Here is a 54,284-nt window from a genome sequence, read left to right on the forward strand (position 1 = left end):
GAAATTTTATAAAAAACCTAGACACATCTCAAATATAAAATATTATCTGAAATTACACATTTACTAGTAACTTAATTAAACCTGCAGAGCCACTCTTAAACAACCAATTAACTTAATAAACTTAATTAAATTTATTTAACTTAATTAATTAGCTTAATTAACCTAATCTAATTGACTTGACTTAACCAACATAAAACACCTGACATAGACAACTGTAGTTAATTTAAATTAGTTACCATTATCTAAATTAATTCAATTACATAATTAAGCCATGTCAATGCCTGGATTTATAAAAGGCAATAGACAAAGTTGACCCAGCATGAACCTGAGTCAAACTAAAGCGATCCAACTCAATATTACAAATTAAACCATTTGGTTAGTGGTGAACAACTTGCCACTTGTGCTAATTTGGTTTCTAAAGAGTATTCTAAAATATTTATTAAGAAGCTAAAAGGAAATAGGGCCCCTATGCCCAAATGGAGACCCAAGACACAAATGGTAAGAAAACCCATTCTCTCTCTCTCTCTCTGTACATCGACAGCCATCTTCTCGGACATTCAGACGCTTGACCACGTGCTTACACTTGGAAGGACACTTGCATCCTTCGGAATGAAGCAATTTTTTTTAGGCTTGCCAATAGGGCTGTAAAATGTTCATACACATCTAATATCCTTGGATCAAAAATTCAATCTGCTGATATGTTTCGTAAATTAAGAATTTGATATTTTTGATCCCCATTAGGCATTAGATTTGGAATTGGGTGCTTAATAAAATTAACAAAAACCAATTAAAAGTGGTTTGCAAGAACTTGGACCATAACAAGTTTTAACTAAAATCAATAGATAGACCAACCTACAACAATAAGACAGGATTTTCAAGAATTTTTGTACTCTTTTGGTTATAATTATCAGTGTACATACACATTCTGGTTATAATATTACCTCAAAGTTTTAAATTGACAAAAAAACTCACTTGTTTCATATCCAAAAATATACAAATGACAGCAAAATTATCAGCAGTAACAGTATTCATGGATTCTTGAAATATCATCATCCATAAAGTAACATTTGAGACATGCAAATTCTGAACTCTATGCACGCAATCTGTCATTACAATTGCTGATATACTCCAGGATGACGGGATCGTCACTTAGAAATAATTTAATGTGGATATCTCTTTCCACACAGCTCCTACCAATAACTGTCAAGCTTTCATGCACACTGAATTCAAGCGGGAGATGAAAAGTTGGCATGTCAAGCTTTCTTTGGTGGTGAAAAAAACTATGATGTACATATTTACAGAGGACAAAAATTAGCAGTAAAATTGATGTCACTGAGGAAGCCTGTCAATTGCTTCTATTGCTGCAACACAACTTTGATCAGGATGCAAGTATTTTTCATATGTTACTTTCAATGGTCCCCTTGCAGCAGCCTTCTGGAATTTCAAAATCATATCTGCGCATTCTCTGCATATTAAGCCCAAACAAATGTAATTCAATGCTTACTCATTGCACATCAAACACAGTTACGTGCACCTAAAAGATTAAAAACACACCTGAGTTCTGATTCTTCATAGTGTGTATGTCTGCTAAGTAGTGTAGTCCAAGCAGGAGCTATTTGCAGTGTACATCGTGCGACATATATAGCCGATGCACATAGCAAGGATGGTTTGAATTTTAAAGCTTCATATTCAACTAGGGACAGCTCAATAAGGTAGAAAGCGAGATGCTCAAGCTGGTCAAGAACCCAAAGAACAAAATTAAGTTTCCATAATTTTTGTTGCAGTAATAAAATGGACCTTTTGAATGTTATCAAGAAATTTGCACCAAAATCCAAACAAAGACAAGGAAAAGTTAAAATTCAACAAGTGTATCTTGGACCTTCATTTCAGACTGAGCAGCCTTGAGAAACCTTAACATGAACACATATGGAGTTGGCACATTCAGACGGAACATCAACTTCTTGAGAATAAGACTCTCCTGAAAAGAGGAGCAATTTTACTACTTTGTTAAGACAAAAACAAGATAGTTGGGGAAAATAAACATAAGATGCAAACCATTGCAAGCATTTCATTTCTTGTGTATGAATCAGCTGAGATGCTAATCAAATCCTTGACCTGTATTAATTAGAAAAATTGGTCAAAACATAAGTTATTTTGTTACCAGTAGCATAAAATTAATTTAGAAAATAGATCATAAAAATCTTTTAGACATGGACAGGTATATGTACCTTTGGATGCCAAAAGTCCTCATATTTTGATGCTAGCAACAGTGAAGTTAGGCTAACCAACTGCATTTCCTTCTTTTTAATTATATACACAGAAAGGAATCTGTCCAACAATGCCACCATGAGAAACAACGTTTCTTGCATCAGTCCAAATTTGTAGTGCACCTGTAACAAAGATAAAAGTTTTACTGCTCAATTTGGTTGCATAAGGCCAAAAGAGACAAGTTTGTAAAGTTGTAAACAACTAAGGGAAAACATGAAATTTAAATTGGTAAGCAGCACCATTGGAAGAAAGAAAATAGCATAAGAAAATTGTTAGTATGATGGGGCTTGTCCATTGCACAGACCTCAAATCATTAGAGAAAAATTCATGAACAGGGGCTCTTGTGCAAATACAGGGGATTATGGGGTGTTACATACTGTCCTGTTGAGATTTAAGGGACATGATGGCCAAGCCTGTGATGCTAGCATCCACCATGGCAAACTTAGCTTACCTCAATTAGCCAGTTGATCAGTATGCCCCTCATTCTCGGAGTAATCTCTGTCTGTTTCTCCATGTAGTTTACCAGGGAAGGATATTGTGCCTGATATAACAAGTACTTAGTGAAGGGAATAAAAAGTATGAAATTATTTGGCATAAGGATAAGATTCTATATAAACAAAGTGAAAAAATGATCTAATGTTGGTTTAAGAAAGCAAATGGAAACGGATGCTGCAGCAGGGACAAAGTAGAAGTAAGAATTATATATATTTGCAATGATCTATCACTATCTGCAAGGTTTGCAAAAGCAGGAATGCTTACCTAGGAAATATTCAAGAAATTTAAAAATTATGTGCTCAAAGAATTTGCACTCCACAACAGACCAGTAGTCCACTAAACTTTGGTGATGAATGGCATGGATATCCATCTCCCTCTCTAACTTCAAGAAGGTTAGACAAGTTATTTGCAAACTGACATCTACAAGCCAATTTATCCTTCAACCATGCCATCCAACTTCAAGCTGTTGTAATTTGCACTTATAGTGATATAGTCCTTTTACCCTTTGTTATGTTCAGTCCAATAAAACAATGAGTGGGGCACTGCGCCACTGCCACTCAACTTTTCTCTCCATTCCTTTGTCTTTTCTCTATTCTCTCTTACACTTCTTCCAAGACTATTATCAAGGTAACAAAACAGGAAATCTAATTGATCCTTTCCTTTCTTGACTTCATTTTTCTGTTCGCGTGATCAAAAGAAAAGAGACATAACTCAGTTCCCTTGGAATGGTCAAAGGTAGCAAGCCTTTTCTCTTCTTTTGTTCTTTTTCCCTTAGTTGTAATGCCAAGGGCATTCTTTACAGACCTGAGCAGATGACTGGTGATGTAAGACTGCTTTGAAAATGTTTTAGATCTGTTTCTCTGCCAATAGTTTTTATTATATCAAGACCCGTTGGGAATTGGAGGTTGTAGGGGTATGCCTGCAATGTTGATTGTGGATCAGCAATGAAGGTTCCCGTGGTATTTGCTGCATCTGAGTTTGTTTATACAGATCAAAGGGTCTGTTTTTAAAAGTTGTTTGAAGACTGAGAAAAAAGGATGTTTTAAGGCTGATTAATTCCTAATCTTCCCTCGGAAATCATTATTGAAGACTTGTTCTTTTTCCTTATTATCAGTGTTTTTTGGGCTGAGAAAACCAAGTACAAAGCTGGAATATGTGTAAAAAGATTCAGCTGGCCTGCAACTTACCTTTTTTTTGGGTTGATTGTGAAATTTACAGGAATTGATGTTGGTTGACGATGGTGTCACGGTGTACAGATGTCTGGATATCTGATTATCACTTGGCAAAAAGCTTAAATTACTGAAGACTTGTGTTTGTGTGCTAGGGTCTATGTAGACTGGACAGCACCTGTGATCTGTTTGTTTTGAGGCCTGTGTTGGCTGGACAGCACTTCATTTAACTTGTTTCTGATTATGAATATGGCGACAAATGATTCAGCCACATCTGTTATCTCAGCAGCTCAACCAATACCCACTCATGAACAGCACCTCATTTAACTTGTGGTCTCATTATGAATATGGTGACAAATGATTTACCCAGATCTAGCATCACAGCAGTTCATCATATACCCAAATCAAGGGGTTGAATATATATATATATATGATCTGAATCATATAGAGTGGTAAGGTGTAAGATTGTTTGTTGGGGGAAGGACATTTGACTGGTTGCTGAACCTCAAAAGAGTGGACTTCACACATGATAGATGGAAACAAGAGAAATGCATGATCATGTCTTGGCTATAATCATCAATGCAGCACTCTCAGAAGAAACTTTTTCTGCTGAAACTGTAAATGAAATTTTGGATCAAGCAAAGCATACTTATTCAAAACAAAGATGCTATGCGAGAGTGTATCAATTACAATTTTTGGATCAAGCAAAGCATACTCCTCTACTCTTATTTCTATGTCGAAGGAGTTGGGTCATTACTTCTCCACTCTTACATCTATATAGGAGTTGGATCATTACCAATCCATTGATTGAGAAAGCGATGCCAAGGCCAAAGGGCCTACATAAAACTCGTATCTTAGCAGTGTTTGCCCTTACTGATCTTAATCCATCTTAGAGTTCAAATATTGGGAAGCAAGGAATTACCTAGCATACAAGAGGTGTATGCCTTGATTCAACCTGAGAAAACAAAGAATGTGATGAATCCTCCCGAGGAGAAGCAAGTGGCTCTTATAGTTAGAATGGGAAGTAAGAAGGTGGAACAAAGTAAGAAGGCTGAAGAAGATGGTAAGGATAAATTATGTACTCAGCATAGAAGGTCAAGACATACTAAGGACACTTGCTGAGGCATAATATGTTGGTCTTAAAACTTATGCCTTGCCAAATTTAATTAAATTTCTAACATTTTTTAAAAAGGTAAAAATACCACTTTACATATTTTAAAATTAGTGCATTTATAGTATAGTTTTTTAAAAATACCAGTTTATATATTCTAAAGATATTAATGCTATAGAGTACATCGAGAAGTATCCATGCAATATTTGGTATCATATTCGATACCTAGTACACTGGGCATGTACAAGTAGTAAAAATTTAGATGGCTGTAGCCATGGGAATCCTGAGAACTCAGGTGTAGGTGGTGCATTCAGAGATCATAATGGGGACATCAAAATGGCATTTTCTAGACAACTAGGATCTAGAAATTCCATACAAGAAAAACTACAAGCTGTGCTTCAAGGTTTGAAAGAGGCTATTTCCCATGGTTTTGGGGGTCTGATTGTTAAAGATGAATAAAGACTATTATTCTCTGGTTAAAAGGTGAAATGGAGGGACCTTGGAGACTTAGACATCAGGGAAGCAAGGGTTTTGGCATTCAGTTTGGGTGCAGATTTGTCAAGGATGCCTAGATCTGATACTCACCTGCTGGTTTGTTGGCCACGAAGGACTTAGCAAACAGGCCTCAGTCTTGGTGTGAGGTGATTATTCCTTGAATTAAGAGACCAAAATATAGCCTTGTAAGGATGGGGTCCTAAAGGGACTAAGGGGAGAGCAGTATGGACTGCTTCCACGACACAACCTTTTTTGAAGGTAAATAAAAGAAAATTTTGCTAAGACAAAATAAAAGTTCCAAGAGAGGATGGTGATGAGGCATCACCCATTACAATCAGGAAAAAAACAAGTATCAGCAAGCAAAGCATTATAACTCTTAAGTGTTCCAAAAATCTGAACCAAAGTCCTCTCTTTTAACTCCCCCAGTGATTTAAAAGGCGTGATTAGGCGCACAGGCAAGGCGCATTTTAGGGTAGGCGGCCTTGCCCAGGTCCTAGGCGCAGCACTTTCAAAAGGCGCACGACCACACCCCTCAGCTCGCTCACTCACCGAAGCTCCAAGGACCCCCTATTTGCTAATGTTGTTCATTCATTCATCTTAATAAAATATCTTCTTAAAAGGCAATTAAAATTATAAAATCATTATTTTTTGTGAGAGAATTAAGAATTTAAGACCCCAACATGCACTTGTTTGGGCTTGCCTCGAGGGGCGTGACACAAAGGCAACTCGTAGAATCAGGAATTTAATATGTTTTACATCACAATAACTACTTGAAGTATTGTAATTGAGGAAAAAAAGATATTGTGGGCTTTACATGCTTGAAAATGTTTTATATGTTTGATTTTAGTTTTAAATTTTCATTTGAATATGCTTTACATGTTATGTTTATGTATTTTAATTTTAGATAATAGGTTTTTTTAAACCATTAGTTTTAAAATTTAAGTTTATTTGCCTTATTAATATTATGTTTAATATTTTATATTTTTTTCTTTTTTGAATTTTTTGGCTTTTTTGAATTTTTTGACTTTTTTTATTTTTTAGCAATTTTTTGTATTTTTGCACCTTGCTTCAAATAGTGCCCCCTCCCCTCAAAACCTGCTAAAGACAAAACCCAATCCACTAGCTCTGAGTCCATGCCACCACACAGTTTTTCTAAATTCCTTGATTCCTATAAAAAATTCTTCCATTCCTATCCTCCTCACCTTCCAGCACACTGCAAATGGAAAATGGATCCAAAAGGTTTTCACTTTCTTATTACCCCTAGAGGTGTAAAGTGGGTCATGCCAGGCCAGCACGACACGGCCGCCATAGGTCGTGCCATCCTCCCCAATGGAAATTTTGGGGGTCGGCCCGTAATGGGCCACAACCCAGGCCCACGCGAGCCCGTGCTGTACCGGCACGTGGGCCTAGGCCATACAGGGCTGGGCAACAAGGCAGGCCTTGGACCTGGGTCGAACCGGGCTGCACTCTTTTTTTTTAATTTTTTATTTATTTTCTAAGTAAAATTGTAAAACTAAAATATTTAACTTCCCTATGAACTTTGGGAATTAGGAACTATTTAAAAAATTAAGAAATAAGAAATTTAAGTTATTTAATACATAAATGAAAAAAAAATACTTAACCAAATTGAAATAAGAATGATGGAATAACAAATTGGAAGAAAAATAGGAATTTTATTTCATTTAAATTTGAATGGTACAAATTAGTGAATTACAAATACAATGATTGGATCATTGCATACTTGGATGAATGAAATATAAAAATGGAATAAATTAATAAAATATAAAAAATACAATATGGTTACAAATTGAAAATACAAAATTACATTGTTAAAAAATTAAAAAATATATATCAAATAAATTAAATAAAATTTACAAATTTTACAATAATTTGAAAAAATGAAAAATTCTACAAGTAATCAAATTCATGAAGCAGATGTCCGGTGTTGTATCATGCCCTCCCTTGTCTTGTAATCTATCTTTTGCATCTAGCCAATCCTTGAAGCAGATGCACATCTCCATGCTCTCATCGTTCATGCAGCTTCTTTAGTATCACTCCACCAGGCTAAAATATCAAAATTATTTGATACTTCACCTAAATTAGAAAAATTTGCTTGCAAATAAAAATTAAGTTCAGTAAATGAACTTGTTGTAGAACTAGTAGATTTTTGTCTACTTATTAAATAAAAAAGTTTTTCTCTTCTACTACTGGGCTCAAGGTCAGAAGTAGAAGAAGTAGATGAACAAGTTGTAGGAATATTTCCTAAAACTTTAGATTCATGCAAATTGTACATTTCAAAAACTTCAGATTCATACAAACTATACATTTCAAATAATAAATTATTAATTTATTCATTTTTATTTCCTATATCAATATTCATATTTTCATAATATGTTTCAAGTAAAATATCTAAACCAACTTTCCTAATCCTAGGGTCTAATATTGTAGCTAAACGATAAAGGGTAGAAATGTTTCCCAATATTTTTTAAATTTATTTTCCATAATTTCAACACATTGAAATTGTGGATTATTTCTATATTTAGCAAAACATCACTAATTACCATTAATTGATATTGTAAATTACAACTAGTTGGATAATAAATTCTAGATAATTCATTTGTTGCATCATAAAAGTGTTTTAAAAAATCTCTTATACAGACTGCAATTTCCCAGTCTTCCTCAAATATCATATCATTAGGCATTTTTTATTTATAAAAACCAGAAAGAATTTGTTTATGAGATATACAACTTTCTAACATAGCATAGGTAGAATTCCACCTATGCTTTACATCTAATATAAAATTATTATATTTTAAACCATAATTTTGGCATAAATATTTAAATTCTTGTTTTCTTGCCCCTAAAATTTTTATATATAATACAATTTCTAATTTTTGAAATATGAGTAGAAATAATATTCAAGGCATCTTGAATAAATAAATTTAAGATGTGACATGCACATCTAATGTGAAATAATTTACCATTTAAGCATGGTTTTAATTGAGATTTTAAAATATTTATTGCAGAATCATTATTGCTGACATTATCAAAACCATAAGCATGCAAAGTATTTAAAATACTTGCAGCAATAGCTGGGCCACTATGTGGCCATTCAAGCCTAGTAAAACTTAAAATTCTTTTATTCAAAAGCCAATTTTCATCAATGAAATGGTCGGTAACACAAATATAACTAATATTAAAATTGGATGTCCAAACATCCGAAGTAAATGCAACTTTATAATTAAGATTTGCTAACAAAGAAAATAAATTTTGTTTATATGAGTAAAATATTTTTAAAACATCAAATCTTATAGTATTCCTAGAAACTTTTTTATATTGTGGGTTTACAGAACTACGCAACCATTTTTCTAGCTTTGGATCTTCAGCTAATATAAATGGTTGTTCTGCAAGTACAATATACTTAGCAAGTTCTTGTCTCATTTTTTCTTGTGAATATCTAAAAGTACCAAAACTAATTCCCCTTCCAATTTGTGTTTGGGTTGTTTCTCTCCCTTCATCTTCCTCTCGCTCATGTGTGAGCAAATGTCTGCTCAAATGACCCGTACCACCCTTGCTATAATAACTAAATTCTTTCCTACATTTTTGGTAAACGGCCCTTTTCCCCTTCCCATCAATATCCTCTACTTTGAAAACTTTCCAAATCGTTGGATCTTCAACTAATATAAACGGTTGTTCAGCATGTACAATATACTTGGCAAGTTCTTGTCTCATTTTTTCTTGTGAATATCTAAAAGTACCAAAACTAGTTCCCCTTCCGATCTGTGTTTGGGTTGTTTCTCTCCCTTCATCTTCCTCTCGCTCATGTGTGAGCAAATGTCTGCTCAAATGACCCGTACCACCCTTGCTATAATAACTAAATTCTTTCCTACATTTTTGGTAAATGGCCCTTTTCCCCTTCCCATCAATATCCTCTACTTTGAAAACTTTCCAAACCGGGCTACTCAGCTTAGAAGCCCTCCTTTTTCCCCTAGTATCACTACTACCGGGGGTGAAAGTTCCACTTCCATCGACATCAATCGCATCAGTGCTAACACTATTGTGATGCGATTGAATGTCATCCATGAACATGTTGGGGAATCCATTTTCAGAACCGGCCATTTTTTTTAATTCTAAAAAGATAAAAATTAATCTAATACGACTTACCCGGATTGCCGGTTCAAAATCCCAACTTGATTTCAACGGTTGAATCCTTTCAACATCCAAGCTTCCCGAATTGAGATACTTGAGCTAGTTGAGCAAGCCTTCTTGTTGAAAGTCGAAACTTCGACAAAGTTGAGACTTGAGAATTGGAGAATGCAGAATCAGACAATCAGCTAATCAGAATTTCTCAGATTGTAGATAATTGAGAATGTATGAGTATGAGAGAGGAGATTAAGAGAATTGTTGAATTGGTGTGATGAGAATGGAGGATAGGGCGGGCTATTTATAGGAATTGAACATAATTCAATTGCCCAAAATACCCAAAAAACTATCTATTATTTAGTTGTTGGGAGGGGTATTTTGGTTATTGAAAAGTTACTTATAACTTTACCCAAAATGCCCCCCTAAACTAGTTGTTATATAGCCATTGGGGGGCATTTATGTCATTTTTTCAACCCCCCATAAGCAAAATACAGAAAGACCCCCCTAATATGGCTGTTTATAGCTGTTGGGGGGGCCCAATGACTATATACCTGGGCGGGCCGAGCGCAGCCCGCTACGAGCTTGGCGGACCATGCTTCTTGCTATGCCACGAGTTGGGCCGAGCCATGCCGGCCCAACACGACATGGACCTCCGTGTCGGGCCTGGCACGACCCATGGGTCTTCGTGTTCGTGTCATAACGTGCTGGGCCGGTCCAAAATCGTGTCAGGCAACGGGCAGCCCTGCCCGATTTACACCTCTAATTACCCCCCAAGAACTGGCCATTTGACAAAAATATATTTTGGATCCCAGAAAAGCCATATCTCCTTGAAAAACTAGAAGAAAAAGTTCCCAATACAACTTCTGTAGCTGCTACCACAAAATAGATGCATAACATTTTTGTTGTGAGGATTATTTAATTGTTATTTTATAGTTGTTGTTAATGGGTTGTCAGCTTAAGATGCTGTCAGTTAGTTATTTTCTTTCTTTCTTATTAGTTTGTTTCTAGGGAGTGCCGCCAAGGGCATACTTGTAATCTCCATTCTTTTTATATTAAGTTAATATAAATAATGAACTGGCGACAGCCAGAAGTAGTTTTTCTTTTTCTCTCAATCATATCTTCCTCTTCTTCTCTTTCTCTCTCTCATCTCTCTCTCTCCATGAATGATTACATGGTATCAGAGCAAGGTTTTGGGCTATAAAAGAATTTCGGTCTCTCCTATTTGTACCTGCTTCATCCTCTTTTCCTTCTTTGATTTCTTGGACGTGGAAGACAGAGAAACCCTAGCAGACTACTTGTGGCTCTTCCTTTGGGTTCTTCCTTGGTCGTAATATCAAGGAAACCCTAGTCAAAGAAGGGCGATGCAGAAAGAGACTCCCTTTCTTCTCTGTTCGATCCTGTGAAGTCAGTTTCTGGTTGGCACCTTCGTACAGGTGCTGGACAGGGTATGTGTTCTTGTTTTTTTGTTTTTGGCCAATGGTGTGAAGGCCTTATTCCTTGGTTCTATACATTCGTTTGGATGCTGGATTGTTAGACTGTATGGGCAGTAGTCGGACTGATAGTATACTATTCTAACGTCTGCCTTGGCTAGTGTTGGACTGATTACTAGGTTGTTTTAATGACTAAACCATCACTGAGTTGATTTCAGCAGTTTTTTGGTTTTCTTTTCCACATCCCAGAAGTAAATTTCTTGAGGGTTGGTATTCTGTTTGTGGTTGTTGTGTAGTTGTGTGGGATTTGGTCTGAGTTCAGCAGTACTCTATGGCAAATTATGATTCAACTTCATCGGGGGTTACACCGACCCGCAGCACAGCTGGTATGGGAGGTGAAAACATGATGTTTCCCATGCCCATTACCCCTTTAAATGGTCTAAACTACCTGGAGTGGGCTAAAAGTGTAAAACCTTATGTAACGGCAAGGGGAAAAGTTGGTTACATAAATGGAAGGGTGAAAGAACCCAAGAGTGAGACAGCTGAACATGATAGGTGGGACCAAGAAAACAGTATGGTGATGTCTTGTCTCCTTGCAGCCATGGAACCTGATGTGAAGAACTTTATGTGGGCAAACACCGCTAGTGAGATCTAGGAACAGGCCAAAACTACCTATTCTGAGCAAAGGCATTATGCCAAGGTTTACTAGTTGCAAGCTGAATCCTCAACCTGTAAACAGGGTAATCGTAGTTTGTCTTCCTATTATTCAGCCCTTACTTCCATATTGAAATAATTGGATCATTATCAGGCTATAGAGTGAAAACATGATGACGATGCTAAGGCCTACAGGAAGCTAGTTTCTCAGCAGCGTGTGTTTGCCTTCCTGTTGGGACTGAACCCTGCCTATGAACCCTTGAGAGTTCAGATCTTAGGAAGCAAAGAGTTGCCGTCGATTCACGAGGTATACTCCCTTGTTCAACCGGAAGAAAGTAGGCGGAGTGTGATGGTTACAACCGAGGGGGAGCAACAAGTTGCTTTGGCTGCAATGAGTAATAACAACATGGGGAAGAAAAGTGACGCCAAGAAGGCTGATGATAAAGACAAGTTTTGTACCCACTGTCGGCGCTCATGGCATACACGTGACACATGTTGGGACATTCACGGGAAACCCAAGTGGGCAGTGAAGAACCAAGAACAGGGTAAAGGGCAAGGTCAGAAGAAGATGAACACAGCACATAATGCAGCACATGTGGCAACCCAAGATACTCAGGTTGCCGGGACCACTTTAATAATTCTGACCCCAAGGAAGATATAATGAATTCCTTCAGAGACCACTTGGAGTCATATGGTAGGGCTTTGCGACAGATGGATAGCTCAGTCACTAGTACTCCTACTTCATTTGCATCTACATCAGGTAATACGGCTTTTGCATTCCATCTCACTCCCACTGGTTCCCCTTGGATCATTGACTCAGGGGCCTCTAACCACATGACCGGTAAGCCAAACTTGTTTCAGACTTATAGCCTTTTGTCAGGAAGGGATAAAGTGAGGCTTGCAGATGGCTCATTCTCCTCCATTGTAGGCCAAGGATCAATATCTCTTCCCCATGGCCTTAACCTGAATTTTGTATTGCATGTCCCTCAACTTCCTATAAATTTGCTTTCAATTAGTAGTATCACAAGCTCTTTAAACTATAGTGTAACCTTTTTTCCTGGTTCATGTGTTTTTCAGGACCTAACTTCTGGGAGGACGATTGGTAGAGGGAGCCTAGTGGATGGTCTCTACATTCTCGACAACAAAGTTGGTCTCTCAGTGTCATCCTCAGAGTCACATAGTCAGTCAAATAAGAGTCAAATTTTTTTTGTGGCATAGTCGGTTAGGTCATGTTTCTTTTGAAATAGTAAAGTCTTTGTTTCCGATTTTATTTAAGTCATGTTCAATGTCAGAGTTCCAGTGTCAAACGTGTCAGTTAAGCAAACAATGTAGAACAACTTTTCCCTCAAATAATAAAAGATCAAGTGTTCCTTTTCATGTTGTGTATTCTGATGTATGGGGGCCTACTACTGTAATCTCTGAGGGCGGATATAAGTACTTTATCACATTGATCGATGACTACTCTCGCTATACATGGGTATTCCCTATGCGTAGTAGAGACGAAGTTCCAAAGATTGTGAAAGACTTCCAAAGGATGGTATTTACACAATTCCATGTTGAAATATAGATCTTCCAATCCGACAATGCAAAAGAATACTTTCATGGTGAGTTCAATGAGTTCTTTGCCTCCCACGGATCTATCCATAGGAGCTCATGCGCCAGAACACCACAACAAAATGATATTGCAGAAAGAAAAAACAGACACCTCCTTGAGGTAGATCGCGGGATGATGTTACACATGAATGTTCCAAAAAGGTTTTGGATGGATGCTATACTTGCAGTTGCTTATGTCATCAATCGCATGCCCTCCAAAGTGCTGAACTACATGGCCCCTCATCAATTGTTCCCTCAATCCCCTTTATTTTCCATTCCCATGAGAGTTTTTGGTTGTCATGCCTTTGTCCATGATTTGTCTCCGTCTCGAGGTAAGTTAGACCCCCGGTCCATTCCTTGTATCTTTCTAGGGTATCCCTCCTCTCAAAAAGGGTATCGGTGCTTTGATCCCGTTAGTCATAAGTTTTTTGTGTCCATGGATGTGTCCTTCTTTGAGTCTGAGCCATTCTTCCCAGCTTCTCCTCAGGGGGAGAGTAGTAGTGTGGAAGAGGAGAAGCAGGTTCAGGTCCACCAAGTCTCTCTTCCTTCTATTCCGGACCTTGCTCCCTTTCGTGTCTTCCAACGTACACGTCGTAGAGATCAGCAATGTGATAGAGATGTGGAGCAGCCAAACATTGAGCAACCGACACCGTTAGACTCCCAGGAGGTAAGTCCAATCCTTGTTGCATCTACCGATACCCCTACTCCTACTGTGGATGACCTTGACGTTCCTATTGCTCAAAGAAAGGGAGTCAGGTCATGCACTACCAAACACCCCATTCCGGACCTTGCTCCCTTTCATGCTCAAAGAAAGGGAGTCAGGTCATGACCTTGACGTTCCTATCCACAGTTGATTGCATCTCTATTCCCAGAAATGTTGTAGAAGCCTTAAAATGCCCCGAATGGACAGATGCCATGAAGGAGGAGATTAATGCTCTTCATAAAAATCAAACTTGGGAATTGGTGGATCTTCCAAAGGGAAAGACCCCGTGGGGTGTAAGTGGGTGTTTACAATTAAACACAAAGCAGACAGAACAGTTGAAAGGTACAAAGCAAGATTAATAGCCAAAGGGTACACTCAAGTGTACGGGGTTGACTATGATGAGACTTTTGTTCTAGTAGCTAAGATGAACTCAATTAGGGTTCTCCTGTCATTAGCTGCTAACTTTGACTGGGAATTGCATCAACTGGACATAAAGAATGCTTTTTTGAATGGTGACTTAGAGGAGGAAGTATACATGGTTCAACCCCCTGGATTTTGTGCCAAGGGAAGTGAAAATAAGGTGTGCAAGCTGAGAAAATCTCTTTATGGTTTAAAACAATCTTCCAGAGCTTGGTTCAATAAGTTTCACATGGCAGTTCAGTAGGTGGGCTTCAAACAATGTCAGTCTGATCATACACTCTTTGTGAAGAGATGTTAGGAACAGGTTGCTGTATTGATAGTGTATGTGGATGATATCATCATTACAGGAAATTGGAGTTCAGAAATACAAAAATTGAAACAATTCCTTGCATCTAAATTTGAAATGAAAGATTTAGGTCCCCTGGAGTATTTCCTTGGAATTGAAGTCACCCGCTCAGAAAAGGGTATCTTCATTTCTCAAAGGAAATACACCCTTGATCTATTACAGGACACAGGAAAATTAGGTGCAAGGCCAGCAAATACTCCCATGGATGTTGACCACAAGTTGGGCGACTGTGATGGTGAACCTCTGAAAGATGTGAAACAGTTCCAAAGGTTAGTGGGAAAGCTGATTTATTTGTCCATGACCCGTTCAGACATTGCCTATTCAGTTGGGGTTCTAAGCCAATTCATGCACTCTCCTAAGAAACCACACATGGAGGCAGCAGAGAGAGTTCTTGGATACTTGAAAAAGTATCCCGGAACAGGTCTACTATTCAGTAAACATAATCACCTAAAGGTGGAAATTTTTACAGATGCTGATTGGGCAGGTGCTGTGGATAACAGAAAGTCCACGAGTGGGTATTGCACATTTGTGGGAGGAAACCTAGTGACCTGGAAAAGCAAGAAACAAAGTGTAGTAGCAAGGTCAAGTGTTGAAGCTGAATATAGAGCTATGGCACATGGGGTGGCTGAAGTCCTTTGGCTAAAAAAATCTTCTAGGGGAGCTTGGAGTTGTTCATAATCCTATGTCTCTTTACTGTGACAACAAGGCAGCCATAAACATCGCTAGCAACCCTGTCCTACATGAGAGGACCAAGCACATTGAGGTGGACAAACACTTCATAAGGGAAAAATGGAAAAAAGGGAAATTTGCATCCCTTATGTCAACTCCAAGGAACAACTCGCTGATGTCCTCACAAAAGGGCTTCCATACTCGCGACACAATGAGTTATGCGACAAGTTGGGCATGATAGACATATTCAGCCCAACTTGAGGGGGAGTGTTGTGAGGATTATCTAATTGTTATTTTATAGTTGTTGTTAGTGGGTTGTCAGCTTAAGATGTTGTCAGTTAGTTATTTTCTTTCTTTCTTATTAATTTGTTTCTAAAGAGTGCCGCCAGGGGCATACTTGTAATCTCCATTCTTTTTATATTAAGTTAATATAAATAATGAACTGGCGGCAGCCAGAAGGAGTTTTTCTTTTTCTCTCAATCATATCTTCCTCTTCTTCTCTTTCTCTCTCTCGTCTCTCTCTCTCCATGAATGATTACAATTTTCTTCGTTCTCTTTACAAAGTACCCTCCCACTTGTAGCTACAGCCACAAAACAGATTCTTTTCTTCAACTATCATAGTACCCTACCACAACTTGTACATCACATGAGGCTGTGTTTGGTTTGAAGAAAAAGGTAAGGAAACCTATACAAGGTTTTTACATGTTTTACTTCCTTTCTCTACATTTTCCTTCAAACCAAACACAGCCTTAGTGTACACTTTCTACAAACATAATATACATTTCTTGATACCACTAATAGAGCATTTTTCAATTATCAATCTAAACTGTAAGAACATATATTGAACTAAACAGGGATCAGACTGGGCAATATATTCTTCCCCCATTCATTATTTCCCATAGACACCTTCTTTTCTCTTTCATCCCCTCTTCAACCTATGGTGGACCAAAACATGCTTGAATCAAATCATTCAACCAATCTAATACCATATCAAATGCACCAAAACCTCTAAGTTCAACATTGTGAAATATATTTCCACTTTAGTTGAGCAAAAGAAGAAGAAGAAGAAGAAAGGAAAAAGAAGAGAAGAGAAGAGGCTGCAGACTTAAGGCCTCAAAAGAACTGCTTCATGCGAGTGAAGCATTTGTATTTATACTATACTGGTCGTACAACACAAGAGGTCTACAAAATTACAAAAATACCCCTGCGGGCACTAAACCTGTGTACAGTACATACAATACATCTGTCAACACTCCCCCTCAAGTTGGGGCATAGATATCAATCATGCCCAACTTGTCACAGAGATCTTGGTGTCTAGAATGGTTTAGCCCTTTTGTAAAGATGTCTGCTAGTTGGTCTTCAGAGCTGATGTATGGAGTGCATACTTCGCCTGTGATGATTTTCTCTCTGATAAAGTGCTTGTCAACTTCAATGTGCTTTGTTCTATCATGTAGTACCAGGTTAGCAGCGATACTTATAGCTACCGTGTTGTCACAGAGTAGAGTCATGGGTTTGTTCACTGGAAAACCCAACTCTCCCAATAGATTCTTTATCCACATACCTTCGGCTACTCCGTGTGCCATTGCACGGTACTCAACTTCAGCACTAGATCTAGCTACCACAGTTTGCTTCTTACTCCTCCGAGTAACAAGGTTCCCTCCTACAAAGGTGCAGTAACCACTAGTAGACCTTCTATCACTTTGAGATCCAGCCCAATCCGCATCTGTGTAAATTTCAACTCTCAAATGTCCATGTTTCTGGAATAATAAACCAGCACCCGGGAACTTCTTAAGATATCACAATATTCTCTCCGCTGCTTCAAGATGAGTGGACCTAGGTGCATGCATTAACTAGCTGAGGACACCAACAGCATATGCTATGTCTGAATGAGTCATAAAGAGGTACAACAATCTCCCTACAAGCCTCTGAAATTGCTTCACATCCTTAAGAGGTTCACCTTGGCTGTCACTTAACTTATGGTTGGGGTCAATGGGAGAGTCAGCTGGCTTAACCCCAATCTTTCCAGTGTCCTTAAGCAAGTCTAGGACATATTTCCTTTGGGAGATGAAGATACCCTTTTTTGATCAGGCAACCTCAATTCCAAGGAAGTATTTGGCAGGTCCTAGATCTTTCACTTCGAACTGAGTGGCAAGGAAGCCCTTCAAACTTTGAATTTCATCTTTCCAGTCACCAGTAACAATTATGTCATTCACATATACTATTAGGGCAGCCATTTTACTTTCTCCCCTTTTTACAAACAGTGTGTGATCTAACTGACATTGCTTGTATCCCCTCTGCTGAACTGCAGTATGAAACCTACTGAACCAAGCTCTTGGTGATTGCTTCAGCCCATATAAAGACTTCTTTAACTTGCACACTTTCTGTTCATTTCCTTGAGCTAGAAAACCGGGGGGTTAAACCATATAAACTTCCTCTTCAAGGTCACCATTCAAGAAGGCATTCTTGATGTCGAGCTGATGTAGATCCCGATTCAGATTGGCAGCAAGAGAGCAAAGTACTCTAATAGAGTTCATTTTGGCAATAGAGGCAAAGGTTTCTGCATAATCAACTCCATATACTTGAGTAAAACCCTTTGCCACTAAACAAGCTTTATACCTCTCCACGGTTCCATAATCAACACCCATTTACATCCAACTGGTTTCTTTCCCTTAGGGAGATCAACAAGTTCTCACGTGCCATTCTTGTGAAGAGCATCAATTTCTTCCTTCATGGCATTTGTCCATTCTGGTACTGAGAGAGCTTCTGCCACATTCTTGGGAATAGGGATATTGTCAATGGAGGTAAGGAAGGCACGAAATGAAGGTGATAGGTTCTCATAGGAAACAAAGATGGAAATGGGGTGTTTAGTGGTGCACGACCTAACACCTTTCCTGTGGGCAATAGGAAGGTCAAGATCATTAGCAACAGGGAGGTCCGGACCATCATTGGGAGTCAAGTTACCTGAGTGAGTATGATCTTCCCCCGAGGAATTTGATGGCACTTGAGGTACTGCTTCTGGATTCTCCACAGCTCTTGAACCTGGTTGGCCTTTACGACGACGAGAAAAAACACGGAAAGATGGAGGATCAGAAGGAGAAGGGGAAGGAGGAGAAAGATTAGGAAGAGGAGGAAGCTAAACCAGTTTCTCCTCATGTCTACACTCCCCCTGAGGAGAAACAAGAAAGAAGGGTTCATCTTCAAAGAAGGTAACATCCATGGAGACATAGAATCTCCGAGAAAAAGGATCAAAGCAACGATACCCTTTCTGAGAGAATGTGTAGCCAAGAAATATGCACGGGATAGCACGAAAGTCCAATTTCCCTCGGATGGGAGATAGGTTTTGGACAAAGCACCGACAACCAAAAACACGAGGGATAGAAAGAAGAGGGGCCTTAGGAAAGTGAAGCTGATGTAAGGCTTTGTACTCTAACCAACGAGAGGGCATTCGATTAATGAGGTATGTAGAACAAAGGACAGCCTCAAGCCAAAATCGTTTGGGAACATTCATATGGAGTAATAGACCCCGTGCCATTTCAAGGAGGTGTCAGTTTTTCCGTTCAGCCACACCATTTTGTTGTGGCATGCGGACACAAGAGCTCCAATGAAGTGAACCATGTGAAGCAAAGAACTCCGTGAGGTCACTATGAAAAAACTCTTTTGCATTGTCTGACTGAAATATTTGAATCTCGGTCTGAAATTGGGTGAAGACCATCCGCTGAGAATCTTGGATAATTTTTGGTACTTCCTCACGGGTTCGCATTGGATATACCCAAGTGTATCTGGAATAATCGTCAATGAAGGTAATGAAGTACTTGTAGCCACTCTCAAAAGGTAAAGTAATAGGGCCCCACACATCAAAATGCACAATGTGAAAAGGAAACTCAGATTTACTATTTCTTTGAGAAAATTGAATTCTACAATGCTTGCTTAACTGACACGTTTGACAAGAAAAATTAGAAACAGACACTGACTTACACAGTTCTGGGAAAACAACTTTCAAGGACTCGAAGACAAATGACCCAGACGACAATGCCACAAATATATTTTACTCTTTCTGAAATGACTCATAGACTCTATAACATGAAGGCCAACCGTATTCTCCAGCATATAGAGTCCATCAACCATACGTCCTCCCCGAGGCCAGATCCTAAATCACACAATAGGAAGGGAAAAAAGTCACAGAACAATTTAAGGAATTGTAACACTACTGACTGAGAACAAATTCATAGGGAATTTTAGAACATGAAGAACATCAGAAAGAGTAAGGCCGAGGGGAAGAGAGAAAGTTCCTTGACCAGCTATGGAAGTGTATGATCCATCAACTAGTCTCACTTTATCTCTTTCAGAAAGAGGGTGATAAGTTCGAAAGTAAGAGGACATACCAATCATGTGTTTTGACGCTCCAGAATCAATGATCCATAGAGAGTCAAGGTTGTGAGAAGCAACATGGAAAGTTGTGGTAGGATTACCTGATGTGGATGCAAAAGAGGTGGTGAGAGGAGCATCCACCTGGCGAATTGCTCTACCATAAAGCTCCAAATGGTCACAGAAGGAGTTTACAATATCCTCCCTTGGGTCAGATCCAGAATAGCTATGTTGGCCATGTGGTGTTTGATTCACAGTAGAAGTGAAGGGCTGATTCTCCTGAGTAACCATGTTGGCCATGTGGTGTTTCTTGGTACCTTGTTGCCTGGGCCTTCTAATTACATCTGAGCCTTGATTCTTAGGTAGATCCTGAGCCCACTTTGGTTTCCCATGGAGATCCCAACAAGTATCTTTGGTGTGCCAGGGCTTCTGACAATTAGTGCACTACAATTTTTCCTTATCTTCTGCTTTCTTCTGGAGATCCCCTCTCTTGGAAGAAGGTCCACCACTAATAGAGGTACCCACATTTGCCGCCAACACAATTGCATCCCCTCCGGTGCTGTTCACCAAGTTTCTCTTGCTCTCTTCAGACTGGACAAGAGCATAGACTTCCTGAATTGAAGGAAGATCCTTAGAACTTAGAATTTGTACTCTGATGGATTCATAGATAGGATTGAGACCATGTAAAAAAGCAAACACTCTTTGCTGTGGGACAAGTTTCTTATACAATTTTGCATCTTCATCACACTTCCAATCAATATTCTGGTAATGGTCCAACTCCTTCCAAACAGTGGTCAAGTCAAAGTAATAAACTAATAAACTTCTCTCCCACTGTTGACAAGTAGATGAGGCTACTTGCAGTTGATAAATCTTGGCATAGTGTCGAAGTTCAAAATATGTGGATTTTGCCTGTTCCTAGATCTCATTTGCAGTTTCAGCCCACATGAAGTTCTTCCTTATTTGCGGTTGCATGGAGATCAAAAGCCATGACATAACCATACTATTCTCCTGATCCCATCTATCATGTTCTGCATTTCCAGAAGGTGGTTCTTTGATTCTTCCATTTATGTAGCCTATTTTTCCCCTTGCAGTTATGTATAACTTGATCCCTCTTTACCACTCTAGGTAATTTAACCCATCAAGAGGAACAACAGCCATAGGGAAGGATAGGTCACTACTCCCACTAATTCCATTCAGCATTGTGGAGATTCCGGATGTAGCTGAATCTTCACTATTCATGATTCTAGGTTTAGAAGTACACAAAACCAAAGGCACACTACCTTACAGAGCTGCTACAGTCCACAACTAGGCACTTGCTGATTTTCGGTTTCACAGAGAACCAAGCACAAACACTGCAGCTGCAGTACTAGTTTGTATGACCTACACTTTGTAGGAGTCCACAGAACAATATACTAACACTGCACTTGCAGTGTAACCAGGTCTGAATGACCTACAGTTTTACAACTTTCATAAAGCTCTCTCAGTAGGAACAGCAATACAAGTGGTGGTTCACCACACCTAATCGGCTGATATCCACTTTCCAGGGCAGCTGAACAGTCACTTAGGGTTTAGGGTTCATCAACAATCCCTTAGAGAGCTGAATAGAGCAACGCACAATCGGAGGAGGGAAAAAAAACAGCCGAACAGTCCCTACTCAGATTTTGGGACATTAACAGTCCATCGAAATAGTGCAAGAAGAGAACCATAAACAGAGAAACTTCAGTTCAGTACCTAGGTCACCCGAACTGTGAATTGGCAGTACACTCATGGACTCAACCTTCTCTGCAGGCCAGAATCCTTCTTCGTACATCTAAGATGGTTTTCTACAGTCTTCTTAGCTGAGCAACTCCAGTCACCAGCACCTGGGCTGGAGGATAAAGAAGAAAAAACTTGTAGCAGAACCCTTTTCTGTGCTAGGAAGTTGAACAGTCAGCTTTCTTGTAGCAGAACCCTACTCGGCAATGGAGACTAACCGCAGCACTAGAGAATGCTTCCTCTTCCTTGTCTTCGAGCATCAGAACTATAGCTTCTACGCAGCAGTGGAGAGAGACCTCAGTTGGTTGTTTTCCAGGCCTGGTCGGTTCCGCTCTGATACCATGTTGAGCAGAAGAAGAAAAATGAAGGAAAAAGAAGAAAAGAAGAGGTTGTAGACTTCATGCGAGTGAAGCATTTGTATTTATACTATATTGGCCGTACAACACAAGAGGTCTACAAAATTACAAAAATACCATTGCGAGCACTAAACCTGTGTACAGTACATACAATACATCTGTCAACAATCTATATGGATTTACCAATAGTTTTTCTTAGATTAGGTGATATTGAACAAACTTATACTCAGGATTAATATCTAAAGCTCACAAATAGTGTTTATGTATGCATAAATAAGTGTACACACACACACAGAAAGAACCATCGCATAGACTTAACCTCCATAACCCAATAATAGTGATAAATGTCATCCACATATTCAGCTACTTCAAGGGGATTAGTGTTATCGTCAATATTCGGTAGCTCTAGATGCTTATTGACCTCAACACATTTTCCAAGCACCTGCAAGAATAGTGCTAAATATGATTACAAGCCCATAGACAAACTAAAAAGAATTGATAAACTTCAGTTTTTCTCAACCTTGAAATTTTCTATTACCATAGATGTGAAAGATTTCCGACGACTTGATCTGGACCTTGAAATGATGCATGTTGTGGTCATATTTGATAAGCTACTTCTGCTTGATGGAAGATTTCCTGGGGTAGATTTATGAGAAACCACTAATTGGGCTTTCTTGGGAGCAGCAATTTTTGTTATTTCTTCCTTATTCCTTGACAAATTTGCAGAGTCGGATGTAGGTTTCTTCAAACTCAATGTGCACTTTGATGTTGAAGTCATTTGGGCCTTGAAAACTGTAAGAGTATTCCCAGTTGGCTGCATAGTTATGACAAATTGCTAAATTAGCAAGAAGACAGTCCCATTATGTAGATTGATATTACTTTCCGTGTCCAAACAACATCCAGAACTAAAAATGAGATCATCATCATGTAATAACTAAATTTGTCAAAAACATTTCTTTATCAGTAACTGATTTGTAAACATCATTAATGTCAACATTTTAAACAAGGATAGTGAAGTTCAGAATAAGGAAAAATATCATGAAGTTCAAAAGTAATAGAAAGAAGAATATCTATACTTCAGAAAAAAAAAAAAAAAAAAAAAAAAAAACGTGTAGAGAAGATGGGCCAAATGGTCCATAGCCCACAGTTGTGTTTTCAATTTTATGTTTATGTTCTGTTTTGTTAATGGGCATTTTTCTTATGGGCCTGTTAACATTAGCTTCTCTTGCTTAATTAGCTACCGCCCCACTAAGGGCTTATTTGTAATTTCTGATTATTAGTGATTAATTTTTAATGAAAAGGATTAGGGAAAGGAAAAAATGTACGAACAACTCTTCTCTTTCACCATTTCTTCTCAATCGTTCTCTTCTTGCTGTCTCCTTTCTCTTTCTTCTTCTTTTAATCAGATTTCTTATTTCTTTATTTGGTACTGTTTTTCTTCTAAGGGAAATAAATAAAGCTAGAAAACAAGAATGCTTATCTGCATGTAGAACTATTTTTTTTATCAGCATGCAAACTTTTACTGAACTGAAACAAATCTCTGACAGAAAGGTACTATAGAATAGCAGGTATTTCAGAATCGTTGTTTAAGAATTCCATGGAAATTATCATCAAACTTCAGATTTCACATTTTTTGTCAATTGTCATGCACAGATCAAGTTAAGAATAGAAAATTTCAGCTTATGAGTAAGGCCACGTGGAGGAACCAAATATGGACCCACAAGTATCTTTGTTTGTGCCCAATAGTCTACCTTTTATTGCGCCATACTGCAAAAGTCATCCCTGACTGACCTCTTAAGTAAACCACAATACCCTCTTCTCTAGACATGTAAAAAGCACCAAATACTTCCAGATGACCATAAGCAGTTACCCTTAGCACCTGTAATGCTATTATATATAAATTTACATATATGCATAAATACATATACAAACCACTCCAAGGATGCACCAACACTTGGAGTTTCTCCAATTTGGAGCTCCAACAGTTTGTTCTTGCTTCATGATTGCATTTGATTCTATGATTTAGTGTCTTAGATCTCTACCAATCATCAACACAATACAAATATGCTAAAAGTTTATATACATAGGGCTTTCAATGGGTTGGGTCTAGGGGTGCAAATCAATCAGATCATGATCCGATCCGAGATCTAATCTTACTTGGTCAAATTCGGATCATCCCTGTTCGGATCTTCAGATCGAATCGAGTAATAGGATCCAATCAGAAATCAGATCGGATTTGGATCACCCCTGTCCAATACGATATATATTATATATTTATATATAAATATATAATACATATACATGTTATTTATTTATAAATTAATTTTTTATATTTTATTTTTATAAATTTGTTATATTATTTATTTTTTATAAAAAACATGTATATATATGATGAAAATAATTGTATTTTTTGTTTTTACTTTATTTAAATTAGTATGTTTTATTTTTCTTTTAATAATTTATTAATTTTTAAAGAAAACAAGTCGGATAGGATCAGTTCTGTCAGGTAGACCCAACCATTGAGAGCCCTACAAACGTATAGGTACTCTTGCTTAGTCATAATCAAAAACAGCTTTTGGTAATGACCCTTCTACTCTTTCCTTCTAAAGCATGTACTTTGGACTAGTGATCAAAGGTCTCCTACCAATCAAAAAAATAGAAGATTTGAGGTGTCCCTCTCATCCAAACTAGAATATGCCAAAAAGAACCCCATAAAATTATTGTATTTAATGTTGCTATTAGTGTTAATAGTGAACTTGACTATTTGCTGACAACTTTGCTAGAATTTTGTAATATAACTATTATTTAAACTTGTTCTGATTAACTTGCTAAAGACTTTCTAGGCTTAAGTCTTGTCTCACTAGACCTAATCATCTTAACTAGGCATTAGCTTTTCTTTTTGGAAGTTTGGAAATGAGTTGAAGAAAAACAGGTGGCTGACAAGAAATATGCATGTGAAAATTCAGTGGGTTTCAATCAAGGACCAAAGTATCAATATCGGGTATTGTATCGGAAAGCTCATATACGGATATGTATATGCTTTAGAAACACACGGATACGGACGAAAGATATGGAAATGCATGGATACGCTAGGGAAACACATACAAACCACATAAATATGTTAATAACATTAAATCTAAAGCTGAATTAACTATGAATAAGGTATAAATACATGTTAAATGCACACTTTAAAAGGTTATATGAAGAGAAACATTACAATCAACAACACCAGGACTCTAGAAGATGTACATATCATACATTAATCATCACTCTATTTTAGTTTTTGTAATTATAATTTTCAATTTTTATTAAATTTTTGGGAAATTTTATTTATTTAGCATTTTTATGTAAATAATATCTCTATTTTTTTCAAATAATAAGTGTTTTTTCATTTTTAGCATATAATTGTAAAATAAAACATATAAATCATTTAAGGTATATAAAATAAATTATTTTTATAATTTTAGTTTTTATTAAATTTTTGGGGAAATTAAATATTAAATTATTTAGTTCAGTTTTTATAATTATAATTCTCAATTTTAGTATTTTTACATAAATGGGTGTATCTAAAAGCATCGGGTCTTTCAGGAGAAGTAATAATATGGAATATAGAAGTATTCAAAAAAGGTTGGGGAGGAAATCGGAAAATACTCAATGTTAGTTTGTTTGTAAGAAGTAAGGGCTTATTCGTTTGCTTTGAGGTCTGACATCTGAAAGTGCAATAATAATGATGAGGGCAGATTTTCCCCTCCACTAACATCATGACACATGGTATCTCAGAACTAGGTGACACCCAAAACCACCTAGGCGACAACTTGCCTTAACCAAAATGATGGAGTCCCAGCTAGCGACCTGGCACTATCACCGACCTAGCGACCTGCCCCTGGTCCCGACCTGGCGACCTGCCTCTAGCGCCGACTTGGCGACCTGCCCCTGGTGCCAACCTGGCGACCTGCCCCTGGTGCCGACCTGGCGACCTACCTCTAGCGCCAACCTGGTAACCTGCCCCTGTTGCCGACCTAGCGACCTGCCTCTAGCGCCGACCTGTCAACCTACCCCTGTTGTCAACCTGGCGACCTGCCTCTAGCGCCGACCTGGCGATCTACGAGACGCGCTTGCCATCGATTTCTACATGCATCCCATCACTCCCGGGTCTCTCGGAAGTCAGCTCTCACACCGAATGTTTTGGGAGAAACCGAGTAAGGCGCAAAGATTGGCCTACGTGCACGACTATCTCCGAGGACTTTGGAGCAGTTAGGCACGTCCTCCCGGAGATCCCAAACGTGTTGCGTGATGCTCACGCCAAACAATGCCTATATAAAGGCCTTACCTCCAACTCCAGGGGGTAAATGCATAAGTTAGTTCTCGCATATCTCTAACTCTCTCACATTTAGCTATCTTAAAATCTCTGATTCGCTAACTTAAGCATCGGAGTGCCCACCCCGGGTAAAACAACCCGGGCACTCTGACATTGTTTCCTTGCAGGTCGCATCAGAGCCACCTCTCCAGCTCGTCACCATTCAGCTAGGCAACAGAGCCATCTCTCCAGCTCGTCACCATTCAATTAGGCATCAAAGCCGCCTCTCCAACTCGTCACCATTTATCTAGGCATCAAAGCCACCTCTCCAGCTCGACACCATTCAGCTAGGCGTCTAAGCCACCTTCCAGGTAGGAATCATTCAGCTAGGCATCCAAGCCACATTCCAGGTAGGAATTATTTAGCCAGGCATCCGAGTCACCTGCCAGCCGGGGAGCTGCCAAAATGCGCATCATCAAATAACATTAAGAGGTATATTGGTATTAGTGAACTTTTCTTTCCTCTGAACACTGAATGAAGAGAATGTTGTTCTGAATTCTAAAAGTGATCAAATATCCATTTTGACCCCATATATAAGAATTTTTGTTTATCTTTTTTGGGGGTATCATAAGAAAACAAAAAGTTGTATGATTGCACTTTAAGAGATAAGAGATAAGAGGAAACGAACAACCATTTTTCTCTTAAAGTTAAAAGATTCCTCTTAAGAGATAAGAGTTAAGAGGAAAAGAACAAGCCCTAAGTGGGGAGTGGATTGAGTTTGGACACCCACTCCCCGGTGTCAGTTTGTTTCCAAACTTAATCAGAAAATACTCCGTGTCAGTTGGGTGTCATTGGTTAGAAAGGGATCTAGCCAACCTACTGAACTGTCACTTAACTGAATTCTTTTATGTATTAGTGATGGAAGGGATCTAAGGCAAGGAGATCCAATCTCCCCGTTGTTGTTTGTATTAGTGATGGAAGCATTAAATCTGATCATGAAGAAAGGAGTTCAGAGGGGCTAGATTGAAGGATTTAAGTTTGGACCTGAGGGACCTTGCATATCACATCTTCAATATGTTGATGACACCTTAATCTTCCTAGATGCTTCAGTAATCCGAGTCCTGAATCTTAGAGCTATTCTAGCCAACTTTGAGATGCTGATAGGAGTTGGAGATACAAGTGGGAGGGGGGGAGATGGAACAGTTTGCAGGGGTGCTGGAATGCAAAGTAGGGGAGCTTCCTTTTATGTATTTAGGGCTTCCGGTGGGATCAAAGACAGCAGCAATTAGCATTTGGCGGCAACTATTAGAAAGAATAGAGAAGAGATTGGACAGATGGAAGGCTAAATATCTTTGGGTGGGAGAATCACACTTATAAAGAGTGTCTTGGCTAGTCTACCAACCTATTATCTTTCCTTGCTATGAGCCCCTAATGAAGTGGCTATGAAGATTGAGAAAATTCAGAGAGACTTTTTTACGTGAAGGCGTAGGGAGAGTCAAAAAATATCACTTGGTCAAATGGGAAAAAGTGTGCAAGCCAAGGGACGGGGGAGGATTGGGGCTGAGAAGGGTAAAATTAATAAACAAAGCACTTCTAGGGAAATGGCTGTGGAGGTTTGGGCAAGAGAGAGAGGGAATCCTTATGGAGGAGGGTGGTGATTGGGAAATATGGTGTCATAAGATTCGGGTGGGAATCAATGGAAGTAAGAAGTATGGGTGAGTGTTTGGAAAGGAATCATGTGTTCTAGTCAAGAGTTCAGAAATTTGGTTAAGTTCAAAGTGGGAGAATGGTCTAGAGTGAGGTTTTGGGAAGATGAGTGGCTTGAGATAGGGAAGTTAAGTGAGGTGTGCCCAAGATTATACAAGTTAACAGAACAAGTCTCAATGGCCCAATGCTATGAGTGGAGAGGGGAGCAATTGATCTAGAATCCGAAATTCAAAAGACCTTTCTTAGACCATGAAGTGGAAGAGTGTATTATGCTTCTGGAAAAATTAGAAGGTACCAGCACTTCTAGATCTACTGAAGATGGACTCTGGTGGAAAGAATGTAAGGAAGGCAGATTCGCAGTTAAGTCATTCTACAAAGCATTAGTAAGAGAAGAAAGGGGCTCAGAGCCTCAGACCAGATAAAAGGAGTATGGAGTAACCCAGCCCCCCCAAGGGTAGAAGCCTTCACATGGCTGGTGGCACAGGACAGCATCCTCACCTCTAATCACCTGAAATCTAGGGGATTACATCAGGCCAGCTGGTGTTATTTATGCAATCAGAAGGAAGACACAGTACTCCATTTGTTCTTCTCGTGCAGCATAGCAAGCTTCATATGGAAGTTCTTTTCCTTCCTATTTGGGATGAGTGTCTTCCAACCAGTGACTACAATAGAGATCTTCTCCTTGTGGCCAAAGCTCAGAGGCAGTATGAAAGCCAGGATTATATGGGGTTGTGTTCCATTTGCAGTATGTTGGTCCATTTGAAGAGAGACATACAGAAGATTGTTTGAGAACAGGTCAAAAAGTATAGAATACTTGGTAGCGGCAGTGAGCAATCTGATCTCAGAATGGGTCCTCAGACTTCTAGATTTCAAACAAGTCTCCAAAGCCGACTTGCTGGAAAAATTCTGGAATACCCTTGACTTACAGCCTTGTAACAAAGAATCCTTTTCAATATGAAGTTTTGAGAATGTATCCGGCGTGTCATCTAGACAGCCAATGATGCCAGGATGTAATTCTTTCTCACTTTTAATGAAACTTCTTTTCACTAATTCTTCAAAAAATATAATAACTCTCTCTCTTCAAATAATAAAGCAAATAAATTAAGGTAAATAAAATGAATTAACTTTATAATTTTCATTTTCTATTAAATTTTTGAGAAAATTAAATCTTAAAGCAAGGTTTGGATATGTTGTCAACTCAGTGTCCAATACGCCTCTATATTGGTGCATATCAGACTGTATTCACTTATACATCACGATACAAACATATACAGTGGTGTATCATGTTGGTACGCACGACCACTAGGATACACATAGAGTTGTAATGTATCCCATGCCAGTGAGCATGGATACAGATACAATATGCCCCATATCGGGTGTATCATATCGATATTTTAAACCTTGGTTTCAATATCAGCTAGCAGTTGGGCCGATAGTCTAGCTAAACAAGGGGTTCATAGAAATCAGATGTTTGGGGCAAATCTGTAAACTTATAATGTTTGGGGACTAGGAGTGATCATTTTCAAACCAGGTCGGGCTTACGCCCAAAAGCTAGTGTTTAAGCCAATGTTTTAAAACACAAAGGCATGGCGTGAGGCATTCTACTACCTAGAGGCATGAGGCGTAGTTTAGAACGTAAGAGGCGTAAGCCTCCCTAAGGGGGATGAGGAGGAAGGAGGAAGGGGAGGAGAAAGGAGGATCTCATTTTTCTTTGCTTTTAATAAAATCTTTTATATTAAGAAGAACGAAGATGCATAGCATATTAGCACTAGTTGAAAGGGGGGTCCTATTAAAGTAGAGGCAAGCAAGCGTAGCAAGCTACAAGGTCAGGGGGCGAAGCCCCCCAACCAAGGGGGTGCCCCCGGACTACTTTCTTTCCCCTCATGTGTGCATGAGGCATACACCTCTAGCACGCTTCATGAAAAAAGCGTATGAGTACACCTCAGAGGTGTCAACACTTCTAGCCTACGCCTCAAGGCTTTTTGGGGAGGCACATGCCTCCAGGCTTACGCCTCCCATGCCTTTTAAAACACTAGTTTAAGCATCATCTCCATTCTTCTTAATACAAGACATCTTTCATTAAAAAAAGAAAAAAAAAATGAGATCCTCCTTCCCTTTCATCCCCCTCCTCTTAAAGATGCCTATGCCACCTTGTGCTTAGGAGGCGTACGACTATCAATCTCTTATATTCTAATCTCTTATGGGATTATTTAACCTAAATATAAACTTGATTGAACCATATTCATTAATTAACAACAATGTATTACCAAAGAAAGTGGGCATATAACATGAGTCTGATAAGCCTATGGAACCACATACCCTAACAAGTTTCCTTGACATTGCACAAACATTAGCAGTATTTTGCTCCACAGGAACCCTATAAACATAGGCATGACACAAGAGCATATGTCAAAGCACATCCAATAAAACTAAAAGAAAATGAAATGAACATAAAAATAAATAAAAGAAAAAAAAAAACATAGGGGGACATAGAATTTTCCTTGTTTCACAAGTGACTGAAGTGAGCCTCACTGGACCACATCCATCAGAGATGAGAGAAGAATTATAATAAGACAATTCAATCTTGTATGTATCTACCATAGGGTCATTATAACTTGATGTGATAACAGACAATGAAAAATAAGAGCACATACCTGTCCAATAAACTTGTTTTCTCATTTATACTTTTCCTGCCAACACCAACAATATATGTCATCCATTTGATAGAGCTGCTTAGAACTATGGGAAAAAGAAATATTGCTAAAAAAATATCAAACCACTTTTTACAGTAAGGAGGGTGCTTGCTTCTAATTGATCCTACTCACATTGATACAATAACATCACTTGCTCGGTTCCTCCGAACATAGCTCCTACTATTGCTTACATTGGGCACTACTTTTTTTCCAACCTTAGTTTCATGAATTCCCTATAAAGGAGGCAGAAGATGAACATTAAGAATATAAATAAATAAATATAAACAAAAGGATCATATGGGCAAAGGAATCTACGCATTAAAGGGTCAAAGGAACCCTGAACCCCTCCATGCTGACTTTCTAAGAATCTAGAAGCAAGTACTTGTGTAGGTTCTACATTTTTGTGTATCTTAAACACACTGAGATAATGGGATCAAAATAACCTTTACATAATTTGAATTGATCTGGTTGGTCCTCTTTATAACTGGTAATGATTTCCTTCAAGTCAACAGAAAAGAAAAGATAAGCAAAACGCATCAACTAATAGATTAATGAACCTAATGATAACTATTGCAATTTTATATACCTAGTCAATATTGGAGGCCTTCTAGCAGTTGCCCTATCAAAGAATGAAATATGATTAAAGTTCTTAGAAAAATTGAATTTCAAAGATAAGAAAAGAACAAGAACAAGCAGAAGTTACACTTACCCGTCATCAGTACTAAAAGACTCATGGTTCTGGATATTTTTCTTTCTCTGATCAGAGTAAACCTTAAAATCTTTGGCATCATCTGTTCTTCAAAATCATTAAACATGAGAATGAGAAATAGAAGAAAATGAAAACAAGTTTTCTTTAAATATCTACACTACTTACATTTCTGCAAAATGGGATGATTTTCAGGACATTGACTTCTCGCTTTGCCCTGGTTTAGAAAAAGAGAAATTTCACCCTTTACATACATGTTCACAAAACCAAAAAAGAATAACAAATGAAGGATTGGGATTGAAGGATTTTAGAATTTGCCCACCTTGAGAAAGATTTCCTTTATACTTGCTCTATTTCTTTGTCATAGATCAGTTTGAGGATAAAAAAAAAAAAAAAAAAAGGAAAGAAGATGGTTGGAGGGAGTTCTATTTGTTCTTTTTAAATGCATGGTTATTAGCCAAACCTCTAAAGGCCCCAAATAGCGGGACGCACTACTCGGTAATGGCCCTTTTATCTTCTATGAAATCCAATGTATGGAAGCACGTAAAGGAGCTGATCAAAATGCAACATGCCAACTGATAAGGGCATTTTGGTCATACGAAATCAATACATACTTCATGATCTCTTACAGGTAACACTTAGCCAGAGCAAAGTGTTTCCCAGGTAACACTTACCCAAGTAAGTACTTTTACTTGTGTTCTTTTTGCACAGGTAAGTTTTCCCTGTTTCCATTTCTATCCTTGTACTTTTTTGTTCTTAGCACCTGTTTAATGGTCATTTTTGTGTCATCAAATTTTAGCATGTTCCCCTAGGTGGGAAAGTAACTTACCCACCTAGGAGAAGGGTAAGTGTTTCTTGAGGAAGTGGCCAAAAAAATTACCCCAGGGAAGTGCCATTACCATGGGTCCCACATTTACCTAAAAAGGACATTGGAAAGTTGGTCAACTTTCACATTGTGAACTCCCCCCCCCAACTTACCTGAAAATTAATGGAGTTATAATGACAAAAAAAAATACCCTTCTTAGGTTGCATATAGCATTCTAAGTGGTTTCTCTTCAAGCTTCTTTACCTTATGTTCTGTCCAACCCTTCAATGTAGCTAGCACTGAATTGAAATATACCTTGGATTTGCAACCTTTTATTCATTAGTGACAATGATCCTACAGATGATAAGTTCTAAGGTGGATGCTCATTTCTTTTATGTTGAGAAGTGGACCTAGCAATGTCATATTCAAAATTCAGCCTAGTGAGAAATTTAAAAACTGCATTCCTCTCTACGAGTCTCTTGTATGTCATAGAATCTTTTTGGACTTTCTCACTTAACAATCTCAAGGATGGTCAATGTTAGGACCCTAGCTTGACCATCAAGTCCTAGGCACATGTATGGAAACAAACCTCTAGTAGAACTTAAGTAAAAGAGACGTCCACATCAACAAACGATTAGGACTGACCTGCAAACAATTGTACAAAATTGATGTGTGGTTATAGCTCAACTATAAATAAGATGTAATGGTGTATGTAAGAACAAGAATGAATTCATAAGTTTACCTTCACCTTTCTCTCCCCTCTATCTTCTATCTCTCTCTTCTTCTATCCCTATTTTGGAGGTGTTACCCTTGAAGAACCCTAAGGAAACTTCTTATCTAGTATCAGAACTCACATCATGACAAATACATGCATGATAAGAATGAAGGTCAAGACAGATCATGTAAAGGTGGAGCTGCACCATGTGATGAGCAATCTAAAGGCAACCAAGGAGACACTCGCAGCAATGGCAGCTTGGATAGATCAACTACCAACTCGCAGCAATGGCAGCTCATACCACATGTGAACTAGTATAGTTGAAGAATTTGCTACAAGAGATGGGGTTCTAAATTGACAAACCCATGAGACTATACTGCGATAATCAAGCAGTTGTTCACATCTCTTCCAACCCGGTCTTCCATGAGAGAACCAAGCATATTGAGGTTGATTGTCACTTTGTAAGAGAGAAAGTGATCGGTGGAGGGATAACCACATCTCGTGTGAGTTCAAGAAATCAATTGGCAGATCTCTTTACAAAAGGATTGTCTCGGGGCAGAGTAGATTATATTTGTAACAAGCTGGGACTATATGACATATACTCTCCAGCTTGAGGGGGAGTGTTAGAATTCACAGAACAGGGGTATTTTGGTCATTTAGGCTTATCTATTTGAGAGTGAAAGGTCTATTTTATTCAAGTTTAAGTTGTGTGTCCCATCACTTATGAGGGACAATATTATCTTTCTTGTAACTAAGCTTATGTGAGATAAATGCAAGTGGGTCGACTAGAGAGGACTGATTTTTCCTCTACTGGCAGAACCCTTCTTCTCCTTCTCTTCTTCTCTTCTTCTTCTTCCTCTTCTTCTTCTCTATTTTAACCTAGAACTGAATAGGGTTTTCACAACGGGCTTGAACAAACTTTTAAGCACACGGGCTCGAGCTCAAGCTCCAAACATTAGGCCTGACTATTTTTTGGGTTGGGCTAAAGCTTTCCCCAATAAGCCCAAGCCTAACTTGATAATATTAGTAGTAGAAGATGTAATAAAAAATATAATATATATTTTATATAATATTATGTAATAATAATATATAGAATATTATATGATATATAAATAATATATTATAAAATATCTACCCAGATCGGGCTTTGGGCTTTATATAGGGCCAAGATCAGGCTCAAGATCTAGGCCCGATGGCTGGGCCAAGCTTGGACTCATGCTTGGTCATTTTCTGTTTATAAAGAGGCAAAGCCCAGCCTGAACCCAGCCCATTTCCCAAGGTATATTTAAGTCTATATGAAAAGCTCAAGATATGCTTAAATCAATTTATGAAAAGTGAGGGCATGCTTAAGTCTTTTAGCCCAAAAACCATGGTTTTAAAAAATGACCCAGAAACGGAACCATTCTAGCCACCGGTTTTCGGGTCGACGGTTCAACCGTCCGATTCGAATGGACAGCCAGTTCTAACAAAAAATTAAAAATTAATTAATTAATTAAAAATAAAAAACAGCCAAAAACTATTAAATGGGTCGACAATTCGACCGCCTAGGTCAACGGGTCATTGATTGATTCAATAGTTTTTGGTCAGAAACCAGGTTTGGGGTAAAACGGAACCGACTGCCTAGACAGTTCCAGGCCGAACGATCCAATTGTCTAGGTCAACAGCGGTTTGAAACCACGCCAAAAACAACTATAAAAAACTAAACCAAGGTCCACAACCAAATAACAGTAAGTCCAATAGAAAAATAAAACAATAAAGAAAAGAAAGGGACCTAACCATCACCAATAATTGTTTGAGATTACAAGAGCATAAGGCTAAAGCAGAGTGGAAATTTTATAAGGTAATGGGCAAAAAAACTACATGGATCTCAAAAGAATTAGTATGCTTTCATTGGAAATTTTAGATCTATAATGTCCACATTAGGTACCACATAGAGAGTTATATGGTTGATGGTCCGTTAAAAACTTAAGTTGGTCCTTGAATTTGCATTTACACAATAACAATGATAAAAAGAAATCAACAATTTAGCAACATGAAGTGATTGGTACCTTGCTTTAGGCAGTTTTTCGAACATCATTTAATTAGGCATTTTCTGTATTTTTCCTTCAAATATGCTGAAAAGTCTGATACTATGATATTGGTATTTGGTCAAAGGAAAAACCTAACAAGGCCTTGTCTATATTTGAGGAAAGCACCTACTTTTTCTGGGGGCAATACCTCCAGTACAAGTTCTTTTAGCTCCAGATAGAAGTGCATCCTTTACCATACACCTGGAACACTGTGGCAGTCCAGGTAGTCACCCATCTATGTGCTGCCCATAGAATGTTCCACGTATAGTGTATCATACACTTGTACCTGATATGAAATAAAAAATAAAAAAAAAAGAAAAAGAACTTTGAATTGCTAGCACTGCTCATATTTCGGATAAGCTGGGGGCATTTAAACAGCTTATGCAAGGCAGTAAAAGCCACAATCTGCTAATTTGGACTACTGCACTGAAAAATCATGTGCATCAGTAAAACTTGAATGAGAACTAAAAGAATACCCCTGAAACAAATTACAGAGATTTCTAGATAATCATTGTCCCCTCATGAAGCTTTTAAGATACCAAAACTGAAATTCTAATATTACCAGTTCTTCCTCTTGTGTTTGAAATGTATTTGATTCCCATCATGTAACAGAAAATGCATGTTTTACCCATAAAATATAGACCAAGTTTATCCAGAAGTTATGTAATCTCTAGTCTAGGTTAAGCAATACCATTATACCAAGAACCACCATAGTAAAAAATCATATCCAGTATTCCAGCTACCTTAAGATAAATCTCACTCAATTGTTATAACTTACAAGTAACTAGAAAGAAAAATAGATTAATGTGCTCAGTCAAGGAGGGAGCAAATAGATAGCAGAGAAATTATTGAAATTGGTATTGATTTACACACCATGATTGATTTTCTTGCCAACGAGCTTGCACTTGCAGTTTTCCGGACAATTGAAACCCTTGAAATAAGTATAGCAAAATGAAATAATATTTCACGGAAATCAAAATACCCATGATAGATTAAATACAGTGGAAACTAGAATAGAATAAAGAAGAGAAAATCAAACCTTGATTCTTTAATCTTTTTCCCATCATGAATCTTGCTGCAAAAGATCATTTAAAATCAATGAAATATCTAAAAAAGAAAAAGGAAATACTCGGTAGTGCTTTTGGATGCTCCACAAAACCATTCTAGAATTGGTTTCATTATTCTACACCAACTCCCTCTTGGGACCTTTGCTTTGGGGTGGCACAAGTTTGCTTCACATCCACCACCAAAGACATGGTCTGAAGTTAAAACAATGTTGACTCAAATGTGGCAATTTCTTTTCCTTTTAAAATGCATTTTCTGTCAACTTATATCATGCTACTACTTTTGTAACTTGAAAGTGAAAGTGTAAAAATGCAATCCAAACTTTTACCAAAGTTACCAAATATCATATATACAAGCACATGAGCACATCCAGATAAGAAAGTGGAAGTATAGGTAATCCCAGTCCACTTTCAGTATAAGCTACTTTTCTTACTTCTATTATTCCTGTAAACAACATTATACTCCTTATAACTCCATTTACAAGTATGCTACCAAGTGGTTCAAAAAGTTATAGATACAATGATCACGTTGTCAAGGTGGCATATATGGTAAGCAAATTGTTCTTGTCGTTTCAAAGTGCAGATTCCGAGGACCCCAAAACCAATGGTAACTAAAACCCAAGTAAGACATCTTAACTCTTAAACAAATTGTCTTACAGTCAAGCTGTTCAACCTAGAGTCAAAATAAAAACACACTAAAAGAAATGTAGATATGTGATCCTTCATCAGAATTATACGATATTCAATATTACTTACAGTGGTTTGGAGCCATCAATCTCTCCATTCTTTGTCAAGGAATTCCTAACATTGCTGATATCAGCCAAGATTTTTCTTCCAACCTTTACTTTAACTGAAAAAAAATAAGTAAAAATTAGAAGGATCCCCCCAAACTACATATTTAAGTTTGTCTGAAACAGTATCTGTCCATAAAACATTGTGCCTCACCAGAACTGTGTTGCATGCGTTTACTTTTCGATTCATTTTCAGCACTACCCTATAAACAAACAGAAGAAAAACAAAAGAAAATAACAAAGATCAAAGAAACAAATCCTAAACCTTCTAAGTTATATATACATATAAAAACGAAAAACACAAACGCCAAAAATTTGAAATGAACAAAACCAAACAAACCTTTAAATCACCCAAATCGCCCCCCTTGCCTCCTTCCATAACTGGTATAGACTTTCTTCATATGATAACAAAAAGTCCAGAAAAAAGGGTCCATAAATAACGTGATTTTTCTAAAAGAATCTCAATTTTCAGTACATTTCTACAAATCAGACATACCTTGTTCGCACTATCGGTTTTCTCCCAGTATTACTGAAGATAGAAAATGAATTAGGCGACTCGATGTTAAGAAAGATAATAGAAAGAGAGAATTGAAGCACGCTTACGGGGCATCAGCAGCAACGGATTCACGGACACGAACTTTAATCTTCTCAGTATCTGAATAGACCTTAAATTCTTTTATACCAACTGTCCAGAAAACAGAGAAGAAATGATAAGCGGAAAACCATTGCTACTCAAATACAGAAATTTTTAAATACGGGAAAAAATCTTACCATTCTTGACGATGCGCTGATCTGCAACTCGACGTTGGTTCGCATTCAATTTGTCCTAATTTACAGAGAAACAAAACCTTACCAAAGATCTTATTCAAATAATTAAGCAAGAAAAGGTTAGGGTTTCTTCTAACTTACCTTGGAGGAGACCATGTTATTTCCTGCTCGACTTCTATGTTCCTGTGAGATTCTGATTTCTGAGCTCTCAACGGGTTGTCGTAGAAACAGGCCGCCTGTATGCGAATTTCAAATATGTACTTTGATTTTACAATAATGACCCTATCAATTTAAAAGTTTGACTTATAAACCCTCTCTTCTTTCTACTAAAAAGCCAAACCAGGGAAAATTCCACCGAACGTCATTAACCGACCTTTATTTATCTATTGAAAATGTTAAAACTGCCCTTTGTAGGTACATAGTGCTCATTCAATCCTCTAGAGTATAGAAGACGCCAAATTGATACCATCTGGGCGCTTACGATTAGCTTGCAACTTATCGGTCGCCTACGATGAACTTACGATGCATTGCACACCCGCGATAAATACACGGTTCATCGGACGATTGCGATGGACTTACACTCAACATAAGTCTAAAATAGATTATGGATAACTTGCAATGAATTTTACACACATTTAGTTCTGCAATGAACCCTGAACGCGCGCGTCTCTGAGATAAACCTCTGACACAGACGGTTCGGCGATGAACTCCGGAGGAGCGCGATCTTAAGATAAACCCTACACCACTACGGAATCCCAATTCGTTAAGAACTGAGCTAAAATATTGACTGCATGTGTAATTTTAAGTAGCGTGCGTAATAAGGCACCACGTAGGTTTAGTAAAAGGCCGCCCGCTACGCAATGACGTCACTAGTGCCACATCGGTTAAGTAAGGTGTGAAAGGCAATAGCACATGTGGATTATGAGAATCCTCAAGTGAAAGGAAAGTCAACCCTTGACAGATCTCATAAACACACGTCGCGAAACCCTAGCAATGTTCCTTAATGACCGACGACGAATCTAATATTCTCTTTTCTAGAAGAAAATGAGCACTTTTGGCACCTTCCTTTTTGGGACCTCGAGATCCCTACCTATAAATAAAGATCCTCCTGATAACAAAATTCAGTCATTCAACCCTTGATTAACTCGATCATTGGATTCCCTGCTCAGTCGTCTCATCACTCCCCTTACCCTAAACTCTCGATTAATTCTCTGTTCCCGGTCTTCCTTTGTCCTTCAAGGAGACCACTCCCACCTAGCCCGACCACCTCCTACTTACACCCTTCAAAAGAAGGCATTGTTCATTGTCCTTTACCTTGAGACTAAGTCGGTTATCTTCAAAGAAAAAGAGAGAAAAAATATGAAATATGATAGAGGGAAGCAATAACTGAAAGTAAAGAAATAATTACACAAGAATGTGTTTTAGATCAAAAGGTAGAAGACAATAACTTCATAGTCTAGAATCTCAAACACCTCAACCAATTCAATCTCAAGGTAGAAAACAATGAATAGTGTCTTCTTTAAAAGTTTAACATGTAAATCCCCTTTTCTTCTCTAGCCAAGAGAACAACTAAGGGTGAGCATGGGTTGGTTCAATTCAGTTCCTAAAACCAACTCTATAAGGGTCGGTTTTAGGTTTTTTGAACCAGAACCTATCCCATGAAAGTCAACTTCAGAGTTAGTTCTAGGCTTGGCGGTTTTGCGTTGGTTCCAAGGTCTACTCATGGAATTTGTTATTTCTCTACTTTTCCTCCTTTAAAAAAAATTTGAAACATGTTCTTTAAAAATTTGGTTTTCAATAAATATAATATATAATTTAGAACTTATATTATTGATGTAGCGTAATCCGGCTGCTCCCTGCTAGATACGATCTGGCTGCTAGCAACGACGAGAATTGGGGTTCCTGAAAGAGATGAGTCAGAGATCCCGGGGTGGCTCACCCGGTGGGGACACTCCGATGGTTAAGTTATAACACAGTGGTAGTATAGAGCTTGAAGATGATAACAATGAGAGAGCTACAGAGCAAAGATTACACACACAACAATAAAAAAAAATAGAACGTACCTTCGCCCCTGGGGGGGCGGAGTGTTTATATACTAGAGTCCATGCGGATTGGTGGAACGGTTACTGGATCCCTGCTGTGATGGGACTCGCTTGCGTGTTAGGTGGGTAAAATGCCATCAACCGGTAAGACTGTCCCTTCCCATCTGAACCGGGGAGTTGGTGAACTAATGTAACCATTACAAGGTATGGTCCTGTGGGATACAGAGTACGGAGGTGTGCTCCTCGAGGTTGCCATGCGGAGGTCTGAACGATAGGTGAACTACCTGTAGGGTACCGGGCTGTTTGATGGCGAGCTGATTGGTAGTGAGCTTCTCAAGCTCATGCTCCTTAGGTCCGTCCTGACATGAATGCCAAAGTGCCCTTGGATTGAGGTGATCCCAGTGCGATCTTATGCTGAGGTATACTTGCCCCGAAGTAGTCCTAACCGAGGTGGTTCATCAGTCTAGGCTCGACCTATAACAAACTTGGTTCCGTTATCCTGGTCGCGATCTGGCGCTGAGACGATCTTAGTTCGGGATACCCTTAGCTCGGGGTATTAGGGTACCCGAGGTTACCTTGTAGCAAACTAGTCATGTTGAGCTGTCACTTGTTCCACGTCTCGTCCACGTGCCGGTCTGACCATGTCGAGTTATCGTGTGTGCCAAATCACGTCCACGTGTCTCCCTGTCAAGAGGTCGGGCCAAATTCCCCTTCATCAATTTCCCCCCACTCCTCGAGCTAGGGGTCTTGACCTGGTTTGAGGAGTTCACGATGTGCCAAGTGGATTTGGCTCAAAGTCTGGCTGCTCTGTCAGATGGGTCGCCTGCGGTTCACGCGCGGACGTCACGCAATCTATTGGCTCCACGGACGCCAAAAAACGCGCTAAACTATCTTTGACCTCGAGGGTTGTGCAGCCGGTTTTCTTAGGAGCCATTGGATTGCTTTTATTTTGACAGTTGCTTCTTCAATTCATTGGCTATAAATAGGGAGACTCGAGACTCATTTCCTTCACCACAAGCTTACTAGTCTTCGATCTGAGGTCGCGCTTAGCTTCTTTAGTTTGGGTTTTCTAGTTCACCACTTTCTTCCAGTTCGGTCGTCCCTCTTTGGTGAGTCTCCTTTCGCTTTCTTTTTAGTTCGGTTCAGTTCCATGTCTTCCTTTAGTTTTGATAGTCTTTTAGATGAGGCCGAGGAGGGTACCTCGGCCCAAGTCGGTAGCCGAGACGAGGCTACTTCGGACACAGAGGCAGTCCATGGCCTTCCCGAGGTACAGTCACCCCGGCAGGCGTGAGGGCCTCGGGTAGTCTGGCATCCACCTCTCATCAAGGTCGGGTGCCGGACAACTTTGGCCCTTCAACAATGACCTTGGACCGGCTCCAGGCCTTAGTACGCCAGTACAACATTCCGAGAGAGTTCTCCTACAGTCTCCCCTTAGGTAACTTCCCTTGGGAACACAATCACAATGAGATTGTGATTTTTGAAGAGCAGCTCATGGCTGGTCTTTGTCTTCCTTTGCACCCCTTAATTGTAGAAGTCCTGAAGTCTTTCGATATTACCATAAACCAATTACACCCGAACTCCATCCGCAACGTAGTAGGGACCATTTCACTTTTTTTTGAGTACTGTCTTCCCCTCAACCTCGAGATCTTTTCTTCTATTTTGTCAATTAAGAAAAACTCTTCTAGTGCTCTTCCTGAGCATAGGAGAACCTATTACCTGTCTCCTCGTCTGGGCTATAAGATTTTGCACGAACTTCCCAACAGGATACTGGCCTGGAAACGAGATTATTTCGTGGTCCGTAACCCCGAGGGGTGGCCTTTCCCAACCCATTGGAGGTCGGCGATTCGGGACTCTAGTGTTAGACTAGACCTGAAGACAAGGGAGACGCTCAAGTCTTTGGGCGGAGCTCGGCTTCCTTTGCGCGGACTACCTTGCCGAAGACAAGCTCGTTCAGGCCGGCTTGAGTCCTGGTAGGTCGCCTTGGGATTTTTTTTTTTTTTTTTTTTAAGTTCTGATTAGTTCGTGGCTAATCTTATTTTTTATTTTTGTAGCTACCATGTCGGTCAATGCAGAAAATCTCTTGAGGAGCTTCCAAAAGGGGAAGAAGAGGGTTGCAAAGAGACCACGCTAGGAGGCCGGTCTTTCATCTGAGGTCTTAATTGTGGAGCCAATCTCCATTGGGCCTCCCTAGGAATAGGTTCAACCTGCTGCTCCCAAGGCGGTTACAGACAAGGATCACCGTGAGGGAGCTCGCCACCAAGAGCCGGAGAGTTTGCCCGCGTCCATGGAGGCGGGTACTGCACCAGAGAGTACTCCTTCGAGCTCGAAAGAGAGCATTATGGACCACGTGCTTGCCATGCGTAAGAGTCAGGATGCCGTCTTCCACAACGAAGTCGCGAGGTGGGCGGAGATGTCTCCGGGCCGTCTTTTGGGACTAGTCGCCAGCCACTGTATGGTGGTAAGCATTCTGCCTTTTTCTTCTCCCCCCCCTTTTTCTCCCCCTTTTGGCTGACCTCAGTTTTCTTTTGGTAGGCTAACTCTGCTAGTCACGCGCTGGCCTACCAATTGGCGATCCGTACGAAGGAAGCTCATGATGCCAAGGCGGAGGTGCAGAAGCTCCACCACGAGCTGGACCTGACTCAGGGGCGAGGTACTTAGAGCCAAAAAGGGGGATGAGGCCTAGAAGCATATGATCTTGACCCAGGAAGGGCAGATCTCCGCGCTGGCTGGGGAGAAGGCGCGGCTTCAGCGAGAGGTCACGAACCTTGAGTTCATGATCAAATAGCGCACCGAAATCTTTGAGACCACCATCACAGAAGAAAGGAAAAAGGCCATTGAGAGCTTTAAAGAGTCCCCGGAGTTCAAGGCCCTGCAGGTCAAATACGACTCGTGCTTCTATCGCTCTGGGTTCAAGCTATGCCGGTACCTGGTCCGGAAGAAGTTCCCCGATCTCGACCTTGGCGGCATCATGATGACAGGCTTAGACTCCGGGGTCGCCAAGGCAACAGACGAGGAGCCCGACTCCCTAGGGGAGGAAAGTGATAACTAGGTCGAAGTGGTGGACCCCTCCGCATGATAGCTTGTTCTCTCTTTTTTCTTTTCGAATTGTGGATGTACACCCCAGGGCCATTGAGCTCAGGTCATAGTAAAATCCCTGTACTTGAACTTTTTACTAATGAAATATACTATTTCTGAGTAATCCTGAGTGCAAAATAATTCTGTGTGAGTGAGCCCCGAACTGGGCAATTTAATGTAGAGGTTACTTGAACTGTTGAGCTACCGAGCTGGCAACGAGTAAGGATAACTGAAAGTATAAATTATGTTACGCCGAACTGCACAGGTTACCCTGAACTATCGAGTTACCGAGCTTGGTAATGAGTAAGGGTAACCGTGGTGGAATTTTTTCCATGTTTGTCGCCCCGAGCTGTTCACATACAGGCTGTTTGTTTAAGTGTTGGTTCCCTGATAGACCTGAACTGCGATTGTTGCCGAGGTGGTATAGACATCGTAGGGTTTATACCCGAGCTGTCTTTACCTTAGGTGTTAGAAGTAGTTTATGCCAGCGAGGCAACCTGGTCTCATGCGATGCCGAGGTCTTCGTTGGTTCGGTATTTTGGCCCTTAGGCTCTGGGAGCGACTTGTAGTCCACTCCTGAACTTTGCCCATGCCGAAGAGGCAATTGGGTTTTGTGGTGGCCCTTAGGCTTTGAGAGCAACTTGCAGTCCACTCCTGAACTTTGCCCGTGCTGAAGAGGCAACTGGGTCTTGTGGTGGCCCTTAGGCTTTGGAAACGACTTGTAGTCCACTCCTGCATAGGTTACCCCGAACTGCACAAGTTACCCCGAACTGTCGAGTTACCAAGCTTGGTAATGAGTAAGGGTAACCGTGGTGGAATTTTTTCCGTGTTTGTCGCCCCGAGCTATTCACATACAGGCTGTTTGTTTAAGTGTTGGTTCCCTGATGGACCCGAACTACGATTGTTGCTGAGGTGGTATAGACATCGTAGGGTTTATACTCGAGCTGTCTTTACCTTAGGTGTTAGAAGTAGTTTATGCTAGCAAGGCAACCTGGTCTCACGCGGTGTCGAGGTCTCCGTTGGTTTGGTATTTTGGCCCTTAGGCTCTGGGAGCGACTTGTAGTCCACTCCTAAACTTTGCTAGTGCCAAAGAGGCAACTGGGTTTTGTGGTGGCCCTTAGGCTTTGGGAGCGACTTGCAGTCCACTCCTGAACTTTGCCCATGCTGAAGAGGCAACTGGGTCTTGTGGTGGCCCTTAGGCTTTGGAAACAAATTGTAGTCCACTCCTGAACTTTGCCCGTGCCGAAGAGGCGACTGGGTCTTGTGCTGACCCTTAGGCTTTGGAAACTACTTGTAGTCCACTCCTGAACTTTGCCTGTGCCGAAGAGGCGACTGGGTCTTGTGTAGTGCCGAGGTCTCTGCCTGTGAGGTGCAGGGCTGACCAGGTGTCGAGCTGCCTGTGAGGCATTGGGATGCTCAGGTGCCGAGCTGCCTGTGAGGCACCGAGCTGAGCAGGTGCTGAGCTGCCTGTGAGGTGTCAGGCTGACCAGGTGTCGAGCTACCTGTGAGGTGTCAGGCTGCCCAGGTGCCGAGCTAGATTGATGAGCTTCGTTGTTCTTTAGAGACCTGCAAGGAACTCAATGTCAGAGAACCCGACTAACCCGGTGAGGTCACTCCAATGGCTAAGTTAGTACTCTCGTAGTAGACTGCAAGCTAAAAAATTGCAATTTGAGAGCTAGAACTTGCTTACTCATTTCTGGGGTTGGTACCTTTACAGTTCGCAATCAGAGGTAGTATCGCCTTAGGTTGCTGATGTTCCATGCTTGAGGTACTTGCTTTTCTTCTAGGGTCTTGAACTCATACATACCTTCCCCGAGTATCCGCTTTACTCGGTAGGGGCCTTCCTAGTTTGGCCCGAGTTTACCTACGCCGGACTCAGGTACCATAACTTTCCGGAGGACCAGGTCCCCGACACGGAAGTGTCGGTTTCTGACCCGGGCGTTATAATACCGGCCTACTCTTTGCTGGTAGGCTGTGGTCCGGATATATGCGAGGTCTCGTATTTCTTCTACCAGGTCGAGGTTGGTGCGGAGCTCGTCATCATTTCCTTCTTCGTCGTAGGCTTCCAGGCGTAGTGTAGGTACCTCGATCTCGGTTGGGATTACCGCTTCCGTGCCATAGGTGAGGTTGAAGGGGGTTTCTCTTATGGAAGTCTTGACGGTGGTTCGGTAAACCCATAGTACGCTGGGCAGCTCGTCTACCCATACGCCCTTGGCTCGGGCTAAGCGAGATTTCAGTTCGCGGAATATGGCTCTGTTCGTGACTTCTGTCTGCTCGTTCACCTGGGGGTGTGCTACCGAAGTGAAGTTTTGTTGTATCCCCATCTTAGCACACCAGTTATGGAACTTGATATCTTCGAACTGCTTACCATTGTCAGAAACGAGCACTCAAGGCAGTCCGAAGCGACATACTATGCTCTTCCCAAAGAAGTTCTATACAGTTCGAGCTGTGATTGTTGCTAGGGGTTCCGCTTCTACCCACTTCGTAAAGTAATCCACTGCTACTACTAAGAATTTCCTCTGTCCTGTCGCTGGCGGAAATGGTCCAAGTATATCGATTCCCCACTATGCGAAGGGCCATGGGTTGGTGAGGTACTTCAGGTCGACAGCAGGTTGGTGATGGATGTTGGCGTACCTCAGGCATTTGTCGCATTTCTTGATGAGCTCAAGTGCGTCTGCCTTCATCGTGGGCTAGTAGTATCCTTGCCGTAGCGCTTTCTAGGCGAAAGCCCTGGCCCCCAAGTGTCTGCTGTACAGGTCTTCATGAGTGTCGTAGAGAACATGCTCAACCTCTGAAGGTCGCAAACAACGTAAGTAGGGGAGCTCAACCGTCTGTCTATCAGGACGTACTTGGCTGCCTGTCGTTCTACCCTTCTAGCTGCGTTGCGATCTGCAGGTCGGGTTCCATGAAGCAGGTAGCTCACGAGTGGGTCAATCCAGCTCAGTTCTGTTTGTGCAATAGGAGTGACCTCTTCTGCTCTCCCGAGAATGCTGGGCCGAGGCAGGTTCTCTATGTACACGGTCCTCATAGTGTTGCTACTCGTGCTGGCTAACTGGGACTGGGCATCGACCATAGCGTTCTTGGACCTTGGAATCTGACTAATGAAGGTATGACTGGAATCTTTGTAGAACTTCCCTGACCTTGGCTAAATAAGCAGCCATGGTGGGGTCGCAAGCTTTGTAATCGCCAGTGACCTGGTTGACCACGAGCTGAGAATCACTGCAGATGATGATGTGTTTCGCTTGTACCTCCTTTGCTAGTGTGAGCCCGGCTAGTAGTGCTTCATACTCTGCTTCGTTATTAGATGCCACAAACTCAAACCGAAGTGCGTACTCCAGTTTCACCCCGCTTGGTCCTTGCAGAACAGTGCCGACTCTGCTTCCTTGCTGATTAGATGAGCCGTCTACATGGAGGATCCAGGGCTCCTCATCCCAAGTTGGCCTTGCTTTAACCGGGACCGGTGCTGTACTGGTTGAAGCCTTCTCTTTGTGTTCGAGCTCCGTTAGTTCGGGGGCTGTGGTGTTGAAGGTATATTCTGCTACAAAGTCGACCAAGGCTTAGGCCTTAATCGTCGTTCGAGGCTCGTACTGGAGGTTGTATTCGCTGAGTTTGATGGCACACTTCGTCAATCTGCCAGATACCTCGGGCTTGAGTAAGACTTGCCTCAGAAGTTTGTTTGTGAGGATTACGACAGTGTGGGCTTGGAAATACAGGCGAAGCTTCCGAGCTGCTGTGATCAGTGCGTATGCCAACTTCTTGATCTCTTTTTACCTAGTTTCTGCGTCTTGCAAAACTTTACTCACATAGTAGATAGGTCGTTGGACCCGATCTACTTCTTTTATGAGTATTGAGCTGACCACCTCATCATTTGCGTAGAGGTACACTTTAAAACATCACCCTCCTCGGGTTGGGTTAGAACCGGGATACTAACTAGGTATTTCTTTAGCTCGTCGAAGGCGAGTTGGCACTCTTCAGTCCACTCGAAGTCTTTACTTTTCTTGATTGCCTTAAAAAAGGGCAGGCAGCGATCTGCTGACTTGGACATGAAGCGGTTTAAGGCAGCCATGCGACCATTCAGCCTTCGAACCTCTTTCAACTTGCGAGGTGGCTTCATGTCTAGGATAGCCTTGATCTTTTCGGGGTTTGCTTCGATGCCACGCCGGTTAACTATGTAACCCTGGATATTACCCGAGGTGACACCAAAGACACACTTGCTAGGGTTCAACTTCATACTATACTTGCGCAGAATTTCAAAAACACATTGCAAGTCACTTATTAAACAGTTTGAGAATTAGGTTTTGACAACCATGTCGTCTACATAGCATTCAACCTTATTGTCGATCAATGGCTCAAAAAGTTTGTTAACAAGCCTTTGAAAGGTCGCCCCAGCATTTTTTAGCCCAAAGGGCATGATCTTGTAACAATACAGTCCTAGCTCAGTTATGAATGCTGTTTTTTCCTCGTCGACGGGGTCCATCTTGATCTGGTTATAGCCCGATTATGCATCCAGAAAACTCAGCAACTCGTGCCCTAAGGTCACGTCCACTAGACGGTCGATCTTGGGGAGAGGGAAACAATCCTTCGGGCAAGCTCGATTTAGGTCGGTGTAATCGATGCACATGCGTCATTTACTGTTGGCCTTTTTTACCAGAACGGGGTTAGCCACCCAGCTCAGGTAGTGGACCTCCCTAATGAAATCGGTTGTGAGGAGTTTCCTGACCTCCTCATCGACTATCCTCCAGCGCTCTGGGGTGAGGTTGCATTTTTTCTGCCTAACTACCCTAACTAAAGGATCAGTGTTCAAACTGTGAGTTATTACCTTAGCATCTATACCGTGCATCTCTGCTGCGGACCAGGCAAACACATCTAAATTCTTAAGTAAAAAACTTACCAGTCGAGAGCGGCGAGGCTCTTTGATCGCAGCTCTGGTCTAGAGGGTTTTGGCTGGATCTTCCGCTGAGGTCGAGATGTTAATCGTCCCTTCGGTTGGCGTAGCTCGCTCCTCGAAGTACTCCACAGGCCGCTCTAGTTCGAGGTCGTCTGCTAGCTTGGCTTTCCCTTTGGGAGCGGCAACAAAGCACTTGCGGGACTCGAGCTGGTCGCCTCGCACTGTCCCAACTCCGAAGTCCGTAGGGAACTTCATGGCCAAGTAGTAGGTAGACACCATCGCGCGAAGCACGTGGGTGATAGGCCGACCTATAATGGCGTTGTATGGGGAGGGAATCGCGACCACCAAAAAATTGTGCTCGAACCTCGTGATGCTAGGCCAGGTGCCGATCTCCACAGGTACCGAGATTTGCCTTAAAGGCCTGACTTCCTCCCCGCTAAAGCCCACTATTGGGGTGCTCGTTGGCTTGAGGTTGCTTTCCTGGAGCCGGAGCTTGTCGAACACATCTTTGAACAAGATGTCTGTTGAGCTGCCAGAGTCAAACAGGATATGCTTCACCTCGAAGTCGTTGACCCTCATCATCATGGGGGTATTGGACCCCTTGCGCGTCATCTTCCATGAAGAATATCGAGTTTTCGTGCCTGGACCGCTTCGGCAGATTCTGCTCTTCGCACCCCAATTCGTGAACTGAGGACTTTCCTGCGGCCGAGGTGCAGCCCGCTACTATGGATCCACCGGTGATCATGTTGATCAGCCCGCGGATCGATATCTCCTCGGGCGACTGTCTCTACGATTGTTCGCTGCGCTGCCTGCTGGGCTTGGGAGCATCTCTCCTTCGCTTCCCCTATCGATCTGCCTGGTTTTTATTACTTTTTTGTACAAAATTTTTCATGTAGCCGCGACGGATGAGCTCTTTGATCTCGTCGCGGAGTTTTTTACAATCTTTGGTACTATGACTGTGATCTCTATGAAAGTGACAAAATACATTTTTATTTCTAAGGGCCAGGTCCCCCCTCAACCGGGGTGGCCACTTCACAAAAGAAGCATCCTTGATCGCCATGAGAATTTTGCCTTGCTTCGCGTTGAGGGGTGTGAAGCTTGTTCTTTCAACCCGGGGAGCTCGGGGGTGAAAATCCGACTTGTTCCCTCCCCTGGTGGGGGACTTGCTTTTCTTTCTCTTTCCGCCACCGTTGTTCGAGCTGTGGTCTTCCCTCTTTCTTTTCTTTGCTGGGGCTTCAGTCCGTTGGTTCATCTTCTCCTCGGTCCCGATGAATTGATCGACGAGCTTAAGGAATTCTGTGATGTCTTTGGGTTTATTTGCCACCACATGCCACTTGAATTCTCTATGGGTGATCCCTTTTTTTGCTACCGTGAGTCTTACGGCTGGGATTAGTAGGCAAGTGTCGTTGAAGCGTTTGATGTAGCTTCGAATCGACTCTCCTTCCCTTTGGACTATACTGAGAAGGCTTTCTTGTGACCTCGGGCACTTCTTACTGGTGATGAAGTGCGAGGTGAAGAACTGTACGTGCTGCGCCCAACTTTTAACTGTCCCAGGCGCAATGTTTCTATACCAAGTGCAGGCTACCCCTTTGAAGGTTGTGGAGAAAGCAACGCACATCCAGGTTTCGTCAGCCCCAGCGAGGTGCATCTGGGACTGGAAAGAATCTACGTGGTCTTTTGGGTCGAAAGACCCGTCATACTTATCAAGGGGGGATCCTGAAGTTCGTCGGCATCGGGGAGGCTAGGAGCTCGGGGGATAGTGGAGAGGGTACAGAGAGGAGGGGAGCGGTTTTTGTGATTCCTGAGCTTACCTCCATTTTACCTTTAGGCTGCTCAGGTCGGCTAAGTCCCGCGAGCTGGCCTAGATTTACTGCCCGAGGTGCTCCAGCGTGTCTCCTTTGCCGCTGCTTGACTGGTTTCGTTGTGGTGCTGCTGACCTCCGCACTGTTAGATGGTGATTTGGTTGGAAGTGATTTGGACTGCCAGCTACTACGGATTGAAATGTCTTGCCTAGAGTCCTCAACTAGGACCTCAAACCGGTTTCCTGCAAGAGTGTCTTCAGGTCATGAAGGTTGAGGTGGATTGGTTCTGGTGGGCCGAGTATCTCTCGACCTGCTTACTTGCTGAGAGATGGTAGGGACTTGTCTTTCTGTCTTGCCGCGAGACGAGACCTGGGAGGTCTCTCCCTGGCAAGGATGGCTGTTTTGGTGGCGAGGCTTGCTCGGTGTGATCGGACACTAAGGTGGGGTTGTTTGCTGGTTCTGCTGCAGCGGTGGGAACTGTTGCTGGTACATGTGGTGCAGAACTTGTTGTTGGTACTTCTGGAACTATTGGACCTGCTGCATTTGGGCTTGAATAGCCTGTATGCAGTATACCAGGTCGCTTAGTTGGTTTTGTCATACTCCAGGGGGAACTATAGATGGTTCAACGAAGGTCGCACCCACTATAGGGGGAAGTGGAGCGTTCATAGGCTCAGTTGGTTGAGGTACAGCAGGTGCTGGGATCCCACCCGCGGGGAGCGGTATGGTGAATTGGCCTATACAGACAGTTGGGAACTGAGGTTGCCCCCTGGAGACGTTTGCTTCGCTGTGTTGTCCGGGGTTGCAGGAAGAAGCCATGGGTTTGATTTTTGAGTTTGAGGTTTTTGAAATGGAGATAAAAGGCTTTTAGTAACAAGATTCCCACAGACGACGCCAATTGATGTAGCGTAATCTGGCTGCTCCCTACTGGATACGATCTAGCTGCCAGCAACGACGAGAACTGGGGTTCTTGAAAGAGATGAGTCAAAGATCACGGGGTCGCTCACCCGGCGGGGACACTCCAATGGCTAAGTTAGAAAACAATGGTAGTAGAGAGCTTGAAGATCATAATAGTGAGAGATCTAGAGAGCGAAGATTACACACCCAACAATAAAAAAAATAGAACGTACCTTCGCCCCTTGGGGGCGGAGTCTTTATATACTGGAGTCCATGCGGGTTGGTGGAACGGTTACTGGATCCCTGCTGTGATGGGACTCGCTTGCGTGTTGGGTGGGTAAAATGCCATCAACTGGTAAGACTGTCCCTTCCTATCTGAACTGGGGAGTTGGTGAACTAATGTAACCGTTACAAAGTACGGTCCTGTGGGATACAGAGTACGGAGGTGTGCTTCTCGAGGTTGCCATGTGGAGGTCTGAACGGTAGGCGAACTGCCTGTAGGGTACCGAGCTGTTTGATGGTGAGTTGATTGGTAGCGAGCTTCTCAAGCTCGTGCTCCTTAGGTCCATCCTGACATGAATGCCGGAGTGCCCTTGGACCGAGGTGATCCCGGTGCGATCTTGTGCTGAGGTATACTTGCCCCGAAGTAGTCCTAACTGATGTGGTTCATCTGTCTAGGCTCGATCTGTAACGAACTTGGTTCCGTTATCCTGGTCGCGATCTGGCGCTGAGACGATCTTAGTTCAAGATACCCTTAGCTCGGGGTATCCGTAGTTCGGGGTATCAGGGTACCCAAGTTCACCTTGTAGCGAACTGGTCATGCTGAGCTGTCACTTGTGCCACGTCTCGTCCACGTGCCAGTCTGACCATGTCGAGTTGTCGCGTGTGCCGAATCACGTCCATGTGTCTCCCTGTCATGAGGTCTGGCCAAATTCCCCTTCATCAATTATATTTATTGATTGAAATGAAAATTTTAATATATATATATATTATCATAATATATTAATATAGTTTATGTCATTATGATTTGGAATTTTGTAAATATTACCTTTTACATTACTTATTATACACATTCTATTAAAATGAAACAAATGATCACTTAAGCAACTTAATGAAGTCAGGGCATGATCTTTTGTAACAAAGAGCGATTGAGTTTAAATCTCATATCCTAAAAAAAAGGGTTTATTTCAAGGCAAGTTCGATTTCAAGGTCGGTTCCACCAAGGCTAGTTCATTGGGTCAATTCGGGTAGCATAAACCCCTTGGCCCTAGAACCGGCCTGGGTGAGGCTCGACACAACGAATTTGGAACCAAATGCTACTCTATAATAGATTATGTAGGGTTGGTCCAAGGCCAATTCGAGATTGGTTCCATTTAATTCTGGGTAGTTTTATTTACAATATTGCACCTATTAATTAAAAAGTTTTGTCATGTAAATCCCTCATCTTCTATTAGCGGTACAAGTTAGGCAGGCTAGGCCAGGTTTATGGTCAATCCATGCCCAACCCTATGATTTGGGCCTAAGGTCAAACCTTATCTTTCCAACCCATTGCCTAGCCACATTGTAATTTGATGCATTCATGTTGGGCTTGAGCTCAGGTTGGGACAAAGTCTGATTGGATTCAGGCTACCTAAGGTTTAGGCCTGGACCAAAAATACAAACCCAACCACTGTAAAATTTGGGTGAAAACCCAAATTGCACCCCTATTTACTACTCATGCAAATTTCAAACATGTAGTTTGATTTACAATAGTGCTCCTATCAATTAAAAAGTTTGGCTTGTAAATTCTCTCCGCATTTACATTGGCTGGGGCGCCCTACACATCGTAACTGTGTATTGAAAACATCACGCATGACAAGTATATAGAAGATGTTCCCAAATCCCAATACAGGCTGAGTTGTACATGTGAGGCGCTAATGTGATCTCTTACTAGACAGTAGAACAGGCCGCCTCCCGCCTGTATGCAAATTGTGTGAATTTCAAATGTTGTTTTGCAACACTGATGTATTTATTTGCGATGGGTTGTTCAGCTAAATTCGCACAATTGTGATCATAATAGATCCCATTAGTAATCAGTTGGATGTCGTGCTTTTAGGGTGTGCATGATTTTTGCTTTTAGGAGATAATGTTTTCAACTTGCAATCAAACCAGTTGATCCATCACTCAAGCCATAATTTTGGGCTCTTCCACAATTAAACTATTAGTCTTTAAGGCCACGTTTGGTTCATGGGAATAGGAGTCTGGAATCAGAATCAGAATGGACTATTCGATTCCAATTGTTTGGTCGAATGGGATTGGAATCCCATTCCCATTCTTATTGGAATGACATTCCCCCATTTGAAGGAATGGGCTATTCCTTGCCCCTCTCTTGGGAATGAAATCTCATTCTTGTCTGAATCAAACGGCCTATGGGAATAAAGCACTCCAATTCCTAGGGGTGCTCACGATTCGGTTAATCGAACCGTGGGGCTTTTTCTTGGACTGAACCGGTACTACCGGTTTTTGGAAAATCGGTAACCAAAACCAATCGGTTAACCGGTTGACGAGTTTGGTTAACCGTTGGTTCGGTTTATTAGTTTTTTGGTTTTTTAATTTTTATAATATATAAATATATAATAAAATATTATAAATATATATAAAATATTATATTTTAATTAATAAATAGTATATCATATATTATAAATATATATTTATATATAATGCATATTTATTATTTTATAATATACAAAAAATATATATAATATATATAATATACATAAATATATATAATATAAAATATATGTATACCCACCAGTTCGGTTAACCGCTGGTTTTCTATATGGGTTAACTAAAACCGAATTGATACCTTCAGTTTTTTAAGAACACCGAACCAGTCGATTCAGTTAACTGATTTTTTTGTTCGATTTCAGTCAATTTTTTGGGTCGGTGCGATTTTTTAGTTTTTTTTGCTAACCCCTACCAATTCCGGCTGTAAATCAAACGGACCTTAAAATCTTTAAATGATTGATTTGATGATTCGGTCAATGACCTAATCAATAGGTCATTTGAATATTGTATAATTCAACCAATGACTCATAGTGTCAGATATCCATTCTATATTTTTTTTTCTTTGTATTTTTAGTCATTTCTATCAATAATGAAATAATTCTTATTTATCACACTTATTTTATCTATAATACATACATATATGTCTTATAATTTTTTACAAAATTTCTATATTTTATATAATCTTTAGATTTTCTTATCTATTTTTAATAATTTCGTTACTTAATTATGAAACCAAGGATTGATCCGTTTGATCCAAAAGTTGAATTGAATGACAAATTACCCAAATGGAAAAAGCAATTTTATTTCAAGTTGATTTTAAAAACATTGGGAATAAATTCATAGGCAAGGAAAGATTAAAAAAATTGAAAATTTTAAAATCAATGTTGTAACTTGGAAGATTCACCAGAATGGTCAACCGGGTCTAACCATTTGGTCCAATTCGAGTCTTATGACACTGACTCTTTTTTTGGGTCACGGTATTGCAACGTAAAAATGATGCATACTTCAATACATCCATCAGCCTTTTTCCTAAATCGAACCGACTGAAAGCCAAATCGAACCAAAACCAATTGATTAGTTGGTTTTTTATTTTTTATATTTATGATATATTACAAATATTTATATAATATATATAGATAGGTAGATACATATATATATATATATATATAATGATTAATTTAGTTTATTGTCAGTTTTTCATATTAGTTAACTAAAACCAAATTGATTTCTTTGATTTTTCAAATATACCAACAAAACCGAACCAACTAAGGCGGTGTTTGGTTTTGATGTCATTGCTCTAGAAAACAATGACACATCAGCGCCATGTTGGAAAAATCGGTGCTTCAGAAAATGATAACATGTTTGGAATCATTTTTTCATAAAAAACGGTGCTCCAAACCATGCATTGGAAATCAAGAATGTGTGATTTGGGGAAATGCCAAATTCAGC

General features: G+C 40.5%; 1 protein-coding gene across 1 annotated transcript; it reads right to left on the reverse strand.

Moving 5' to 3' along the window:
- Positions 1 to 871: 871 nt before the first annotated feature.
- CYCB3;1 (cyclin b3;1) lies at positions 872 to 37,831 on the reverse strand. Its single transcript, XM_010262386.3, has 24 exons — positions 37,729 to 37,831; positions 37,591 to 37,645; positions 37,423 to 37,504; positions 37,316 to 37,348; positions 37,160 to 37,214; positions 36,974 to 37,022; positions 36,785 to 36,878; positions 36,004 to 36,039; positions 35,838 to 35,895; positions 31,544 to 31,592; positions 31,379 to 31,460; positions 31,256 to 31,288; positions 31,113 to 31,167; positions 30,802 to 30,902; positions 30,631 to 30,666; positions 30,296 to 30,353; positions 22,511 to 22,786; positions 22,292 to 22,414; positions 2,720 to 2,809; positions 2,229 to 2,390; positions 2,056 to 2,115; positions 1,880 to 1,978; positions 1,555 to 1,733; positions 872 to 1,465 (listed from the first exon to the last, which is right to left on the reverse strand). The coding sequence occupies exons 1-24, from the start codon at positions 37,741 to 37,743 to the stop codon at positions 1,330 to 1,332; spliced, it is 2,016 nt and encodes a 671-aa protein (XP_010260688.1). The 5' UTR covers positions 37,744 to 37,831; the 3' UTR covers positions 872 to 1,329.
- Between the last annotated feature and the right edge of the window lie 16,453 nt (positions 37,832 to 54,284).

The sequence above is a fragment of the Nelumbo nucifera genome, chromosome 7, assembly GCF_055504915.1.
Source record: "Nelumbo nucifera cultivar China Antique chromosome 7, China Antique-T2T, whole genome shotgun sequence".
NCBI lineage: Eukaryota > Viridiplantae > Streptophyta > Magnoliopsida > Proteales > Nelumbonaceae > Nelumbo > Nelumbo nucifera.